Source organism: Chenopodium album, chromosome 9 (genome assembly GCF_948465745.1).
Source record: "Chenopodium album chromosome 9, dcCheAlbu1.1, whole genome shotgun sequence".
Classification (NCBI taxonomy): Eukaryota; Viridiplantae; Streptophyta; class Magnoliopsida; order Caryophyllales; family Amaranthaceae; genus Chenopodium; species Chenopodium album.
Genome location: NC_137842.1, coordinates 33,312,349 through 33,384,437, shown reverse-complemented (window position 1 = coordinate 33,384,437; position 72,089 = coordinate 33,312,349). Strand labels below are relative to the sequence as shown.

The 72,089-nt window shown below is 36.2% G+C and overlaps 3 protein-coding genes and 2 long non-coding RNA genes across 5 annotated transcripts; 4 read left to right on the top strand and 1 right to left on the bottom strand.

The window, feature by feature from the left end:
- Window positions 1–22,322: 22,322 nt before the first annotated feature.
- Window positions 22,323–24,496, bottom strand: LOC145559718 (uncharacterized). Its single transcript, XR_014092896.1, has 4 exons — window positions 24,338–24,496; window positions 23,004–23,098; window positions 22,796–22,913; window positions 22,323–22,493 (listed from the first exon to the last, which is right to left on the bottom strand). It is a non-coding gene; the product is annotated as an uncharacterized LOC145559718 (long non-coding RNA).
- An 8,013-nt stretch (window positions 24,497–32,509) lies between these two features.
- Window positions 32,510–34,237, top strand: LOC145559717 ((R,S)-reticuline 7-O-methyltransferase-like). The gene is made up of 2 exons (XM_081621059.1): window positions 32,510–33,445; window positions 33,819–34,237. Exons 1-2 carry the CDS (start codon window positions 32,651–32,653, stop codon window positions 34,122–34,124), a joined length of 1,101 nt encoding a protein of 366 aa, XP_081477185.1. The 5' UTR covers window positions 32,510–32,650; the 3' UTR covers window positions 34,125–34,237.
- Window positions 34,238–46,454: 12,217 nt separating this feature from the next.
- LOC145559716 (uncharacterized) lies at window positions 46,455–53,399 on the top strand. The gene is made up of 3 exons (XR_014092895.1): window positions 46,455–46,668; window positions 51,402–51,705; window positions 53,138–53,399. It is a non-coding gene; the product is annotated as an uncharacterized LOC145559716 (long non-coding RNA).
- A 53-nt stretch (window positions 53,400–53,452) lies between these two features.
- LOC145559715 (uncharacterized) lies at window positions 53,453–54,279 on the top strand. The gene is made up of 3 exons (XM_081621058.1): window positions 53,453–53,542; window positions 53,630–53,767; window positions 53,857–54,279. The coding sequence occupies exons 1-3, from the start codon at window positions 53,483–53,485 to the stop codon at window positions 54,034–54,036; spliced, it is 378 nt and encodes a 125-aa protein (XP_081477184.1). The 5' UTR covers window positions 53,453–53,482; the 3' UTR covers window positions 54,037–54,279.
- LOC145557594 (uncharacterized) lies at window positions 54,106–57,436 on the top strand. Its single transcript, XM_081618766.1, has 8 exons — window positions 54,106–54,168; window positions 54,267–54,554; window positions 54,688–54,954; window positions 55,047–55,345; window positions 55,439–55,848; window positions 55,941–56,025; window positions 56,138–56,236; window positions 57,117–57,436. Exons 1-5 carry the CDS (start codon window positions 54,106–54,108, stop codon window positions 55,629–55,631), a joined length of 1,110 nt encoding a protein of 369 aa, XP_081474892.1. The 3' UTR covers window positions 55,632–55,848; window positions 55,941–56,025; window positions 56,138–56,236; window positions 57,117–57,436.
- The last annotated feature ends 14,653 nt before the right edge of the window (window positions 57,437–72,089 follow it).

Below are 72,089 nucleotides of genomic sequence, written 5' to 3'. Positions count from 1 at the left end.
GGAGAAAGTCGGTACCCTCCACAAAAATGACGGCAAATTTTTGCTTTTTTGCATTTCTGAGTCACATTGAGTCAACACTATACACACACGGGTCATGAGTCACACGTGTCATTTCACTTCGAGTCAGACACAGAGAGTCAAGTTTATACCTTGAGTCGTGTCAGGTCGATGAGTCAAGCGACGTTAAACCTTAGGTCAACCTAAGATAATTAAAGAGAATAGCAAAGTTCTATAGTCAAAAATAAATACAGGTGCAGCAGAATAGGGAAGACCCTACTCCAGCGCCAGATGACAACATCTAGCGTCTGGAAATAGATTTCAGCACTTGGCGCTAGATCTCAGCGTCTGGCGACAGAGCCAATTCTTGGCGCCTGAGATATTTCAGCAGCGACAGAGCTCGAAACCTCTCAGAAAGGTGATTTCGACCTCATACAACAATTTCGGGTTCCTTGGTACGCCAGTTAGCCCCTATAAGCAATTTGACATGATTAAGTAGTCGGTTTGATTACAATCACAATAAGTGATCGACCTAATGAAAGATCGTCTCACTTAGCTTAAAGCGCCTAAGAATTGGCTCATCACGGAGACACCGACATACTGGTTTTAGCGGAAGCAAAGTTCAAGCGAGCTTTAGAGATCGACAAGCGTTGTTCTTCGGAAATTTTTCTTCAGAATATTATCATCAAGCTCTTTTGCTGTAGAGACGCGTGGGAATATCATCGAAGCTCTTTTGCTCCAGAGACGCGTGGACATTTCTTTCAAGCTCTTTTGCTCAGAGACGCGTGGGCATCCTATTATCAAGCTCTTTGTTCAGAGACGCGTAGACACATCATTCAGAAGCTCTTTTGCTTAGAGACGCGTGGGCATCCTATTTTCAAGCTCTATTACGCGTGAACATTTCCATCAAGCTCTTTTTCTCCAGAGACGCGTGGGCATCCTATCATTCAAAGATTTTTTGTTCAGAGAAGTGTGAACGTATCCAAAAAAAGAGAAGCTCTTTGTTCAGAGACGAGTGAACATCGAAACAGCAAGATGGTGTCCCATAGATTGTGGAAAGTTGTCAAAAAGCAACTGAAGATGATTTCAGGCAAAGTTGTCTTCGATCATGTTCCCTTAGACGTGGAAGATGGTCATAAAGCCGAAGAGGATCGTTTCAAGTGAAGCAGTCTTCTATATCGGAAGCAGTTACAAGCGTAGCAGTTTTCAAGCGGGATGGCATTCTCTTGGCAGGAGGTCATCAAAATCAATAATGCGGTAGCAAATCGGTTACTTTCAGAGACGTGTGCTCGACGGTGCAAGATACGCGTTTCTTAAATTTTTTATCTGTTGGACTAACGCTAGTTTGCAGGTATCGGCATTACAAGAGTGATTTAGAATCGCAGAACGTTCTGAGTCATTCTCTGTCCCTATCGACACTTTGACTTTTGTTTTCGAAACTTGCGTTTCTCCAAACTCAGTCAATGTGGGGGCTTCTGTAGACACCCATTTGTGTCTCCCCAAAACCAAACCCGGTGATGAGTACCTTTCGCGTCGAATCATAATCGAATGAAGTGAAAGTGTGGAAAGTTTAGTGTTGCGGATAGTTTTAATTTCTTTTCTCTTCTCTCTGTTTTTGAAAACTTATTTTAAGAAAACAGCCAATCCAGTTTGGTTGGTCCATGATATGGGTCCAATAGTAGTGTGGTTGGATTGGGCCTGACAAGAGTTTTCCAACGATATATTATAAGCCCAATTCCGATGAATATTGAGGAAGTTATGGCCAATTTACTAAATTGGGCTCGGTATGAGCCTTATAGGCGGCCCAATGATCTTGAGGAGGGCCTAATATAGATTTATCATTCCTAATGCAGTTAGGAATGGTTTTAGTCTTCTAGATTCTTCTAGAAGGTTCTTTTCATTCCTAATTCAATTAGCATTGATAAATTGACTTTTGTTGACTTTCAGAGTTTTAATTAAAATCAAAGAGCATTTTTGAGGAAAAATACGATTTTATCCTCATGTACGACAATTTCTATCTGATTTTAAGAAAACGCGTCAATTTCTGAATCAGCGCCAAACGCCAGCTGTAGCGCCTGGCGCTAGCATTGGCGCCTAGCGCTAATGTTGGCGACTGGCGCCAATAGCCAGCGTTGGCGCTAATTCAATTTTATGTGCGCCAGAATTCTGTTTTGATATTTTATCTTTCAACATAGATAAACAAGTTTAGAGTTAATCCTATTGATTGCATGTTAATCAGAAAGCGCACATGAATACGATCAGAATAAAGTAGAGGCCTATTAATAGGGCAAGGTTCAATCTCTTTTAGGTTGGATTTGTACATTCCTCCCCGAACCCTATTTGGTTCAAGACCTTATGGAGTTGACGATCTCTTGGATCGTTAAAGGGTGTAACCTTCACCTCGTGAACGATTTACAAGTTCCTAAAAAACTTGTTGGCGACTCTTTTGCTCTATCTTCTTTCCCTTTGGACGCCACCGTACTTTAGTGTATGATCACAGTGGGGTTAAAGCTAGGGGATTAACGCTTGAAATATTCCCTACAGGTCCCAAATCTCTATTTCAATTATTCAATTTAATTGTTTGATTTTATATTTTCCTTGAAGTTACTTATGCGTGTATTTTGTTATTAGAAAGAGATACGAGGCATCCAAGTAAGTGCTTTAATTGATTTAAAATGTTATGATATAGAAATCATGCTTAGATTATTATTTTGATCCCTAGTGTCATATTAGGATGTTTTGATCTTCCTAGTATCATATTTAGGGTAATAACTATAATTTCTACTATCAAATATGACAATTGTGATTCCTGCGATGCTTCCTTTTCTCCTTCTAATATCACGTTAGTATCATGTTAGGGCTATATATTTGATGTTTCATGTTTAGTGACAGGCTAGGGTTTGTTATTAATCTTGTTAGTATCATGCCTAGGATTTTGCTATTATTATGCTTTAACATGATTATGATAAATATGATTATTTTAATTATGATTATTATTATTATAATTGTTAATTATTGTTATGATTATTATGTTTCTTGATGCTTATTATTATTTAATGCTTGATCACGCCTGTTATGCATGCTTAAAGGGAATTTGTACTTGTAATCACGCTTATTAAGATAATTAATAATCTTGTTTTGGGTAAATATGATTATAATTCAAGTGATCGCCAATAATAGTTTTATTTGTGCATCAATATTCAACCAACATAGATAAACAGGTTTAGGGTTAAACCTATTGATTGCATGTTAATTAGAAAGCGCACATGAATACGATCATAATAAAGTAGAGATCAATTATTAGGGCAGGTTCAATCTCTTCTAGGTTGGATTTGTACCTTCATACCTGAACTACCAGTCATGGTTCCAGACCTATTGGAGTTGACGATCTCCTGGATCGTTAAGGGGTGTAACCTTCACCTCGTGAACGGTTTACAAGTTCCTAAAACTTGTTAGCGACTCTTTTGCTTTATCTTCTTTCCCTTTGGACGCCACCGTACTTTAGTGTATGATCACAGTGGGGTTCATGCTTGTGGTAATGCTTGAAATATTCCCTACAGTTTTTAGCGACTCCACTAGGGAGGATTTCTTTTTTAATTCCTGAAATTTATTTCGGCAATGATTTAGAATGAGTGGATGAGACTCGAAAAGTTCTAATTATTTCATGTGCTTAATTTTGATTAACATTATCTACATATGCATAAAAAAGATCTCATTGGAAGGACCATCCATAATGAGTTAAAAACATAGAATTTTTACACGTAGGAAATTTGAGGAATATCTTTCACAACTAGGATCGAAATAATACTGTGCGAAACTGGAAAATTTTATCGAGCACAAAAAGCTGCTTAGCCATGTAGGAACTTGCGTCAGAAAATAGAGTCTAGCGCCGAGAATTTGACTCTGGCGCTAGGCGACACTCCTGTCGCCAGGCGCCAGATCCAAATCGTAGCGCCGGCCTCTGTTCGTTGGCGCCAAGTTCTTCCAATACCGAGCCGGAAATATGCATTCTAATTTTGACTAGTTTTTAGCACTGTTTTCTCGATCCTACTTCCTTATTGATTTTTCTCACTTTTCTGAAATCCATATGTGTTCTACATATGGACATAACCCTCTGGGAGTTCATGCTCCATCTACCTGATTGAACGCTCTGTGCAACAAAGGGTACATCCGAGAAAGTTAAATTAACTAAACCATGGAAGCGAGTTTTTAACTCGCGGTGTCCCATCCACTCGCGCAAACCCTTCAAAAGGTAAGGCTTCCGCGCAGTTCATCTGGACAATTAACCATCGACCCTCTTTACCTAACCCATATCCCGAACTTTAGAGAACTAGAGTCATGGTTAGGTTGCAAACTCATTGCATCATATTGTGCCTACTTAACTAATTGTGCATTATTTGTTGTGCATACTCTATGTGTTTTTCCTAACCATTTGTTTGACTTGTGTTAAGACTAAATAAACTGAGTAATGACTAAAAGAACGTTTCCTAATTAATTAATTAATCAAAGTCTAATAATTTCATCATAATTGACTTAGTACGACTTTAGGCATACCCTGTAGAGTAATAATAATGAAAGCAGTCCCGGATCAACGTTCCAGCAATGACGCCGCGATTTGGACTATAGCGCCACACTGTGTAGTGCAGTGCCTGGCGACAGCTCTGTTGTCTGGCCCTACACTACAGAGTGTGGCGCCAGTCCTGTTGTTTTGGCGACAGTTCGGTATGTTGCTCGAGTCATCACTTTGTGTCTAATTAAACAGTTTGCTAATCAATTCGATTACTTTATTAATAATAATACCTTGTTAAGTCCTTAATCGAGTCTAAGAACTAAGTCTTATGGTCTTACATAAGAGTCAAAGCATGTCACTTGCACTCACCATACAAAGCACACACTAACATCTATGTACAGTTTGACCATGTCTAAGAGAGTCTTGTATGCGCGTGTTTTCTGTCATTTTTTTAAGGGGGGGTAAGTCGGATATTAATCCTCCAATTAAACCACTTGTTTGAACAATATACTTTATTCCCAAAAATATACACCCTATTTTTTCTTTTTTCTTTTTCGTTATAAACCCGTAAAGTTAAAGTCAATTTGAGTCAAGTCATTAAAACAAAAATGGTTTAATTTACAGCGCGTTGTCAAGAAAGGAAGGGCGTTTGATCAAAGACAACCTTTTCATTCAAGTTAAACTTTTTGACAAACCATTTGCTCGAAAAAGGAAAGCTAAGAAGATAATGGCAACTCAGGAGGAAGTTAATGAACTTAGGAATCAATTGACTGATGTGACTGAGGCGTTGAAGGCTTTAACCCTCAAAATCAATGACACTATAAAGCAACAACAGATGGACCTCTTGCAATAAATCTTGAGCAAGCTATCTAGTGACTACAAATTTCAAGGCATTAGTTCACAAGAGGTCTCGGTGGACAAAGAGCTTCTTCCGCAGAAGTTCAATGCCAACGACATCCCGAAATTCAAGGCAACTGACAACCCTTATTTTCATCTAAGAGCTTTTGAAATAATAATGAGTATTAAGGGTATTGATAAGAAAGTATTTCCCTCTTTATTTTCTCTATCTCTTGAAACCGTTTGCCAACAATGGTTCTTCTCCCTTGACAAAGAGAGAACCACTACTTGGGAATCAATAGTAAACGCTTTCATTTATAGGTACAAGTGCAATATTCAAGTTGAAACTGATTGTAGGGAACTTGAAATACTCAAGCAGAAAGAGAATGAAGGTTTCACTTCTTTCTTCAACAAATGGAGAGAAACGAACCTCTGCTAGAATGATTGAAGTACCAAGCGAGAAGGAATCTGTGAGATTGTTCATCAAGAACCTTCAAGAGAAGTACTCCAAGCATCTATAGTATCAAAATAATCTACATACCTTCAAGGCCGTCTATGACATTGGAATTAATATTGAAGACGACCTGACTAAGATAAAAGCTGCTAACAGTAACTCCAACAGTGGCTGGAAAGGCAAGAAGAACGACAATCCTTCTTCTTCCAAAACCACCCACTCAAACAATGTTAGCACCTTTAATTTGAGTGAAGTCCTTTCTATGAACAACCAAGGACAAAAGAAACCATTTAGGAAGAACTTTACTCCTATAGGTGTGAGTTATGACACCGTATTTGACCGACTAAATGCAAAAGGTCTTATAACTCCTATTGGACCATTTGGGGGACCCACTAGTTGAAAAGAGGACAGCTAATTGGAACCCCAATGCACACTGCAAATATCACCAAGGTAGTGGCCATCTCACTGAAAATTGTTGGAAGCTTAAGGAAGCTATCCAAGATTTAATTGATAATAACAAACTACCATTGCCCCTCGCCAATAAGAAGCCAAGCATCGACAATGCACCTCTTGCTCATTCCTTGGCCATCTTTGATGAGGAAAACGAGGTTGATCCCTCATCTCTCATCAAACCTATTGAAGAAATTCATGCTATCGAAGAAGAGGAGGAAATCTTTTTCGATGCCATGGATAATTTTCCTGAACCAGCAAGCAAGGAAGATGTATGAATGCTTATATGGTCCATGTAAGAGGGAACAGATTTGCTACGTGAGGCTCTCGAATTTGCAAAGAAACAAGCAGAGGAGCTTCAGAAGAAGAATGATAAAATTCTACCCACGAAGAAGAAAGCCTTCTCTCTACAAGTAACTGACGGACCCAAGAAGAGCAATAAACTTTATACTCCAATTTGGACTTCATATGCTAAAATGTTCAAAATGCTCTCCAAGAGTGGTAAAGTCAAACCTCTCAAACCGAGACCATTTGAATCGCTAAAGAGGACATATAGATTATATTGTCAATACCATCAATCAGAAGGACATACTATTGAAAACTGTTTTAAATTTAAAGATTTAATTCAGAAAATGATTGATGATAAGAAGCTAGTCCAAATCCCACAAGAAGAAGACATAAGCATTAATGGGGTCTGGAACAGCGACGAAGAAGACGTCTACCTAAAAGACATGGAAGGACCTCCACCTTCAGTGTCATATTTAATAGTTGATTTCTCGGTTGAAGAGGATTCACCTATAGACGTCCTCACAAGATCAGGGAGGACGCAACCTCTCATCTCAACACAACCTATGCCGACTACGCAGCAAGTTCCCATACCTATCATATAAGAAGAAGACATTGATATTTTCAAACAATTCAAAAAGACCAAGGTCGAGATGAACGTATGGAAGCTTCTAGCTACATCTCGAGAACATAGGCTGGCAGTGATGAATGCCTTGGATAATATAGGGATAGATTCTGACACCACTCATGAGGGGTTGGCTAACTTCGTTACGAGTAATCTCCCTAGTCCTATCAACTTGATCACCTTTTCTAACAAAGATTTACCCCCAGAAGGTGACAAGCATTATAAGGCACTAAACCTCACAGTGGTTTGAAAGAGAATGACTCTTGTAGACAATGGATCGGCAATTAATGTCTATCCACTCAGAACTGCGAGGATGTTAGGCATAATGAATGAAGACTTAACCCCGTCAACACAAGGAATAAGAGCTTATGACAACACTTGTCGCCAAGCTCTTGGTAAGATCGCTATGAATATAACGGCGGGAGCAATTGAACATGCTACTACCTTTCAAGTGGTAGACATTAAGGCTTCATTCAACTTATTATTGGGACGCCCTTGGCTTCATGACCTAAAGGTCGTTCCTTCATCTCTCCACCAACAGGTAAAAGCCATAATTAGAGGAATTCCTATCACAATTGATGCTTCACCCATGAGGATCAAAGCTGTGGAAAATCCAATCATTAATGTGGAGCACGATGAAGACAATGAAGACTTGTGGGGCTTCAATGAAGAGGTCTCCTTAATCAAGGAGGATGAAAGGACCCCTCTCTGCCACGACCCCCACTCCAACATGACGATAAATGCTATACTTAAGAAACAAGGGAATTTTCCTGGAATAACTCTAGGAAAGAAGAAGGGAATAGCAAAACACCTAGAATTACCTGGCTTCCCTAATTTAAATACTTTCGGACTTGGTTTCGAACTGACTCGGGAAGATCTTAAGCGAGCCCAGGAAAGGTCTAAGGCACATAGGAATGCTCACATCCAAAAGAAAGCAATCCCAATGGATCAGTATCCTCTTACTCTCAATGGGCAATTTATGAAAGAAAGAGAGGACTATCCATGCTATGAATTTCCCAAACCTTTTGTTGTAAATGGCATAAGGCAACTGGGATTCGAAATTTTCTTAGATTGCTACTTTCTTGATGAAATCCCAACTCCTATCCACAAGGAGAAAGCACCCCCATGCTTTGACTTTAATGTCATGGGATTATTATTTGGGCGAGAAAAAGATGAGCCGAGATATATAGAGGATAACTCCTCGCTCATCCAAACGGTCCTACAAAGCGAGAACTTTGACCCTTCAAAGCTCATCACTCCAGCAGAAGGATCAGTACAAGGGTGGCGCAAGACAGTCAAGGTGACTACTCCAAGTGGAAGGAAGATCTCCATAATGACAGGGCAAGGACCGATGTTTGAAGATTCATCTTAGTCAGAGTCAAAGTCAGAGTCCTCTCCTTTAGAGTCATCCAAGTCCTTAGTTGTAATCAAGTCCCTGAGGACATCTCCCTTTTTGATGTAATGATTTCCGAATTCAATAATATGTCTTCTTCGGCTTACTCCTCGTGTTTCTCTTTAACCCAAGATGACGAGCATTGCTTAACTAACACTGAAAATGACAAAGAAATTATTAAATCAATGTAAACTCTTGAAAAGAAAACACCGATAATTGAGGAAACTGAGACAGTTGATATCTCAAATGATTCAACCATTAAAAGAGAGGTTAAAATCGGATTAACACTTAATGAACAAGAAAGAACCGATTTAATTAATCTACTTAAAGAATTTATCGATGTATTTGCTTGGTCATATGAAGATACGCCAAGTATTAATAGAGAAATAGCTCAACACACTATACCACTAATTCCAGGAATGAAACCTGTAAAACAAAAGTTGCGTCGAATGAAACCCGACGTAGCTCTTAAAATAAATGAAGAAGTTCAAAAACAAATAACAGCAGGTTTTATCAGGGTATCCAAATACCCCGAATGGGTGGCCAACGTCGTCCTAGTTCCGAAGAAGGATGGAAGGGTAAAAATGTGTGTCGACTATCGAGACTTAAATAAGGCAAGTCCAAAGGACTACTTCCCTTTACCACACATCGATATTTTGGTAGATAATACAGCGAATCATGCACTTCTCTCGTTTATGGATGGATACGCAGGATACAATCAAATTCTCATGGCAGAAGAAGACATGGAGAAAACAACCTTCATAACACCATGGGGTACTTACTGTTACACGGTAATTCCATTCGGGTTGAAAAACGCGGGTGCTACTTACCAACGAGCAGCGACTGCCTTACTCCATGACATGATGCACAAAGAAGTTGAAGTATATGTGGACGATATGATTGTGAAGTTAAAAGATCGCCCAGGACATCAAGTAGCCTTGAGAAAATTCTATGAAAGGCTAAGGAAATACAATATAAGGTTGACTCCATCCAAGTGTGCCATTGGAGTCACCTCAGGAAATCTTTTCGGATATGTCATAAGCTCTAGAGGAATAGAGATAGACCCAACCAAGATCAAGGCAATCATGTCAATGCCAACGCCCAAAACCGAGAAACAAATTCGAGGATTTATTGGCCGATTGCAATATATAAGTAGGTTCATATCAAAATTAACAACAATATGTGAACCAATATTCAAGAAGCTTAAAAAGAATGTACCAGTAATATGGGACGATGAATGTCAAAGAGCCTTTGAAAAGATCAAATCCTATCTCGCAAATCCTCCCGTATTAGCACCAGCACTTCCAGGAATACCTCTTAGGTTGTACTTAACGGCCACCAAGGAGACAATGGGAGCCATGCTTGCACAAGAAGTAGAAGGTAAAGAAAATGCAATCTACTATCTAAGCAAAAAGATGCTCGAGTATGAAGTACGCTATACACCGCTTGAGAAATTGTGCCTCGCATTGGTGTGGGCCACAACCAAGGTAAGACAGTACATGCTCGTTCATACAGTCTTTGTAATTTCCCAAATGGATCCACTTAAGTATCATTTTGAAAAGTCTACACTCAATGGGCGCATATCAAGATGGATAGTCAACTTAGCCCAGTTCGACGTAAGATTCATGCCTCAAAATGCTATCAAAGGATCTGTGGTCTCAGATTTCCTAGCAGACTTTCCAATAGAAGATTCAACGTCGATACACGATAATGAATTTCCAAACGAATTGAAGACTTGATGGTCACAGAAGATGATACTTGGACTTTATACTTCGATGGAGCCTCAAACCAAAAGGGATGTGGCTTTGGATTATTATTAGTATCACCTAAAGAAGAGCATGTTCCAATCTCCATAAAGCTAGATTTCAACGTTGCCAACAACGCTGCTGAATACAAAGCATGTGTGGTAGGCCTTGAAACATCTTTGGCATTAGGAGTGAAGAAATTACGAATATTCGGGGACTCTTCATTAATCATCAACCAGATTTCTAAAAGATGGAAAGTAAGGAGCGAAAGTTTAGCCCCTTACCAAACTTATCTGGAAACTCTCACCAATCAGTTAGAAAAGGTAGAATACACATATCTACCTAGAGAGGAAAACCAATTTTCCGATGCCTTGGCAAGACTAGCCTCAATGTTTAGGATTCCTAAGGAAATCGAGCAAATGCCTCTAACTATAGAGAAAAGGCACAAACCGGCTTATATTCAAGCTATAGAAGATGATGAAGTGATCCAAGATGAAGAAGAAGAAGAACCGTGGTACACATATATACTTAACTATGTCACCAAAGGAGAATACCCTCCTGATGCCGACAAAAGAGCAAAACGAGCATTAAGACTCTTGGCTTCCCAATACGTACTCATAGACAATGAGTTGCATAAAAGGGTACCTAAGGGTCGAGCTCTCTTTTGTGTCGGGAAAAAGGATGCTCAAAGAGATATGAAGATAGTCCACGAAGGCATTTGTGGAACCCATGTTAATGGCAAAATGCTAGTCCAAAAGATAATGCGAGAAGGATACTATTGGACTACCATGCATAGGGATTGTCATCAATATGTGAAAAGATGCCCTAAATGCCAAATCTACGCCAATTTACAACATGTTCCTCTATCTCTACTCTACACCAACACTTCACCCTGGCCTATCTCTACATGGGGAATTGATATTATTAGTAAAATTCCTCCTCCAGGAACATGAGGTCATGAATACATCCTAGTAGCAATTGATTATTTCACAAAGTAGTTTGAATCACAATCATATGCTAAAGTCACTGCAAAACATGTAGCACTCTTTATAGAGAGGAATATCATTTGTCGATATGGAGTCCCACATGAAATGATAAGTGACAATGGAACTAGCTTTCAAGTTGAGTGTGAAGAATTGTTACAAAAATATGGTATTCAACACCATCCTTCTTCTGCTTATAGACCACAAGCAAATGGATCAGTTGAAGCAGCTGATAAAATTCTAAAGACAATCATTGAGAAAATGACAGAAAATTACAAGGATTGGCTTGACAAGCTCCATTTCGCACTTTGGGGTTATTGCACGTCAATTCGCACATCAACAGGAAATACGTCATTCTCCTTGGTTTATGGAATGGATGTCGTACAACCTTTAGAGCTAAAGATACCGTCTCTATGCATTGCACTAGAAAGTAAACTCGACGAAGTCGAATGGACTAGAGCAAGATATGAAGAGCTAATTCTACTTAATGAAAAGCGACTAGAAGCTCTACATCATACTCAATGCTATCAAACTCGTATGGCTGGGCATTTTAATAAGAAGGTAAAGACAAGAAACATCAAAATAGGAGACTTGGTGTTAAAACATTAAGAAAAATTGTTTTGGATCCAAGAGGCAAATTTAGGCCTAATTAGTCTGGTACCTATATTGTCAAAACAATCCTATCAAGTGGTGCAGCAAAATTAACTGATATGGATGGCAATGAGTTCTCGAACATGACAAATCTTGACCAACTTAAAAAATACTACCCATAATTACTTGAGTAGGGTACTCAAGAGAGCTACGTATACGTAGGCAACCCTTTACGGGTGCGGCCACTTTAATTTTCGCAAACCTCGCATCCCAGATATAAAAAGAAATTCGACAGAAATTCGATGGAACATCGGCGTCACAGAAAAAAGCCTGTAGCCGGCCAATGTAATGCAGCGCCAGGCGACAGCGTCTGTCGCCGAACGCCAGACGGAAGCAGTCGGCGCCAGCCATACAGTAGCGATGCCGCTCTTCTAGGAATATCTGGGAAAATTTCGGTGTTTTTCGGAAAATTTTCGACTTCCGTACTGGAAAAAAATTTTTGGAAAATAAAATTTTCTGTTTTCATTGCTTTAATAAATTAAATTTAAAGAAGATGATTTTATTAACAAGCTGAAATTTCATTAATAAAATAAACTAACAATTACATTATTGATGGAATTTAAATAAAGCTTAATAAAACAAATTAACTTTAAATTTAAAACTAAGTCTAATAAATTGAAAGTTAAGCAATGCCTCAATCTTTCTTCTCTTTCTTTGCTCTCTTCCAATTTTTATCCGCATCCTCTTCATTGTCCATGGCTTTAGCTAGTAGGCATCCTTTAGAGGACCTACATTCAATTTTGGAGTAAATAGTTTCTCCCTTAACTAGAACTCCATGTTTCTTCTCTACCCAAGCCTTCTTCTCTGAAGTGTCAGCTTTTCTTTTCCCCTTTATCCTTTGTAGAGCTCTTCTTCTTAGGCATCATAGGTGTTTTGAATACAATTTTTTTACCCAAGCATTCCTTAAAAGGAATTACCTTGTCACCTAGACGACTCTTCACATTAGTTTTACTCTGATTTTTCTTCATGTCCTTTGAAAGTTTCTTGAGAAGCCACCTCTTTACATCATTGAGCAGGGAAGGAGGAACTTTTTGGGTAATCACTTCCGATAAAGGCCTAGCGCTCCAATATGCATCAAATTTTTCTACTTCTTGTGAAACAAGGAATTCATAGGGACGACGAGTATCTCCAGAAGGAATTGTTTGAAGTAGGGCGTACTGTCTTTTTACTCTGCAGGGATAATAAAAAGTCATCTTGGTTAAGCTTGGAAGACGACAGAAAGGTTGCTTGTTGACACCAACCATCTTCTCTATTTTCCACCAAGGGATGACCCACTTGATAGCAAAGTTGCAAGAGGCAAAGACTTTTTTCCACTCATGGCGCCCCATTTTAGAGAAGCGTTTCTTTCGCCTCACAAAGCAATTTAGAGTGTATTTTTCAACATTGTCGGGAGGACTAATTAATTCTAGTCTCTCCATTAGCCACATCTGCAAAAATTCAATGCAAATAAATTAATATTACTATACAAAAATATGTTTTTGATTTTTGTAATTAAAAATATTATTTTTCTACCTGTAATATAATTGGAGAGCCCCGAAAAGGTGCTTTTGGATTTCTCTTCAATTTATCAAGACTAAGCATAGTCTCTCCAACAATTAATGGCATTGGATTTCTCCCAGATTCGATTTGCTCCAAAACAGTTGATATGATTGCTTGGCCCTCATTAGTTCTACCACTAGTGAGAAAATATTGGTTAAGCATGCAAAAGAGATAAGCCCTTCTTCTATAAACATGAAAAGATTCAGAATAAGGTATATCAAAGTAATGGCGTGCAAATTCTTTCAAATTAACTATGCTACCATCTACAATATTTGTTAGTTCTTTGTCTCTTAAATTAAAGAAGCGCTCAAACTTTTTATAATAATATTCATTTATTCTAGGTATTACCGCAAGATCTAATGAAGGGAAGCCTAAAATAACACCGAATTCTTCCGGTAAAGGGCTAATTTCATCACACCCTAGTCTAAAACAAAGAGTATTCATATCCCAATATTCTAAGGCGGTATGAATAAAGTCTATATCAAGATCTACCCACTTAACACTATAGATACCTCCCATATGAAAAAAGTCTAGTTCTTTTCTCTCTTTGGCAGTTATAGACCGACACCATTCACGTGTGAAGTTGGTAAAACTCTTAGTAATTAAAGACATGATTATTTTTTTCAAAAGCTAAGACTATGTTTAATCTGCTGAAATTATGAAGAAATACGATAGATCAGGGGGCTAGTTATACACAACATCGATACAGTTTCAATCCAGAAAGGATTTGGAGTCAGCGCTCTTCAGCGCCAAACGACCTGTCGTCTGGCACCAATCACCAGCAGCAGCGCCTGGCGCCAACGCAAAACGCATGGCTCCACATGGCGCTGACGTGTCTTATCAGCGAGCTATTAAAAAATCGCGTTTTTCTGGCTATGATTCGAATTCGTACAATGGCTTTACGACTTTACCCCCTCTACAAATACCCTTATAAATTAATTTTACATATTAATTTCGATTTTTCCTTTTTTGGATTTTATTCAGACTTAATTTATTTCTAAGTTTTTTGTAAGTCCAATTATATTTTTCATTTTTTCTTTTTAGGGAGAAAGTTGGATACCCTCCATCAAAAATAAAAATGACGGAATTTTTGCGCAAAATTAATTATCACAATTCTTTGCACACACAAATATGCACATAAAAATGAAAAATAAATGCAAGATAAATAAAGTCATAATAAATAGATAATAATATGTATATACAAATATGTCTAATAAATGAGTCAATTAGGCAAAGTTCTACACAAGTCAAAATGCATAAAACACAGGTACAAACTACGGCGGTGGAGGACGCAAATGATGAGAGACAACCATCATATCATAGAAATGTGCAGTACGAGGAGTATGCTCTCCACCAGCTCCAGCTCTAGTCTCTCTAGGAGGAGGAAAACTCAGCACAGGACTCATCCATCCAAGGTCGCCTTGATGAACCGACAGAGGTTGAGGCTGCTAAGGCTGCTGCGATGACGAGCCGACCTCGTACATCCCACCACCTCTAGGAGCCGAGGTAGCCTCTCCCTGGCCTACCGGTTCAGCACGTGCGCCCTCAAAAAAAGAGCCCAAGCCCTCCACCGCCTTGGTCCGGGCAGCCTCAGATCGACCACCCCGACTGCCAGAACCAGTACGGCGACGCCTCAAGCTAGACCTTGCCGGCTCTCTCCGGACCTCAGATCTCGTCGGGGTACGAGATGGAATGGGTTGACCCTGCAAGAAGAAACCAAGTCAGAAGCAATCAAAATGGAAACATAACAATGCAGAAATAAGGAGAAAAGGCAACCTCCTGAACAGCGTCATCATGACGACACGTAGCTACGTTCCTCATCCGAACGAGCTGGCTCCAGAAGTCATCTATACACCGTGCCATCGCCGTGACCACCTCGCGCGAGAACTGTCAAAGAAATAAAGTCAGTAACAATGCATGACAGATATGAACAAATTGCAAATAAATGAACTTACCCGAGTCTGGTGGCGGGGAATCGACTGCTCTACGAAGCACTGAACCTCAGGAGCCGGAGGAATCATCTCCTCGACAGGCCCGTATGTCCACTGGTAATGGATAGACATACAAGGCGGCATAAACTCAGTAGGCCCAGCCTAACAAAGCAAACCAAAGTCAGTAAAATATCGCTTGGGGGCTACTTGGCAAAAAGGTAAAAGATGAAAACCATATCGCCGCCTCCTCAGCCAGAACAGGGGCTGGAGCTTACAGCGACAGCAGCTCTTCCTCATAGCGCTGCCCTGGGATCGCATGAGATCGCCAAGGGGTACCAGTTCTCTCCGACATGCTGAGCAACCTCGCGTCATTGAACATGTGACGCGGCGGAGAAGCAGGGACGACGAAAACATCTAAGGAGTGCTGAATATCAACCCTCTCTCCTAGGTTTGCCACCGCCTCATATGTCCCTAAGAAGTAGAGACGCTCAGCATTGTACTGCGCAGCTAACCCGGGGACAACCAAGTCGTTCCAAGGTCGGTACTGCACATTAGGCTCCTGCGAAGAATGCCCATGAGATGAGAATCTACCAAAAGTAATACAAAAGTGTTCAACTATACAAAAATTCATACCGGGAGGATCTGCTCCCAAACATGAGCGGTAGACACCCGAACGTGGCGGCCTCCCCATCAGGCGCTCATTGGAAATAAGCGTGGCGACGGTCTCGCCGGCGCGAGTGAAGGAAAATACTCGTAGAACCAGATCTACAAAAGACAAAAAGTATCAGCAAGTGCTATAAAAAACTTAGAGCTAGCTTTATAGGAGATAAAGTATACCTCTATGACTCTCCAGAAGTTGGACATAGCGACTTTCCCCGTGTAGGACCGGTGTCGACACGAGTCTCGCAACGCCCGAACAAAATCAGCGTAGGCCAAGCTGGCCCAGTCATAAGTCCCGATCATGTGAAGATCACGGACTGCAGGAAGGTAGTAAAGTAGCACTCTACTACCCTTGTCAGTGGAAAACGTCCCTAACATCAAGATAAGCGCAAAAATGCGCACCCTCTGCTCTCGGGCGGTCGCATCATCCTCAAATGCTGCCGCCGGAATCAACCGGCGAATACCCTTAGCGGTTAACTGTGCTGACTCCACCTCAGCACTGGCCCGAACAACAATCGGATCCAGCAGCTCATCTACCTCAGGAGAGTAGATGCTGATGTTGCTGTCAAACGACATCGCAGTAGAACTAAACTCCAGTCCCGTAATGAGACTGAAGTCGGTTGGGGTGACCATCATCTCACCCCAAGGAAAGTGGAAAGTGTTGGTGGTGTCCTTGAAGAACTCCACCAAGGCGTGAGCCACGCGGTGACCCCCGTTAGAAGAAATCATGGCCTCCGCAGCCTTGAACAGGGAAGTCAGCCCACAAGACTCCAAAGAAGTCTCAACTCTCCGTCGACGCTGATAAACATCCTATATAGGTTGCCCACAATATCGTTGCCCGAGCCATGGCAACGAGTCCTACCAGCAGTAATCCCACGACGCACCCTCTCAAAAATGTGGTGGCCGGGGAAGAAGTACAAAGTCCGCTCATCCCACTCAGGGAGGAGACCAAGAGAAGTGGACGAGTCGGCGTCCTCCTCTACGGGCTCATGCTTCCATCGTGTGTCTCGGGACCGTGAACCCAAACCTCGCTGTCTAACAATACTACATTGTGCAAAATCAACATAAATTAAGGTTTTATGGTATCTAAGGTTCGCCTAGCCGCATGATACTATGCTCGTAAAAAATAGAGTACGTAGTACTAAAACTGAGCACAATTTCAATGTGAGCATAAACGGCATTTTTCAAGCATCCAAACAATTTCTTGCAATACTATGATAATTATTATGACAAATTGGACAAGAATTTCTAGTAAAAACGTCAAGAACAAGCCACATTGTCTTCCCGACCTTAAGAGGTCCAACAATGGTGATTCGTTCATTTCTTCACCAAATTGGTTCAAACTAAGTCTCAAAATACTCCCACGGCAATATACAAACATAATCAAGTAGTTTCATGGTATAAAATTTGACAAACAAAGCGAATTAAGAAATTTAAGGTTCGAATTTTTCAAAAATTCATGAACAAGAATGCCAAATTCAGCAAAAATTTGGTTGAGTTTGAATAAAACATACATAGATCGGGAAAGTAGATGAAAAAAGCTTCGATTTGCACCAAATTTGAGCAAATTTGGTTGAGAAATGAGCAAGAACGAGCAAGTTGAAGTTCCGCGGTGAATTTCAAAGAAGAAGTAGCAGCAGCGGCGAAATGAAGAAGAAAGGGAATATATACGGAAATCTCGACTCTGGCGCCAAACGACAGCTTTGGCATCTGACACCAGAGTTCAGCGCCTGGCGCTAGATCCAGTGTCTGGCGCCAGAGTCAAATCGTGGCGCCAACAACTTTTCAGCGGTGACAGACGTTTAGCCACTCAAAACTGTTATTTCAACCACTTACAGCGACTTTGGGTTCCTTGGTATGCCAGTTATCCCCTCTAAACAATTTGACATGATTTAGTAATCGGCTCGGTTACAATCACATTAAGAGATCGACCTGACGAATGATCGTCTCACTTAACTTAAAGCGCCTAAGCATTGGCTCATCGGAGGCACCGATGTAATGGTTTATAAATAGCAGAGGCACCGACATAATGGTTCACAGGCAGCAAAAGCGCCGACGTACTGGCATAGCGGAAGAAAAGTTCAAGCGAGCTTTTAAAGATCGATAAGCATTGGTCTTTGGTAATTTTCCTCGGAATATTATCGCAACAAATGAGGATGACTTCAAGCGAAGATATCTTCGACAGCATTCCCTAGCTTACGGAGGGTTGTCAAAAATAACTGGAGGTGATTTCAAGCGAAGTTATCTTTGATCGTGTTCCCTGGCTTGCAAAAGATGATCACAAAGCGCTAGAAGGTAGTTTCAAGCGAAGCAATCTTTGATGGGGTTCTCTAGCTTGTAGAAGTCTATCACGGCGGAATGGAGGCAGTTACAAGCGTAGCAGTCTTCAGGAGGAATTCTCTAGCTTACAGAAGATCGTCAAAACAAATAGTAGGATGGCATTCCCTAGCTTGCAGAAGGTTGTCACAACAACAGCAACAAATCGGTTACCTCCAGAGACGTGTGCTCGACGGTTGCAGGTATCGGCGTTATAAGAGTGATTTAGGATCGCAAAACGTTCTGAATCATTCTCCGTCCCTATCGATACTTTGACTTTTTTTTTCGAAACTTGCATTTCTCCAAACTCAGTCAAAGTGGGGGGGCTTCTATAGACACCCATTTGTGTCTCCCCAAAACAAAATCCAGTGATGAGTACCTTTCACGTCGAATCATAATCGAATGAAGTGAAAGTGTGGAAAGTCTAGTGTTGCGGTTAGTTTTTATTTCTTTTCTTTCTCTTTGTTTTTGAAAACCTATTTTAAGAAAACAGCCAATCCAATTTGGTTTGGTCCATGACAAGGGTCCAATAATGGTGTAGTTGGATGGAGCTTGAAAAGAGTTTTCCAACGATATATTATAAGCCCAATTCCGATGAATAATGAGGAAGTTATGGCCAAATTACTAAACTGGGCCCGGTTTGATATTTATATGCGGCCCAATGATCTAGAGGAGGGCCTAATATTGATTTATCATTCCTAATGCAATTAGAATTGATTATAGTCTTCTAGATTCTTCTAGAAAGGTTCTTTTTATTCCTAATTTAATTAGCATTGATAAATGGACTTTAGTTGACTTTTTAGAGCTTTAATCAGAATAAAAGAAGTGTTTTTAAAGAAAATGCGATTTTGCCCTCTCGTACGGCTAAAATTTATCAAATTAAGAAAACGCGTGGAAACCTGTTTCCAGCGTTTGACAACAAGACCAGCGCCTAGCGCCATGCTTGGCGTCTGGCGCTAGATCTGGCATCTAGCGTTAGTGTCCAGCGTTTGGCGCCACGTTGTTTTATTCTTTTCGAAACACTAGTTCGTTTTTTTTATCATATCCGGCTGATTTTCTCTATAAATAGCCTCCTAAAACCTCCGTTTTCAATCATCAAAAATCACCAAATCCCATCAAAGAACCTCTTGATTACTCTCTCTCTCTCTCTCTCTTTTCTAAACTAGCCTTTTGCATACAAAATTCAGCATTCACAAGATCTAGAAACACCTAGCCAAGTTCGAAGTTGCCTTCACCCTAGACGTGAAAGGTTTTTTTTTCTGAGCGTTTGGTCCCAAATCTCTATTTCAATTATTTGATTTAATTGTTTGATTTTATATTTTCCTTAAAATTACTAACTATAGGAAATATTTCAAGCATTATCCCAAACTTGAACCCCACTGTTATCATACACTAAAGTACGGTGGCGTCCAAAGGGAAAGAAGATAGAGCAAAAGAGTCGCCAACAAGTTTTAGGAGCTTGTAAACCGTTCACGAGGTGAAGGTTACACCCCTTAACGATCCAGGAGATCGTCAACTCCAATAGGTCTTGAACCATGACTGGTAGTTCGGGGATGAAGATACAAATCCAACCTAAAAGAGATTGAACCTGCCCTAATAATAGGCCTCTACTTTATTCTGATCGTATTCATGTGCGCTTTCTGACTAACATACAATCAATAGGTTTACCCTAAACCTGTTTATCTATGTTGGTTAAATATTAATACACAAATAAAAATATTATTGGCGATCACTTGAATTATGATCAAATTAACCCTAAACAAGATTATTAATTATCTTATTAAGCGTGATTACAAGTACAAATTCCCTTTAAACATGCATAAAAGGCGTGATCAAGCAATAACAATAAATAAAATCAAGCAACATAATAATAATCATCAAAATAAAAATAATCATAATTATCATAATCATGTTAAAGCATAATAATAATAGCAAGATCCTAGGCATGATACTAACAAGATTAATAACAAACCCTAGCATGTCACTAAGCAATAAAGATCAAAACTTTAACCCTAACATGATACTAACAATCATAAATATTATGAAGAACATAAAAGGCATCATACTTTTAATCATACTTGATATTAAAGTTTCCCTAGACATGATATTAGGAAGATCAAAACACCCTAACATAACATTAGGAATCATAACAACAACCTAAGCATGATTTCTACATAATAACATCAATAAAAACCATTAAAGCACTTACTTGGATACCTCGTACCTCTTTCTAATAACAAAATACACACGTTAGTAACTTCAAGGAAAATAATAATTAAAACAATTAAATTAAATAATTGAAATAAAGATTTGGGAAAAAACCCTCAGAAATTAAAACCTTTCATGTCTAGGGCGAAGGCAACTTCGAATACTGCTAGGTGTATCTAGGTCTTGTGAATGCGGAATTTTGTAAGAAAAAAGGGGGTAGGTTTAGAAGAGAGAGAAAAGTTTTAGCTTAGAGAAAAATTTAGAAAACTAGAGAGTTTATGATTGTAGATTGGAGGTTCTAGATGAGTGAAAACGGAGTTTTTAGAAGGCTATTTATAGAGCAAATCAGCCAAAAAGATAGAAAATCAAAACAGAGTTCTGACGCGCAAAAACAAGGTTAGCGCCAGACGCTAATGACTGGTGTTTGGCGCTAATTAAATTTCTGACGCGTTTTCTAAAATCAGATAGCAATTAACTGTATAGGAGGATAAAATCGTATTTTCCTCAAAAACATTCTTTTATTCTGATTAAAACTCTAAAAAGTCAAAAAAAAAAAAAAGTCAATTTATCAATGTTAATTGAATTAGGAATGAAAAGAACCTTCTAGAAGAATCTAGAAGACTAAAACCATTCCTAATTGCATTAGAAATGATAAATCTATATTAGGCCCTCCCCTAGATCATTGGGCCGCATATAAGGCTCAAACCGGGCCCAATTTAGTAATTTGGCCATAACTTCCTCAATATTCATCGGAATTGGGCTTATAATATATCATTGGAAAACTCTTTTCAAGCCCTATCCAGCTACACTACTATTGGACCCATATCATGGACCAACCAAACTGGATTGACTGTTTTCTTAAAATAGGTTTTCAAAAACAAAGAGAAGAGAAAAGAAATTAAAACAATCCGCAACACTTGACTTTCCACACTTTCACTTCATTCGACTACGATTGGACGTGAAAGGTACTCATCACCGGGTTTGGTTTTGGGGAAACACATTTGGGTGTCTACACTAACGCGTGTATTTTGTTATTAGAAAGAGATACGAGGCATCCAAGTAAGTGCCTTAATTGATTTATTGATGTTATGATATAGAAATCATGCTTAGATTATTATTTTGATCCCTAAGTGTCATGTTATGATGTTTTGATCTTCCTAGTATCATGTTTAGGGTAATAACTATAATTTCTAATATCAAATATGACAATTGTGATTCCTGCGATGCTTCCTTTTCTCCTTCTAATATCATGTTAATATCCTGTTAGGGCTATATATTTGATCTTTGATGTTTAGTGACATGCTAGGGTTTGTTATTAATCTTGTTAGTATCATGCGTAGGATCTTGCTAATATTATGCTTTAACATGATTATGCACTAGTAGAAAAAGCATTTGGGCACTGGTTCAAAACCCCCCTATGCCACCGGTTTTGAACCGGTGGGCATTTGAGGGGTGGCAATAGTCTGATGCAAAGTCACCGGTTCAAAACCGGTGGCAAAAACAAGTATGGCCACCGGTTAACCGGTGGCAATATATATTTTTGCCACTGGTTAACCGGTGGCAATAACTTTTCCCGGTTTTTCTATGGGGTTATTGGCACCGGTTCCTGTTAAAAACCGGTGCCAATAATGGCAAAAAAATAATTTTTTTTTTTCATTTTTTTCACTTAAATTGATAAATAAACACTAATATATATATATAGAAAGTTACATATTTTCATAAAAAAAATGATGTAATATTACAATTTTTGTCTAAAAAATTAAAATAAAATACAAGGTAAAAGAAATATGCAGCTACACAGTAGCAGAAGTGATGAACAGCAGCAGCAGCGCATACAAGGAGCAGCACGCCAGCATAGAAGCAGCCCCATATCTTAGTTAAACAAATTTTTGCATTATTCCTACATGATCTTCTGAAATCCACAAGAGAAGAATATAATCGGTATCAGCTTTTTCAGTGACTTTGAAGCGCCAAAACTCAAAACATATAATACAGTATGTCAGTATATGAGCAAAGCAACTACTGGCGTAAGGATATTAATCAGAAAAGTCTTCATGTAAAATCCTAGACAAGTAGACATGCATAGCTCCTGAACATTTAAATACTTTATATACAAGTATGAGACTATGACTCTATGAATATTGCTTTTGTCCATCTCATACACTTCCAAAAGAAAATTGCAATTCAAAGAGGCAAGAATTTGAATTTTACCAGTATGCTTTGTGGCTACAGGTAAGTGAACTAGGTACAGATCCATATAATCAAGTCGAAGTTGCTTCAAACTGTCTTTGCACGCTTCATATACATGTCCATGGTCAAAGCTCCACAGCTCCAATAGGATTATACATGATAAGTGAGTGTAAATGTCATCTGATGATCAAAGTTCCTCCCAAAATAAGAAATTTTGTCCTCACTTAACCTTAGTGGTTATGAAAAGATCCTCCCTTTTGACAAGCCTAACTTGAATTGCTTCAGCAAGTGCCTCCCCAACCTCAGCTTCATTCTGGTAAAAAGCTACAAGAATCGTACCCGATTACACATCGTAATTTTATCGCCAAAGACAATAAGATAATAGTACATTGTAATGAACATGAGAGTTTTCTACTTGTCATTCTAAGGCTTGTGCTTGTGCATGTACATGGCTCTGGAATTAAACAACCCTAGACTTTGTGAACTTAATAGTCATTTTGAAACAAGAAACAGAACCATAATCATACAACAGCATCACATGGTCAGAGGCTCAGGATGAGGGATGATCATAATAGTCAGTTTGTAAAATCCTTTTTTTTTTAATCATATCTCATCTACTCTTTAAATTCAAACAATCAATCATAGATTACAGTTCATGAGCAATGCCTAGCAAAGTGGTGCGGTGGTGCACATCTTAGTGCCTTAGTACATTACGGTCTCAGACCAAGCTTGAGCTTGACACGAGCTCACTAAATTAAGATTTTGACCGAGCTGATTTGGTAGCTAGCAATCAGGCAAGGGTTATTATCAGTCCTATACTAACAACTTGCACAGAAACAAATATTTCCCAAAGTGTAACAATGGACATACACATGCACAATTGAATCAGAAATAGACTAAAACATTAATTCTTTTTAAATAGCTGCCAATCATGACATGTTATAGCAATGTAAAAACTCCTGTAAAGATTATCGCTAGGCAGTAGTAAGCAAAACAGCACAGCAAATTTCTCTTTAAAAATTCTTTTCACGAGAAGACGTCATTTACATAGATTCACACAAATTACAATTGAGTCATACCGGCTTACCCTATTACAATGAGTGTAGTTGAATTGGTTATAAGAAATATTTTTTCCTTTCAAAGGTTAGACATATACAGAGTAAAAGGGAAATTAAATAAGAAAATTGTCGCATTCAAGTTGTTCTTTTTGTATTTTTTTTTTTAGGTAAAAGCATTCAATTTTTTCTTAAATACCTCTCTAGATGTCTTTATAATGGTGAAGGGATTCAATCTCATGTTTTTAAGTTTTATCCCTGAAGAATTAATCAACTAAATTAGTTGATTGTCCACGTGACCACATTAGTTGTCACTAATCACATTATCCGAAAACTTTCAACCCTTTATAGGAGTAATGACATGATTTTACATGAGTGCCCTTTATATATAATGGATGCGTTGATTTTATCATATTCTTCTTAGTGGTGATGCACTAATGATAAAGTCAATCATAGAAAATAATAATAACAAAAACAGCCATCACAACCAAATTTAGAATTAATAAACCTGTTGTGGCACTCGTGTAAATCTACGTATTGTCCGAAGCATTCTTCACCACTGAAGGGTATCTTCATGTTTTGTAAATTAGCCAACATGTCTTCGTAGTGCTCACCATCACGGACCACCGCGGAAGCCGCCTTAGGGTTTTGACGGCCGGATTCTTGTATCACCTTTAACATGTCATAAAACTCATCAAACACCTTACTATTATTACTATTAGTATTGTAAACATCCATCGTAACAAATTTTCCTTGACAACTTTTTAATTCGTCTCTCAAATTTAATTGATTATTTTCTTTCAAATCAATGTTTCTCTCGTAAACTAAGACAAGCTAATAAAAGACAAGCTAATCACATATACTATACACAGTAGCTTGATCATCACGGAAAAATCCAACATAAGTGCAATTTTACAAACCTGAAGTACAGACTAAATTTAGGGGCTTTTTCCTCCAATAGTTGAAAATTATATTTCAATAACTACTTTACGCCATTAAGAATGGAATCAATGATGTATTAGCTAGGTTGTAAAAATATTACTCCATAATTTACCATGTTTTCAATTAATTATACCGAACATCTACATTAAAACTTTGCAAAGTATTAACAATTAATATGTAATTAATTAATGTGAGAGGAATGTAGTGGATTATTGAGCATTTGTATGTAGCATGGGACAAACTCAAATCAAATAAACGACTTAACAAGAACAATGGAATAGAATTAAAGGACGAATACAGTAATATATGCAACATACACTAAGGTCCAAAGTCATTGGACCAGAACAATCAGAAATTAACAATGAAAAAAAAAAACAAAATTGAAACTAAACCATATAAAGATAGATCTTCAGCAAAGGAGCAATCAAAAAACGAATCGCAATTAGAAATCACAATCAAAATCAAAAGCATCATCCATCACTTCTCCAAGAACAAGTCCACCCATTGCTCCTCCTAACAGACCAGCTTCCAATTCCATTCCCATTCCACCACCCTCAATTAACATACCAAGAACAAAGAAGTGGAATAGCCTATAATTTGAGCAAAAATGATGCATCTATGAAGCTTGAGAAATAAACATATACGTAGTACATAAATTCAAATGCTGGAAGATAGAGCTAAACTCAGAAATTACCAGAAGCAACCATTGCTTTAGGACCCAACTCTTCAAAAAACTCGGCATCTGAACCCTTTTCAAGGACAGTGTGACAATACCTCTGAAACAAGAAGTAAACAAATGCTTTCCCATTAATACAATTAATCTAATTATCCAAATCCCTATAAAAACTAAATTATGTGATTCATACCACGACTTAGATATTCAAGGTCGAGGAAGAACAGGGCAAGGAATGGAGACTTTGAATTTTTTATTCACAGAATAGCCCCCACAGCCACCACGCCTAACCAACTAACCCGCCTTAACCACCACATGCACCACCTAAACCCACCACATGCACCACCTAAACCCACCAGATCCACCACCTTAACCCAAACACATAACCTTAACCCACCCTAAACCGAACCCACACACCAGACCGACCACCTTGACCCACTTTAAGTCCCTAACCTAAACCCACACACCAAACCGACCACCTTAACCCACCCTAACCCGAACCCACCTTAACCAACCTAACCCGAACCCACCCAACTAACCAAAATTATCACCTAAACCAACCTAATCCGAACCCAAACACCTTAAACCACCCAACTAACCCAGATCTATCACCCATCTTCTTAGAAACCCAGAAAAACCCAAAAACCCTAGATCTTGGTTGATAGAATCAAAACATATAACACCAATAAAATTAGGGGAAAACACTAAAAATCAAAATCGATTAATCAAAAGCGCACAATTAAAAGGAAATAATAGAATATACTTGGTTTCTGTGGTTCGCCATCTTCGAATTAGGAGAATAGAAGCGTCGCCAAATTCGTCAAAGGAAGAGGAAGTGGAAGAGCAAGGACAAGACGCCATTGATGAGAAACAATGGAGGTTAGTGAAGGTAATAAAAATGGTGCAAAGAGAGAAAGAGAGTAGTGGTTTGATCTGGTTTTGCCATTGAGGAGAGAGGAGAGAGTGAGAGAGACTGAGAGAGAGGACGAGAAGGAAAGAGAAAGAAAGAAGAAGGGAAAGAGGGGTAGGGCTGCAGGAGTTAGGTTTAACACAGCTAATTCCCACCGGTTCAAACCGGTGGCCTTTAACACATATGCCACCGGTTTGGTTTGAACCGGTGGCAATTTAAAAAAGCCTATTCCCGCCCATTTTTTCCCCACTGGTTTTTAAAAACCGGTGGACATGGCTCGGTGCCTTTTTGTATTTTTCTAATAGTGATGATAAATATGATTATTTTAATTATGATTATTATTTTTATAATTGTTTATTATTGTTATGATTATTATGTTGCTTGATGCTTATTATTATTTATTGCTTGATCACGCCTTTTATGCATGCTTAAAGGGAATTTGTACTTGTAATCACGCTTAATAAGCATATTAATAATCTTGTTTTGGTTAATAGTTTGTGTGATCGCCAATAATAGTTTTATTTGTGCATTAATAATTCAGTCAACATAGATAAATAGGTTTAGGGTTAAACCTATTGATTGCATGTTAGTCAGAAAGCGCACATGAATACGATCAGAATAAAGTAGAGGCCTATTATTAGGGCAGGTTCAATATCTATTAGGTTGGATTTGTACCTTCATCCCCGAACTACAAGTTATGGTTCCAGACCTATTGGAGTTGACGATCTCCTGGATCGTTAAGGGGTGTATCCTTCACCTCGTGAACGGTTTACAAGTTCCTAAAACTTGTTGGCGACCCTTTTGCTCTATCTTCTTTCCCTTTGGACGCCACCGTGCTTTAGTGTATGATCACAGTGGGGTTCAAGTTTGGGGTAATGCTTGAAATATTCCCTACACATAGTGACATTTTTAAAAATTTGTGTGATCTTTAATGTTATTATGAACTTAAAGTACAACATCATGTTGAATAGTGACCTAATTTTATCATAGTGATCTTTATTATTGATATTGACCATTATATTAAAAATTTCATTACAAAATTAATCTCTTATAACTTTTATAATGTCACACTAACTTTTTTTTCAACATAATAACCTTTATATTTATTTAGTGACCTTTTTTTATTAATAAAACAATCATATTGTCACTAATGTTGATGGTTCATAATAAATTAGTGTGAACCAGGTCCATTTAAAAATTTGTACTACTTTCTCACTCTATTTTCTATTTCTAAAAAGTACACGCTCTCCACTTTCTCTCTTTTAAAAGTATGTTTTCTTCACACTTTAATTACTTCTTATAAGTACTTTTCATCTTTAGAGTTTGGAATGTTTTTTTTTTTTTTTTTCACCTGTACATAGTAATTTGAAATATAACCCACCTAATCCACCTATATACTAGTATATATATATACCTGACGGTCTGCTCCAACAATCTCCTTTTCCCTTCCTATTGCTCTGGCTTAGAATGAAAAACAGCAAAAAGGATTTTTAGAGCAGCCATTTCTGAAATTTTTAAAACACAATATAGTCAAATTAAAGCAATTGCGATGGTGACTTCAAACTTGTATCAGGACTTGGAGAGAATAATAAATTATTCCTGCTACTGCTAGTGTTAGAAATTTTTATATGTTGGATATTTGGATGAACACAACAAAGCTCAGCTAGCTCCATAAGCTATTTCCAAAACTTTCTTTTACAATAATGTTAGCGTAGATGAAACAGTTAAAAATTACTTTTAAAAAGTAACTACTGTGTGCCCTTACCCGATACTGCACAGGCCCAAATATTTGGGCCTCAAATCAGTAAAAACATTCACAAATTTCAGGCCCAAAATTTTTTTTTCTTTTTTTTAAATACCACAACTCTTCTCTCTTCTCTTTTCCTATATTCTTCTCCAAGCCAAACCACACATCACCAACAACCATATCTCTACTCCACCCATTTTCTTTCTCCACTTTTCTTAGCTTCATCTACCACCCAAACCACACATCACCAACAACCATATCTCTACTCCACCCATTTTCTCTCTCCTCTTTGCCAAATTGCTGCAATTAAAGCCCAAAATTGTAGAAATTGGGTGTCAAATTGCTGTAAAAAATTGTGATTAATTATCCTTATGATCATCAACAACATTTGAAGTAGTGAAATCGATGAGAACCAAAGAAATGTGAGCTCGTTTTCTTCGCGGAATCTTAGATCGAATATTCTACGTCAAAAATTGTAGGGTGTTACTAGTTTAGTCAGGGGTACTTGTAGGGTGTTACTGGTTTGGTCAGGGGTTACATGTAAGGTGTTACTGGTTTAGTGAGGGTGTTAATGGTTTGGTCAGGGGTTACTTGTAAGGTGTTAGTGATTTTGGTATGGGGTTACTTGTAGGGTGTTACTGGTTTTGGTCAAGGGTTATTTGTATGGTGTTACTGGTTTGGTTAGGGGTTACTTGTAGGGTGTTACTTGTTTTTCTCAAGGGTTACTTGTAGGGTGTTACTGGTTTGGTTAGGGGTTACTTGTAAGGTGTTACTAGTTTTGCTCAAGGGTTACTTGTAGGGTGTTACTGGTTTGGTATGGGGCTTACAAGCAACCCTTGAATAAATGACAAGTAGTCCTTGAATAAGTAATTTATACAAGTAATCCTTGAATAAATGACAAGTAGTCCTTGAATAAGTAATTTATACAAGTAATCCTTGAATAAATAATTCATACAAGTAACCTTTGAAATAACTCATATAAGTAACCCATGAATAAGTAACTCATACAAGTAACCCTTGAATAAGTAACTCATACAAGTAACCCTTGAATAAATCTATACAAGTAACCCCTGAAAAAAAAATAATTCAGGTAACCCTTAAAAAAAGAAATACAAGTAACTCTTGAAAAAAAAATACAAGTAACCCCTGAATGTGTAATCCATAGAAGTAAGCCCTGAAAAAAAAAATACAAGTAACCTCTGAAAAAAAAAAAAAATTACAAGTAACCCCTGAAAAAAAAAAATACAAGTAACCCCTGAATAAATAATCCATACAAGTAACCCCTAAAAAAAATACAAGTAACCCTGAATAATACATGTAACCTCTGAATAAGTAATCCATACAAGTAACCCCTGAAAAAAAAAATACAAGTAACCCCTGAAAAAAAATACAAATAACCTCTAAAAAAAAATACAAGTAACCCTGACAAAACCAGTAACTCCGTTATACAAGTGAAACAGTAACCCCGTTATGCGCGCATAATCCGTTATTTTTACTGACTTGGAAGCAGGCCACACCGTGTGGCCTGCTGCACCAAAAAAGCTCTGAAAAACATTAGGAAATTTTGTGTAAAACTACCCTAAAGATAGGGTCATTTGTGAACAACTACCCAATTATTTTTTATTTGTTTAGAACTATCGGCAAGTTTGGAAACGTTTGGGTAGCACTACCCATTAACATTTTTCGTCCAATTACAACGTTATTTTGGCTATATTTTTCACTTTTATCAATTACAATGGCCAATTAATGCTTAAATAAGCAAAAAACCCCAATTCAATTAAACCCCCAAACCTTAGAATTCAAAATTCCCAAATAATACTAAACTCATGAACCCTAAAATGAATTCTAATTAAAACTTTAATTAGGTTAATTAAGGTAAATTAAAACTTTTATACAAATTGGGAGAGTTAATTGGGTGGAAATAGTGAAAAAAGTGGGCTCCGATAACGTCTTAATTGGAAGAAAAATGTTAATGGGTAGTGCTATCAAAATGTTTTCAAACTTGTGAGTAGTTCTAAACAAATAAAAAACAAATGGGTAGTTGTTCACAAATGACCCTATCTTTAGGGTAATTCTACACAAAATTTTCAAAACATTATACTACGTATATAACTTCTATTTTACTACTTAAATATCGATGAAGCTTAGTGCTATTACTGCTATAGGGTCTTAAAATTTTCCTTCCATTCCACAATGATGTTATTGTTTGGAATTTTTGACTTTTAAAAAATACTCCCTCCGTTTTTAAATACTTGCTCTGCTTTCCTTTTCCGGCTGTTTTTAAATACTTGCTCCATTTTCTTTTTTGGAAAGCTTTTACAATATTTAAATCATTTCTCAAACTTAATGGACCCAACATAATACTCTCTCTTTTCCTACTCTTCCACTACTTTTGCTTTTTACAATTTTTTATTCTCTCAACTACCCCACTACCTCCATATTTTATTACTTTCTCCAATTTCTCCTAAAACTCCACGCATGGAGAAATGGAGCAAGTATTAAAAAACGGAGGGAGTATGATAGAATATTCTAAATTTCTCTCGTTATATAAGAACAAATAAAATCATGTGGGATCTCGTTTGATTCATCTTGATGAGTATATTATTAATATCTAACTTTTATTTTTAGTGTGAGATTAAAGAAATTTGCGGTCAAAAATTGATAAAAACGTGCATCGATTTACGTAAGCAGAAACATCATTATGAAACGGAGGGAGTACTTCACAATAGTGTTGGATTTAGAGATTTTATTTTTGGTAATAAGATCGTTTTATAGTTTCTCCCATTATTATGTCTTTATATCTTACTTTGATACTAAGGTTCTGTTCTCATATGTTAAAATTCAGTTCAGTTCAGTTCTATTTACTTCAGTTCAGCTCCTAATTTCCTTCTCTTATAAAATATTCAGTTCAGTTCAGGTCAGTTCAGTTCAGTTCAATTCAGTTTAGTTCAGTTCAGTTCAGCTAAGTTCAGTCAATGAAAACAGGCCCTAAGAGAGTTTAATTTTTTTATTTTTTTTAGCAAGATAGTTAAAAATATATTTCATTTTGGTATGTCTCATATTTGCAATTAAAACTTTAATAATGTAATTTGTTTATATTGAAAAATTTACATTCATATCTTCAAAAAAAAAAAAAAACAAAAAAACCATAGGACTTCCTAAATTTTTCTTTTAAGGTATGTTTTATAAGAGTGATATATTTAATTTCACACGAATATTTTCTTTAATTTGCTTTATTTAATCGGGGTAACTCTATTAAGTATCAATAACATATACTCTCAATAGTTTTTCAAAAAAAATTAAAATATACTCTCTGTTTTCAATTCCTAGAAAAAAAAAAAAAATTCTCTTTGTTTTTAATTTTTTTCTTTGGTGAATTGCAAAACAAAATTTATTATCATTGATAATCATGATTTTTTTATATTAAGTTAACCATAACATTAATCCTAAATAATGTTACAGGGGTTACCCAATTAGTATTATAGGGTTTACTCGATGAATGTTATATAGGTTACTTTGTTCTAAGCAGCCACATAGTGTGATCATCCACACACAAAACACGCTGATTGTGCATAAAAAAATATTAATTAGCAGCACATTCTTTATGCGACCACTCTGTGTAGCTTGTAAAAAAAAGGGAGTACGTAGTATCCCCAATTATACTAACAGAGTAACTCCTTAATAAACTTAGTGAATAACCCTTAAATAACAAAGTATGTAACACTTACAAACAAACCTTTTTATTTGTCAAATAAAAAAAAAAGTAATCCTTCTATTACTAAGTAACTCTTATAAGTCTATAACCCTAAAAGAGTAACCCCCATAAAACTAATTAGGTAACCACATGATGGTTGACCATACGGTGTGACCAATCACATATAAAAGTTAGTGAATTCAATAATGGTTAATCACATGGTGTGACCAAACTATATAAAAGTTAGCGAATTCAATTAGACGTCTCATCAGAAAAACATAAATCAATAAACAATTAAACGTTGCCTCGTTTAACAAGCAGCCGTATTAGAAAGCAATAATTTGTTCTTCAAAAACAAAAGAAAACAATAATTTGTTGTTTAATATTATAAAATCTTTGTACCAAGACGTTATTGTACAAGGCGCACTCCAATCTTGATTTAACATCAATTTATGCAATTATGCATGTATTATCCTTTCCATTCTAGAATACTGATTTGTACAGTACTATCACATTATAATTGCACTATTATCATATTATTAATATTTGCAACATTAAAGTGAATGATTAATTTTATATTTTCGAAGCAGTACTACTTTAGAAAATTCTAACCAAATCATTATACTGAATTATTTAATTATCAACTTCATCCATGCAATTCTTCATATTGATTTTATTATTACTATATTTTAATTCATTAAAAAGATGTATCTAGCTTGAACTCATCATATCTTACATCTAATGTGTTTGTTAGCAAGATTGTCCTATAAATAACGTACAGACTTCTCCATATTTTATACACATCTGCTAAAAAAAAGCCAAGTTAAAGAATAATAAGAGTAGAAAAAGAGAGAGATGAGCAACTTAAACACAAACATTGTTAACGAGGATGCTAATGAGCTCCTTCAAGGCCAAGCTCAAGTGTTCAATCACTTGTTTGGCTTCGTCCATTCGCTAGCGATAAAATCGGCCGTGGAGCTCCGAATAGCCGATATCATACACTCCCACGGCCAACCAATGAGCTTGTCACACCTAGCTTCGAAGCTAGAGTCTGCATCTCCTGATGTACCATGTCTTGCACGTCTCATGCAACTACTAGCATGGAACAACATCTTCACCGTTGATTACAATCGAAAACCGACATCAAAAGATGAAGGAGAGGCTTTGTATGGTCTTACTCCTACATCTAGATGGCTTTTACATGATAATGAGTTGAGCCTTGCTCCTATGTTTCTCACATTCACCCACCCGTCGATGATGGCCCCGTGGCAAGAGATAGGTCGTTCGATCAAGGAAGGTGGGACCGCTTTCGAGAAAGCCTATGGTGAAAGTATTTGGGAGAAGGGATCTAAGGATGATGAGTTCAATAAGCTTTTTAATACAGGAATGGCATCCGTTACTAAGACTATATTGGACGGTATTTTAAGTGGGTATAAGGAAGGGTTTAGTAAACTTGAAGGAACCCTAGTTGATGTTGGTGGTGGTATTGGGAAAGCTATGGCAAAGATTGTCGAGGCTCACCCACATATTAAAGGAATCAATTTTGATCAGCCTCATGTTGTTGAGACCGCCCCTCGATTTCAAGGTATCACCCATGTTGGTGGTGACATGTTCAAGGAGATCCCTTCGGCGGACACCGTCTTTATCAAGGTACACTCTTAAAACTCATTGTGATTCCACTAGCCTATATTAGTCGCAACTCCTAGTTTGTTGAAGCATAGCTATGAATGTCCCTTATCGATAACAGAGGAAAGGGAAACACACTTTATAAGCTATTTTGATATATTTCGACTACTTACCATTTAGTTTCTAGTTAATTCTTTAGATAGATAAAGCGAATGAACTTTCTCTTTTAAAAAAGAGTGTGACCTAGACTCGTATTTAACAACTTATAAGTTATAACTTAATAAATATGGAAGTCAGTCCTAAGCCTTCCAATCATATTTGTATTTTAGTTTGAGTGATATTGTACGGTTATTTCATTAAAATATTGTATAACTTATTTCTTTCTTAATTGATGCAGTCCGTTTTGCATGATTGGGGAGATGATGATTGCATCAAGATTTTGAAGAACTGCCAAAAGGCCGTATCCAAAAACAAAGGAAAGGTGATTATAGTAGACATAGTTCTAAATCCGGAAGGTAGAGGCCTTTTTGATGAAACAAAGTTAGGTTGTGATTTATTGATGATGGCACTTTGTGTTGGTGGCAAAGAGAGGACGCAACATGAGTGGAACAAACTTTTAAAGGAAGCTGGCTTTGCTCATTACAACATCATCACAATTCCTGCGTTTGTTTCAATTATTGAGGCATTTCCTACAGAAAATTAATTAATTAATTGATTATTGATGCCATGCCATCTTTTCATGAATTATCATTAATGTTCTCTTGTATTACTCTAACCCTAACCCTACCCCTCTCATTTAGGGATGGGGTGGGGTTGAGTGTCGAATTGAATTAATATGTACAGAGTACGTATTAGATAAGCATTGTTGTGTGTTAATGTATGTAACTACATAATGTTACATGAAATATAAGATTTCTTTTTTAACTCGGATTTGTTTGTAAGCATGAAAAGCAAGTGTATGTTATAATTGATTATTAAAATAATATTGAAGAACCTTTGCAATATAAAATTCTTTTTTATTTTATTTTACTTTTATCAAAAGCACAAATATATATATATATATATATATATATATATATATATATATATATATATATATATATATATATATATATATTTACTAGTAATCTTTTTTCATTAGGTTTTCATCAGTGGTCAACTATTAAATTTTATTTCTCTATTATTTACATGCTAAAAATATTTCTGTTAAAGTTTTGGGGTCATTTCAGATCTTAATAAACCGAATTGCACTTGGATTTGGCAAAAATAATAACATAAATGTTCGTCTTATATGTTAGGAAAAATTGTCAAAAATAATACAAACTTTGAGCGATCCACTAAAAACAAGTCAAACTTTTAATTATTTCTAAATAATACAAACTTTAAGGAATATCTGCTTTAAACATGATATTTCACCTACAACTTATTTAACCGGTTATTTTTTTTTTTATATCTTATAAAGTTGTTCAATAGTTTTAAAAAAATAATACAATGTCACGTGTTCCATATAACCTATTCATGAGGTAACTAATAGGTTTTAACTTGTTTAAAGCGGATAACCCTCAAATTTTGTATTATTCAAAAATAATTAAAAGTTTGATTTGTTTTTGACGGATTGCTCAACGTTTGTATTATTTTTGACAATTTTTCCTATATGTTAACAAATTTCTCAATTTGCATGTAGTTATTTTTTAGCTGTGAAAATTGCTCAAGTGAAATTTTGAAGGTCATTTTAGTTCTTAAGAAGTTAAGAGTACAAATTAAGCTATAAATTAGCCAAAAAAAACGTAAAACAAGAGCATTACGTTATTTTATAGGTTTTGGACAAGCATTTTTAGCCCAGCCCAACATATTAGGCTTATTTTTTCCTATCAGCTCGGCTTGCCCAAGATTACCTCTAGTTTAGTGGTAGGCAAATTAAAATATGTTTAGGCTAGAGGAGGAGAGGGATTAGAATTATAAAATGACTAATGAGGATGGAGAAGAGTGTACGGTTTTAGGCTTGTGTTGGAGTGTGGAGTTAGGCTTGATTTGGATTGTAATGTTGGGGCTTTGTTTGAGGGTGGTTTGGGCTAAGTTTAAGTGAGCAACAGAAATGAGTGATTTTGTGTAACGATGAGAATGGAAACTTATAAAGGTGCCCATTATTCAAGAGTTGGAAGAGAGGGGAGGCCTTAGATTGGGCACCAAATTGACTAAAATAAGGAGATTCATTGTTCAGAGTTGATTAATGTTTTTTTTTAACATAACTAGAAGATATATAGATTAAAAGGCTATAGCCTTAATATTTACATCAAACATCCCATAATAATTACAAAAATTGATGTTGCAGCAAAATAAGCCTATGCAATAGGCCAAAAGTACAACCGAAATTAGTCTCCTACAAGGAGATCTATGTACATCATTAGTGAGACCAAAAGCTTCCCGCATCCATAAAACATACCTAACAACTATTGACATCCATAAGTCGAACCCAAAAGCTATAAACATCCATGAGAGTTGATTAATGTTACATTTATCAAATTTGACCTTTTTATTTAAATATTACACTAAACATTACATTTGCCTAATAAAATTTATGTTTGAAAGGTCTTAGCTCATTTGATAGGTATAACATTTAATTTTGATAAATGTATCAAATTGATAGGTTTTGCATGTTACAAAACTAACATTTATCAAATTTGCAAAGTTACTTTTTTGCAATGAATCTCCTTAACAGTTACATATATACTCGCAAATGATAAGTCAATAAATCTTGTTTAAGGCGTGTTTACGTTAACTTCATTGTATGATAGTCAATTTGAAGTTAGCTTTAACAATTTTTATACTAGCTTTAATCCATTCAAGGGTAATTTTTAATTCATAACATGTTGGATTGTATTTTAATATGTAATTTCTAATGGATACTTGATATGATAAATAATATGATTAACACTTGATATGATAATTAATATGATAACTAATATGATTAATTTATAAGTGTTGTTTAAGGGAAAATATGTTCGAAAAACGATAACTTTTGTAGTTTATAAGGATAACTTAACATTCTCATGAATTTGATTATAGGAATTTAATTCCCATAATTTTACAATTTATGGGAAGTTCTATTTTCAACTGAACCAAACAATCCGTCTTACAATAAATTAATGAAAGTTCGGGTCTGTTCAGATTGACTGAACTGAGCTGAACTGAACTTAACTGAATATTTTATGGGATGTTAGTTTAGATGAACTACTATGAGAGGGGGAGTGAATAGTAGTAGGTTCCAATTATGAAACTAATGCGGAAATTAAAAACAAACTTAAAGAACACAACAAGATTTTACGAGGAACGAAACATTCCAAGGCCTAACTGGAAGTAAAACCTTGACCCTTCTCGAGACTTTCAAACAACTTCCACTATAATAGGCAACTCTCCTAGTACAACCTATTATTACAGACCTTTCTCACAAGTTTTACTAAAGACTCTTGCTACCTGATAGGAACCTATCCTACCCGACCTGAGACCCACTCAGGTTCCCTCAGTACTACTCAAGTGCCTACACTCTGCTTCCTCACTAAAGCTTACTCTCAATGCTCTCACTATTATCACTTGAATTTTAGAGAAGAGACACTCCTCCAATCAAATGTGAATTATCAACAATTTACGAACTCCACAAAAACCAATTACAACACAAATACTCACTCTAATATATGAATGGAAAGCTACATATGAAACCCGAAATCAAAATGATAAAGCTTAAACCTTTGGCAAACTTACTCTTAAGCACTAAGTGGTTTTCAAGCTTAAACCTCTCATTTTACTTCGCTGCATTACTTCTATATTTATAGAAGTTCCTCAGCTCATAAAGTAGGGTTTAGAGAAATGATAAGTTCAAACATAAATTCAATCTTATCTTTTCAAAACCGAAATTAAAACAGATTTGATTTCGTTTTTAAGAAAACCTTTATCCAATCAAATTTGTTTTATTTAAAAGATAAAGTTTTATGAAAAAGATAAACCCAAGTAAATTAGATTTTAAAAGATAAAATCAAACAAAATACTTTTTCATAAACCTAAGCTTATCTTTTATGAATTACTTAGTTTGCCAAGCTTTATCTATTTTCTAATAAGTTCCATGTATAACAACCACATATATTACATCATCCTAGAAAAAACAAACTTATCTTTAATACAACCCATTTTTTTCGGATGATATCTCGAGCTCTGCTCCGATCCTTGGTTGTTGAGGTTTGCCCCAGAATTACACCGGAACCAGGTCGTTACAAACCGTTGCGAAGTTCTTGTTAGGAAACTCCTTAATTTCCATTTCTGAAACTCTTCTTCTGTCTTTCCTAATTATCCTAGATCTTCTAAAGTTCCTCTGCTTCAGCTCCTACTTCAACTCCTAGAGTCTACTAAACCTCAAAACATCACAATAGTAGAAAATCCTTATTAGATGGAAGTTTGCTCAATCACAACCATCATCATCAAAACTCATAAGGGTCAACATGAGAGAAGGAAATTAAGAACTTAACTTAATTTAACTAGAATTATTGAATTTCACTAAAATGAAAATAATATGAAGAGAACAAACCCTTCATCAAGAATTTGTTTTGGTCAATTACGTCATTTTCTAAGACAGTTTTATTTTATTATAATATTTACAAACACACACATCACACATGTTATTCCTACACAATGCAGAACCTTTTTATTTTATAATATAGATGTAGTAAGGACCAAGGACATAAGGTGACAAGACTGACCATTGAATATGAAGTAATGAACTACTAGAATGATGAACGATAGGATGAATAACAAAAAAACAAATAAATGGGCCAGTAGAGGATTTCCTATCCTCTACTAAGTTGGGTCCTTAAGGACTCAACTAAGGGGAAAAAGAATTCCTCCAGTAAACATGGCAATTTAAAGGCTTTTTATATAGTTTTTGGATTAAGATCAGCAACTGTTAGATATATTTTATTTACTCCCTTTTCTTTTGGACCGGAAACAAATTTAATTAAATCATTACCGGTATCAAGTGTTTGGTTGGAAGATTTATGTAAACATTACGATTACCTATGGGTAATGGTATCCACTCATTTTGTTGACCCTTATGAGTTTTGATGATGGTTATGATTGAGAAAACTTCCATCTAATAAGGATTTTCTAGTGTTGTAATGTTTGCAGGTCAAGTAAATTTTTGGTGTTAAAGTAGGAACTGAAACAAAGGAACTTTAGATTATCCAGGATACCTAGTAAAGTCAGAAGAAGAGTTCTAGAAATAGAACTTCAAGGTGTTCCTTGACAGGAACATAACAACGGATTATAATGACCTGGTTTCGATGTAATATTGGGGCAAGACCTCAACGACCAAGGATCAGAGCAGAGCTCGAGATATCAACAGATTAAGATAGACTTCATAACTTAGGTTGTATTGAAGATAGGTTTGTTTTTCTAGGTTGATGTAAATATATATCTGGTTGTTATGCATGGAACTTATTAAAAATCGGATAAAGCTTGGCAAAATAAGTAATTAAAAGATAAACTTAGATTTATGAAAAAGTATTTGATTTTATCTTATAAAATTTGATTTAATTGGTTTTATCCTTTTCATAAAACTTTATCTTATAATAAATGGAATTTTACAGAAAAAAGGTTTTCTTAAAATCGGGATTAATTCATTTTCGGTTCTAAATGATAAGAATGAATTTCTGTTTAACTTATCATTTTCTAAAAACCTTACTTTGTTAATTGAGGAACTTCTATAAATATAAAAGTAATACAACGAAGCAAGGTGAGAGTTTAAGCGTGAAAACCACTTAATACTTAAGAGTAAGTTTGCCAAAAGATTTAAGCTTTATCATTTTGCTTTTGGGTTTCATGTGTAGCTTTCCATTTATATATTAGAGTGAGTCTTTGTGTTCTAACTGGTTTTGGAGTGATTGTGAACTCTTGACAATTCACATTTGAGTTAGGAGTTTGAATTCTCTAAAATTTGTATGTGTTTAGGAGTTTGAAAGTTACTAAAAATTCAAGTGGTAGTTGTGAGTGCACAGTCATTACTACAAAATTGGCCAAAGAGACCTCAAGTAAGAGTCCATTTAATTAAATAGGTAGTCTCTTAGTTTCAAGAGACCCAATATCCTAAATATGTGGTCTCTAAAAACATTTGAGAGCCATTTATTTGAGATAATAAGTCTCTCGTATTTTTTATAAATTTTAATTCAAAATAGTAAAGACCATTTTTCTACATAAGCGGTCTGTCTCTCCTCTACTTTTCCTTTTGTTTTTTTTTTCCTTTTCAATTAATTTTCCCAAGGATTTTTTGTGAAAAACTTCCTTTTATATACAACTTTTTGTGAAAAACTACCTTTTAAAAAAATTGTTGTAAATGACTACCTCTTTTTTGAAAAATGTTGTAAATGACTACCACTTGCCGGAATCTGGCCGTTGACTCACTTTTCCGGCGTTGACCACCCATGTGCCGGTCACATGACCTTTATTTTTTTTCTTTTTTTTCTATGCATGCACCACCAGCAATGCCGCCATCTTGACCACCGCCCCACCACCACAACACCTCAACCCACCTCAAAACACCCTTACAACCGCCCCCACGCATCCCAAAACCAACCCAACCCCACTTGAAACTGCCTCCACCCCGGCAAATCCAACACAAACCCTCAATCGCTCCCCAATTCCGCGACCTTCAAACAGCAACACCATTAACTCTGTTCCCCTGCCATCAATGCACCACCACTCTCCATCTTTACCTCTTGACGCCACCAATAATTACACCACCACACCCACCAAGCTGCAAATAACAACCATACTTACCACCATCCCAACCACGGTACACTAACAACAATAACGCAACAATTAAATTAAAAAACTAATTATTGTAAATACCAAACAATTAAGGAAAGGAAGGGAAGGGTTCTGGTTTTTTTCAAGGGGGTCGAAGGAGGGTGGGCGGGATTTCGAAGGTGAGAAATGCGTAGGTGGGATGAAATTTGACCGGAAATTGATAATTTATTTGAGGGGTGGCCGGAAATCAAGAATCAAGGGGAAGGGGATGTGTTTCAATTCGGGGGAAATGATAAGCAGTAAAGGGAGGTTAGCAGGGAAAGGGTTGTCGTGCCGGAAATAATGGAAGTGAGGGTAGGGAAAGGAGTGGCCGGAAATTGATAATTTTGTTTGAGGGCTGCAAGAAGGGGTGGGGGATGGTCGGGATTGGAAAAGGGAGGTAGAGGGGCAACCAGTGCAACAGTTAGAAACTGGACAAGGGAGGGGGAGGTGACGGCGAGGGGGTAGGGGGTGGTGAAAAACTAGAAAAGGGAGGAGGAGAAGGGGGTGGGGGTGGTTGAAAAAAGGGAAAAGGCCGCCACGTGGGGTGGTCAACGCCGGGAAAGTAAGTCAATGGTCAGATTCCGGCAAGTGGTAGTCCCTTACAACATATTTTTAAAAAGAGGTAGTCAATTACAACAATTTTTTTAAAAGGTAGTTTTTCACAAAAAGTTGTATATAAAAGGTAGTTTTTCACAAAAAATCGGTAGTTTTTCCCAATCCTTTCAATTTTCATTTTTACACATAACACGAGCAAACCGCCAAAATTTTCATTCCAGCACCTTCATTTATTCGTCCTCTCCGCCATTTTCACCTTCATTCCGCTTCTGTGCCATTTTCACCTTCATCTTCCTCCATTTTCACCTTCAATTTTCCATTTTCATTTTTTTGAAACTCATTCTTAAAGTTCAAAACCCATTTTCTTCATTTTTCTGGGTTTTTACACTCTTAAAAACACGCACCTACGAACCCTTAAAAACACACACCTAAGCTACCACCCTCGCAATCTTTCCACTACCTAGAGTCGCACGGCTAGCCGAAAAACACCACCTACAGTTTCCTACTATTGCAGTGCTAGCCTACATCGATTGATTGTTTTAGGCATTGATGAATTCAATGCTCCATTACCGCTGTCGTGGTCGCACAACATTGGTATAGCCTTCTAATTCGTCTACTCACACATTCTATCTCCTGCCAACCACTGCCAACGGGACTATACAAAAAACCCTAACCAGCCCCATTAGGAACTTGTAAACCGTTCACAGGGTGAAGGTTACACCCCTTAACGATCCAGGAGATCATTAACTCCAATAGGTCTGGAACCATGACTGGAAGTTCAGGATGAGAGTACGAATCCAATCTAAAAGAGAAAGAACTCGCCCTATAAAATAGGCCTATACTTTATTCTACTCGTACTCATGTGCGCTTTCTAACTAACATGCAATCAATAGGTTAACCCTAAACCTGTTTATCTATATTGGTTGAATATTAATGCACAAATAAATCTATTATTGGCGATCACTTGAATTATAATCAAATTAACCCTAAACAAGATTATTAAATATCCTATTAAGCGTGATTACAAGTACAGATTCCCTTTAAACATGCATAAAAGACGTGATTAAGAAATAACAATAAATATCAAGCAACATAATAATAATCATCATAATCAAAATAATCATTTTAAAGCATAATATTAATAGCAAGATCCTAGGCATGATACTAACAAGAATAATAACAAATCCTAGCATGTCCCTAAACATCAAACATTAAAGCTTTAGCCCTAACAAGGTCCTAACATGATATAAGGAAAGAAAATAGGAAGCATCATAGAAATCGTAATTGATATTAGAAATAATAATTAACCCTAAACATGATAATAGGAAGCAATAAAATATCCTAACATGATACTAGGAATCAAAATAATAATCTAACATGATTTCTATATCAAAAGATCAATGAAACAATTAAATTACTTACTTCGATGCCTCGTACCTCTTTCTAATAACAAAATACACACATTAGTAACTTCAAGGAAAATATTAATAAAACAATTAAATTAAATAATTGAAATAAAGAGTTAAAAAGTTTAGACTGGATTTGGGACCAAACCCTTAGAAGGTATCAACCTTTCACGTCTAGGGCGAATGCAACTTCGAATTTGGCTAGGTGTGTCTAGTGCTAATGAGTGCGGAATTGTGTTTGTAAAAGGCTAGACTAGAGAGAGAGAGAATAAGCTTTAGCTTAGAGAGAGAGAGAATAAGCTTTAGCTTAGAGAGAGAGAGAAGAATTAGAGAATTATTGTTATAAAAACACAGCATCTTGTCGCCATTTATAAGAAAATAGTCCGAAATTGATAGAAAAAAGAGTTAGAGTTCGAAAAAGAATAAAACAGCATCCTGTCGCCAACAACAAAGCTTGCTGCTAGGCGACGAACTTGGCGCCAGGCGCTGCACTGCAGCGCCAGGCAACAAACCTGTCGTCAGGCGATGCAAGAGATTTCAACACATTTTCCACACGAAATCCACTTCTCAATATGATTAAGTTGTAAAATCCACGTTTAGGGGTAAAATTGTATTTTCGTAAAAACACATATTCTATTCCAAGTAAAACTCTAAAACATAAATATCAATCCTAATTCCTTTAGGATTTAAGAGAACCTTCTAGATAGTTCTAGAAGACTATAATTAATCCTAATAGCTTTAGGAATGATAATTAATGATAGGCCCTCCTCTAGATCATTAGGCCACATATTAAAACCAAATCGGGCCCAGTTTAGTATTTTGGCCATAACTTCCTCATTATTCATCGAAATTGGGCTTATAATATATTGTTGGAAAGCTCTTTTCGAGCCCCATCCAACTACACCGTTATTGGACCCTTGTCATGGACCAAACTAAACAGGACTGGCTATTTTCATAAAATAGAGCAGGTTTTCGAAAATAGAAAGAAAGATTTTTTTAATAAAAACTATCCGCAACACTAGACTTTTCACACTTTCACTTCATTCGATGATGATTCGACGCGAAAGGTATTCATCACTGGGTTTGGTTTTAGGGAGACAGAAATGGGTGTCTACAAGCACATATAGCACATGGCCAGTTATGCTGTGACCTACAACTTACCTCCTTCATTGTGCATAAAGAGAAGGTATAAGTTTTTGTCGTTGTTAATTCAAGGTCCAAAGCAACCAGGCAATTACATCAATGTGTATTTAACATCACTTATTGATGATTTGATTATGCTTTAGGAAGAAGGTGTTGAAGTGTTTGATGCACATTGCAATGAGAAGTTTAATTTTAAAGTAATGCTCTTTTGCACTATTCAAGATTTTCCGAATTATGGTAACCTTTCGGGGTACACTGTAAAGGGGGAAACAACTTGTCCCATCGGTATGGAGGATTGCAAGGGAACGTGGTTAAAAGCATCTAGAAAGCATGTTTATCCGGTTCATCGTCAATTTTTGCCGCCTAATCATCCATATCGCAGGAGAAAGAATGTGTTAAATGGGAAGCAAGAGTTTAAAGGGCAACCAAAAGTCATCTTAGGTGAAGAGGTGTTCGATAAGGTGAAAAATATTGAAATCACATTTAGCAAGAAGCATAAATCGACCCTTTCTACGAAGGGGTTCAAAAAGTGTTCATATCTTTGGTGGCTTCCTTAATGGAAACATCTTTTTGTGAGACATTCACTTGATGTTATGCATATTGAGAAGAATGTGTGTGATAGTTTGATTGGTACCTTATTGAATATCAATGGTAAGACTAAAGATGGAAAAAAAGCCAGGGATGACTTGAAGGATATATATGGGGATTAGAGGTGAACTCCATGCTATTGATAATGATACAGGTCGAACATACTTGCCTCCCGCTGCTTACACTTTGTCAAGAAAAGAGAAAATCAAATTTTGTGAAAGCTTGGCAGGAGTGAAAGTGCTAGAGGGTTATTCTTCTAATATTCGTAGCCTTGTGATTATGGAAACCTTAAAACTTGTAGGCCTTAAGTCACATGTTTGCCATGTTTTGATGCAACAGTTATTACCTGTGGCAATTCACTCAATTTTTGCCTAAAGATGTTCGTTTTGCTATTATCAGACTATGTGGATTTTTTCATGCAATTTATAGCAAAGTCATTGATCCTAAAGAGTTGACTACTTTGGAGAATGAAATTGTTGTAGTTTTATGTCAATTAGAGATGTACTTCCCTCCATCATTTTTTGATATTATGGTTCATTTACCAGTCCACTTAGTTAGAGAGATAAGATATTTTGGTCCGTTTCACATGAGAAATCAGTGGTGTTTTGAGAGGGAAATGAAAACCTATAAGGGATATGTGATGAATGCTTTTCATCAGGAAGGTTGTATAGATGAACGACTGTTTTATGAAGAAGTTCTTGCTTATACCGGTGACTTTTCTTGAATTCAAAGCAGATAGGGCTTCCTATATCTCGTCATAGTGGAAGAATGGATGGTGAGGGGACCATAGGTCGAAAACAATGTGACTTGTCTTATGATGATTGGCATAAAGCGCATTCATATATTCTTCATAAAGAGGATGAAGTTATGCCATATACATGGAGCAACACATGAGTTACTTGAGGAAGTGAAACCAGAAAGGCAAATGAGAAATCATTAGCTGCCAGACATAGTATATCATTCACAGTTGGTTCAAAGCTCAAGTAATGAATTATTCTACTTTAATTTCTGATCGATTGAAGAGTTTGGCATTCGGGCCTAATTTCAATGCTACTTACTATTCTGGATATGTTATAAATGGTTGCAAATTTTACACAAGGTTCCAAGATCAACAAAGTACTATGCAGAATAGTGGTGTTACTTTAGAGGCCGAAGCCTTGCATTTTTCCAGTGCTAAAGACAAAAATCCCGTGAGTGGTTTGATGAGGTACTATGGGGTTATTGAAGAGATTTGTGAGTTACATTACTCTACTTTTTCAGTACCTGTTTTTAAATGCCAATGGGTTGATAATAACAATGGGGTCGAACATAGTAATTTTGGGCTTACATTGGTTGATCTCAACAAATTTGGGCATAAATAAGATCGTTTCATCTTAGCAAGTCAAGCAAAAGAAAATGTCAACAGTTATAACCCCGAAGCCTCGACATATTGATGATGATTATGGTGATGATAGTGTGTTAGACAATGCTTAGGTTACGCGTAAGGTACATATTAAGGATGATGTAGCCGATGATGTTTCAATATATGTGAGAGATGACCAAAATGAAGGCGTGTAGATTGAAAAAGAAGGGAACTAAGAGAAAGCGTGCTAAAAAATCTTTAAAGGTGTGTGACTATTCATTGCCTTAATTCTTTGTGGTTGTTACTTTATTTTTTTCAACTTCAATTATAAATGTGTGCTTGTGTAAATCATTTTCATTTCTTCATTGCTAATCTAAATTTCTCCATCTTAGTCATTATAGCATATTCTGTTTAGTTTTTGGCATTTTTTTTGTTATTAATTTAACCACTCATGTCTCTCTACATTTTGACCTTCTGTATAGTAGCAGAATGGCTCGAAAGAAATCGCAAGTGCACGCAACAGACAATTCTGAATGCGAGGAAGAAAGAGGTCGTACTGTGCTCCGAATAATTAGGAGAGCTATTTAGACTGGCACAAAAATCCCTTTACAGTGGCATACAACCAGGAGAATCCCTATAGGTGTTCATAGAGGTCATTTCTCCACCTACATTGGTGTAGTTGTCCGTGAAAAAGTGAGCATCACCTATAGAAAGTGGTTAAACCTGCCAAAAGCACTCATTGATGATTTGTATGACAATATTTCGGTATGAAAATAACATTTTTAGGTTTTAAAGGAAGAGAACCTGAATTATATATAGATACTCACTACACCAAAAACTAGATTAGAGATCGCAAAATATAGAACGGTTATCAAAGGTAGGCGTTCTCCAGAAGAATATAGATCGTTTTAATATAAGAGGCGTTCTGTATGTTAATACATATAGAACGGTTAGCTAGTTAACCGTTCTGTATTTCAATTTACTCAAATAATTAAAAAAAATAATTATTTATTATAGATAATATAGAACGGTCATCTTGACAACCGTTTTATATTATATTAATTAACTTTTTTAAATTAGGAGGAAATTATATACGACGTACATACGGAGTAATAATTTACCCAAACGAAGGCGGCTAAAAGAGTAAAAGTAAAATTGAATCCCGCGCATCAATTTCACTTTCATCAAAAAGTGAAACCTATCTTTCTCATTCAATTCACCATCAGGAATAAAAAAGTTAAACCTCCATCAAACATCCACAGAAAAATCATCATCAACCGCTTACTCCACCGCCGCTCCACCGCGTCTCCACCGCCGCTCCACGTCTATCTGCAGTACCGGCGTACCACACTTGTCTGCTGAGCCACCTGCTGTAAATTGAGGTAGGCTTGATTTTTTTTTTTTTTTGTTCGAATTTTTGTTGTGGTAGAGTAATTGGATTATGATAATTGTCAATCTGATTGCATGAATCATACAAATTATGAAGGAAACAGAAGTAAATTCGTAGAATTCGGATTTTAGGACTAATTCATCGATTGTTTGCATGTAAATTTTTAAGCCAAATTATTGCATTAAGTTCAATCAAATTACCCTTATATTTGTCGAATTTACTGTTATTTCAATTGTAATCAAAATTATTTTAGCCAAATTAATCTCACCTAATTTCAATTTAGAACCCTAATCAGATTTTTTTTTTAAAAAAAAAAGAACAAAAAGATAGGACTTAAAACAGTGAGATAAACATACAATTTTTGGTTTTGGTTTAGTGAGGTAATATATGTTGTTGGTAAAATTGATGAGGATATGGCTGAGCCCATTTTGTGAATGAGGTTTGTTTAAAAACAAAATGTTTTGGTTTTTAAGATCAGACAAAATTAGATATAGAGTTTGATGCCCAATGGAACAGAAAATGGTAAGTAGAAAGCAAAACAAAGAAGGGGGGCTAAATATTCTACTAGTAAGAAAATGGTAAAGGGTGTGCAGTAGTTTTGTGGAAATTGTGTCTCTGATTGTGAAGAGAGAAGAGAGAAGAGATAGGAGTCATAATTGTGGTACTGAATTATTTATAATACTAGTAGTAATAATAATAATAATATCTCAAATTTGTGGCTTTTTATGGGGATGTTGCATGTATATTAAATAATGGTAAAGGTGGGGCCTTCTTTCACTATTGAACAATGTTGGGCATAATTGACTTGATAAGCTCGCATAACAGGAGCTCTTTGGAAGCTGCTGATGTGATGTACCACCAGTTTATTGCTAAGTATTATGTTGTTGCTTTGTTAACAATTCTAATTTTCTGCCTTAATTTGCTCTGTTTAGTTTCTTCAGTTTACGAATTAGCAGGGTTAATCTGGGATTTTCATGTGCTGGGTTGTATTGACTATTATTCTCATTAATTAATTAAGTTCCTTGGTATTAAAAAAAAAAAAGTTCGCATAACAAAGCTTATTTCTAATTAAAGAAACTAATGAAAAAACAGGTTATGAGGTGGTCCAATAATTACATTATATGAAAACACATTATAATATTGTATCATTCATTTGCACTAATAAAATAGATTCTTATACTTTAGTAATTAAAGAGCTTAAATAAATTGTTATTTACATGTAAAGCTAAGTTTATTAGCTTGTTTTTATTTACATTGTTGTAGGCATTAACTATGGTAGTGTATGTTAAAATTATATCCATAAGTATATAGAAAGTGTAGATATGTTTGTGATTTGAGTGTGTTTATTTTTATTTTTAACTTCCTAGTTTGTAGATATGGACCGAACTTGGATAACCACAAAAAAATTAGGGGATCCAGAATATGAAGCCGGAGTTATGGAATTTATTAAATTCGCTTTGGAAAATAATAGTAAAGGGCGTGATAAATTGCCATGTCCTTGTTATATCTGCCATAATCTTATGTATCACAAAGCTGATGTGATACTTAATCATTTGAGTAAAAGGCAATTTGATAGAACATATACTTGTTGGCATCGTCATGGTGAAAAAAGGGAAGAAATGACAAGCAAGGATGCTCAAGGCCATAATACCGATGAGGGTAACGAATTAGAGGACATGACGAGTCAATTCGTACACAGAGTAGATGATGATCCCAATGCGATGGAAGAATTGTTGAGTGATTCTGAGAAGCCTTTATATAAAGGGTGTAAGTACACAAAGCTATCAGCTTCACTTAAGTTATACAATTTGAAGGTGGGTCATAGTTGGACAGATAAGAGTTTTACAGCATTACTTGAGTTCTTGATAGATGTCCTTCCATCTGATAATGTTTTGCCAAAGAATACATACAGGGCAAAAAAAATATTATGCACAATGGGTTTGCGTTATGAAAAAATTCATGCGTGTCCTAACGATTGCATACTTTATCGAAATGAAAATGAATCAGCAAAGAGTTGCCCAGAGTGTAATCTCTCAAGGTACAAGAAAAAGGAAGGAGTTCCAGCTAAGGTTTTGTGGTATTTTCCAATTATTCCTAGGTTTAAACAGATGTATTCAGACCCGGTAGATGCAGAGAAGTTGACATGGCATAAATTTGGTCGGAAAAGGATGGGTTACTTAGACACCCGGCTGACTCACCGCAATGGAGATTTATTGATGGGCAATTCCCTGATTTTGGTAGTGAAGAACGAAACCTACGCCTTGGGTTGTCTACTGATGGTATGAATCCATATAGTTCCCTTAGTAGCATCCATAGTACATGGCCGGCCATGCTAGTGGCTTATAACTTACCTCCTTCGTTATGCATGAAAAGAAAGTACATTATGTTGTCAATGCTTATTTCTGGACCTAAACAACCAGGAAATCACATCGATGTGTATTTGGCACCTCTCATTGATGACTTAAAGTTATTGTGGGAAGAAGGTGTAGAAGTGTTTGATGCTAATCGGAATGAAATGTTCAATTTAAGAGCAATGTTATTTTGCACCATACAAGATTATCCAGCATATGGTAATCTTTCTGGCTATTCTGTAAAAGGGGAAGGTGGTTATCCTATATGTGAAGATGGTTGGAAAGGCAAATGGTTATCAGCATCTAGAAAGACAGTCTACTATGATCATCGTCCATTTCTTCCTTTGGATCATAATTATCGTCGAATGAAGAAAGCTTTTAATGGGGAACAAAATTTTGAAAGTCGCCCAAAAGTCTTTACTAGCCAAGAAGTATTTGAAAAGATGAAAGACATTCAACTTACTTTTGCAAGTTAAAGAAAAATAAAGATGCCATTCCTAAGAAAGGGTACAAGAAGTGTTGTGATTTTTGGCGTCTTCCTTATTGGAGATTTCTCTTTGTCCGACATTCTCTAGATATTATGCATATCGAAAAGAATGTGTTTGATAGTTTGATTGGCACACTATTGAATATTTCAGGGAAGACAAAAGACGGTGTTAATGCTCGACTTGACTTGAAGGAAATGAATATGAGAAATGAGCTCCATGCCGTTGAGACTGAAAAACGGGACTATTTGCCACCTGCTGCTTATACACTGTCTAAGAAGGAGAAAGTTGAGCTTTGTGCATCCTTAGCCGGAGTTAAAGTGCCTGAGGGTTATTCTTCAAACATTTCTTCTCTTGTTTCAATAGAGAATTTGAAACTCGTGGGCTTGAAGTCTCATGACTGCCATGTTCTTATGCAAGATCTCTTACCTATTGCTATTCGTTCAATTTTGCCAAAAAATGTACGATATGCCATTATCAGGTTATGTCTTTTCTTTAAGGCAATATACAGTAAATTCATCAATCCAAAAGATTTGGATTCCTTAGAAACTGAAATTGTTGTTATTTTGTGTCAATTGGAGATGTACTTTCCCCGGCTTTTTTGATGTAATGATACATTTGCCAGTTCATTTGGTAAGGGAGATTAGATTTTGTGGTCCCGTGCACAATAGAGCTCAATGGGCCTTTGAAAGACAAATGAAAACTTATAAGGGGTATGTTAAGAATGCTTATCGGCTTGAGGCTTGTATCGCTGAGAGAATGCTTTATGAGTTAGCTATGGAATATTGCCTTGAAAGTTTAGGAGATATGAGGACAGTAGGGATTTCTACTTCTCGACACAGTGACACACTTGAGGGTAAGGGAACCATTGGTCGTAGAGAACTTGACTTGTCTTCTGAAAAGTGGCACATGGCCCACACATATATTCTTTTCAATGAAGATGAAATTGCACCGTATATTAATAGACATATGAATTTTTTGAAAATGCATAATCGAAAGGCTAGCTCCAAAGCTTTAGCTATTGAACAAAGTAAAACATTTCATCTTTGGCTCAAGGATCAAGTAATGAAAGAGATCAAAAATTCCCCACAAACTGTTTCTGACCGACTTAGAAGTTTAGCTAATGGTCCTGATTTCTCTGCCTCATTTTTCTCTGGTTATGCCATTAATGGATACACTTTTTATACTAGGGAGCAAGATGATAAAAGCACTATGCAAAACAGCGAGGTATGTGTTGAAGCGGAAGCGATGCATTTGTCTAGTTCTAAAGATAATCGACCTGTTTATAGCAAAATGCAATACTATGGGGTAATTGAAGAGATATGTGAGTTGCATTATATGGGTTTTTCGATACCTATTTTTGGTTGCAAATGGGCTGACAATAATAACAATGTTGTATGCGATGGTTTAGGGCATACTACTATGAATCTCAATAAGATAGGTCATACAGAAGATCCATACACTTTGGCTAGTCAAGCTAAACAAGTGTTTTATGTTATTGACCTGTGTGATAAAAGAAAATCAGTTGTTGTCACATCGAAACCTCGATATGCCATTGATGACAATTATGACAATATTTCTTATGAGGAGAGGTCTACCCCTAGTGAGGCACAAAATGTGGATGATAGTCTTGATGATACAACAACATATATACGTAGTGATCATGAAGAAGGGATTTGGCATGACAATGAAAATAGTAATGCTAATAATCGACCTAAAAAGCAGCGTCGTACAGGTTATTATGCTACTAAAAAAATCTGATTCTTATGGTTCTTGTATTGAAATTCATAATCTGTTCTTGATATAGAGTTTTTAGACAAATGCTTTATTTTATTTGATTTTAATGACACTTCTTAGAGATGATTTCTAATATATTTGTATGTTTGCAGGTTGATGTCAAAAAAGAGAAAGCAAGCAAGTGCTAATGAGGCCTCTGAAACTGGCGAGGCTGAAGAATCTGCTGAGTGTGAGAATCGAAGGGGTCGTACAGTAGCTGCAGTAGTTGGAAAAGCAATTCTGAGTGGTGTCAAAATCCCGTTGGAATGGAATCACAATAAAGTGCCAATTGGGGAAAATAGAGATATTTTTTCATCATACATTGGTGTAGTTGTTCGTGAAAGAGTGAATATCAATTATCGCGACTGGGAGGAAGTTCCGAAAGAAGTTATTGATGACCTCTTTAAATTCATTACGGTAAGCTATTTAATTTTTTGGTTTGAAATCTAAATATTGGTTTGGTCATTTTTTTTTTTTTGCTGGAGGATGTCTTTTTTTTGTTTTCGATGGTCATACAGTTCTTGAAATAAATTAGCTATACTACTAAGCGAGACTGCAGTAATTCTGATGAGGCTAAGCATTCATATACTGATTTTATAAAGAGTTAGTATAACAACAAGGGCTCTCAAGACTGTAAAATGCCAAGGGTATTATAGCTCAAATTATTTGCTTGATTTGGATGATATCGAGAAATCTTGAATGCTCAATCGTGTATCACCCTAGGGGAGTAAGTAACAAGGCCTCCTCTTGTTGTGACTTCTGCTTGTGTTACTGTTATGCTGTTCTCTCGGAAAATTCGAGTGACATCAGACAACAGTCCAGCCCTGTCTATCGTGCATAACTCTAGCTTCAGTCCCTGAAAATTTGTTGTAGTAATGTCATTACTCATTAGTTTGTTGGACTAAAACATATATAAGAGTATACAATTTAGTATGTTACTGTAACATTAGTATACCTCAGAAACTCTTCTCTTAATAGCAGCTTCAAGACATTGGATGACTCTTTGCCTTTCTGCCTCTGATTTAACAGGGGAGCCATCAACATGCCTAATGTAGTATTCCTGTGAGAAAACATACTAAAACATTAAAAAATGTGAGTACATAGCTTAATTAGGAAAAACCATACTAAAACATAATAAAACTAACTGCTGACTAGCTTAATTATGTAATTGTTTGCAATCAAGATAAACACAATAGATACAGGAAACAGGAAGGGTCTTTACCTCGAGTAATTTTATTCTCTCCTTCAAAGTGATTACTTTTTTAGAACCAACCTCTTTAAGATTACGTTCTGATTTCGTATTTTTGGAAGAACCTCTCGGTTTATCTTGAGCTATGGCTCGCCCATTCACATGAAACTTCTTCTCAATACTCAAGATAAACACTTGCTTCCTTAATTTCTCTTTCTCCAACTCATCCTCATATAAAGAATCCTGCAAGTTGCCACATTGAGCTTTTAGTTCTTCCACTTCAAATTTCAGACTTGTAATTGCCTGCTCTTTCTCATTCTTGAGATTTCTCAACACAATCAATTCCTCAAGTGACTTTCCAGCCACCTCCTTCACTGAAGAAGTCACTTTAGGAAATATGCCTAAATTCTTTACCTGAGATGAATGTGATCTCTAAATTAGACATATACAAGTAACCCCATAGTATTACATAGCTTTTTTTTTTTTTTTGTTTTTTTTTTTAATTGACACTCAATGGAGGTGATCATGAATTGTATCTTTGTATAAAGATTGCTGGTGTAGTACGTATGTTCTGTTTTACTCATTTGTTATTATTCTTGTCTTATGAGTTACATGGTTTTAAACCTATTACATATTAATGCATGTCAATGAATTGTGCAGAGAGGATTTATAGTGCCGGAAGAACGTAGAAATTATGTATTAGGGAGAGCTTTAATCCGGTGGAGAGCTTTCAAGGCCAGATTAAGAAAGGATTGGATGTACGACACCAAGGGAGTACATCCAAATGTGATTATAAAGAAGCCACATTCGATATATCCATTTATAACACAAGCTGATTGGACCAAGTTCATTGAAACATATACTAATGATGCGTTTAAGGTAATCTTTGAATTATAGCCCATAACTAATCATAGTTATGAAAAAACCTTTGAAAACTGGGAATTAATTGTTTGTACACTATTATATTGAAAGGAACTAAGCGACAAGAATCGAGAGAGGGCGAAAATGAATACTTCAAGATATCGAGGAGGTCGAAAAGGGTACTTATATTATGAACAAGAGATTGTAAGTTTAGAAATGATTATGTCAGATTTTTTGTTGATTTTTTTTAAGGAATAACAGTAAATGGCATTGTGTTATTTGTATTGTCAGGCTGCTGAACTTCAGAAACAAGGAGTGCAAGTTAGAGACGTGCCTCGACATTTGGTTTGGATAAGAGCTCATTCCAGACAAAAAGATGGTGCAATGACCTTTGACAATCCTGCTGATTTTGAAATAGCTCAAACAATTGTGAGTTTGTTTATACTTTTGAATCAAATAAATTATTTGGCTATAATAGAGTACACTACCTTAATTAGGTTGTTTATTATTGATGTCAGAAAGCATTGGAGGCTCAACAAATCCAAGGAAAAATTGAGGCCACTAGCCAGAATGATATCCTAGCGAGAGCATTAAAGAATCCTGAACATGGTGGTTGTGTTAGGGGCGTTGGGTCGGGTGTTACTAATAAGCTGTACTTTGGCTACAACAAACCATTACCACAAAGTCAATTGCAATAAGATCTCAAGTGTCTCAAATCAAAATTAGAAAATGTGGTTAACACACAAAATTTGTTGTTGTCTTACTTAATGTCAAGTGGTCAGATTAACGCAGAGCAATTGAAAGAACTTGGTGATTCAAATGGAAACCAAGTTGCCCATCAGTTAGCGGGTATCCAAGCTGGTGGATCTGGTGGCCAAGGTTTAGATGGCCTTGGCTTGGGTCATGAAAGTTGGCTTTAAGGTCTTAGCTTCCAACTTGCCTCAGAGCAAACAAAGTTACCCATCAGTTAGCAAGTGTCCAAAAGGGTGGTTCTGGTGGTGAAGAGTTAGATGATCATATAGATGTCTTTGGCTCCAAAGGTGACCAAGGGGTTCGAGGTTTCAACTTCCAAGAGCAGAATTTTCAAGCATGTGAGGTTCAACCCGAGCCATACCATGTTGCGTGGCCTGAGGAGGAATATGTGCTAGAAAATGAGAATTTGGAAACGCATGTACTCAATAATGAACAAGACATTACTGGCCAACCATTTCCAAAGGTAACATTATTTCATAATACTTATATGTTTGATGTAAGTACATATATCCTAGATTCTTCTGATGGTGTTAAATTATAGACTACTACATCTTATCAATCCACAAAAATTTATTAATACCATAATCCATATTTAGGGAGTTGATAGTCTTTGTTCCTTGGCAATTAAGAGTGACAAAGGGGTTGATATAGTTGCTATTGGAGAAGTGTATGTTGGGATGGAAGGTGAAGTTGTCAAGCATCATTTCAAGCCCGTCCCAAGTGGTCATTATCGAGTTTGTGTTAAAGAAGAAATCAACCCAAATGCACCTCTGCCATGTCCTGAAGGGGAGATAAGATACATTTGTCAAACTTTAAATTATTATTTAATATGGCCTTCTCACTTGGTTTTTCCTATAAAGAAGGTAAAATTCAGTTTTAAATTATAATTATCTGTCACATTATATACCTGTTAATTTTTTTGTGCTGATTTTTTTCCCTGCGATTATATGACAAGGCTGATAAGCAAGTCACTAAAGAAATCGCTGCACCATCTCCACACTCGCCATCATCACAATCCTCATGCACTCGAAAGTACACAATAACTCATGCTGATAAGTTGAAGTTGACTTCTAATTTGGTTCGAGTATTTAAGGATGTTGCTATTGCAATGAAAACGAGCGGTAAAACCAAATCTTTTACAGTTTTGGCTAGAGTGTTTCAAAATGAGCAATGTATTACCCTTGATTATGAAGACATGCTTGACTGGTGCTTCCAAAGAGAGATAAAATCGTCACACATGTCAATTTTAATGATGTAAGTGTTGTATCCTTTGCTATTTCTAGGTTAAATTTATAACGCTTTTTGATTAATGAGCTAATAAATTTAAATAAATATTTGATATGCAAGGTATATGAGTGAGATTGTTCATACAGAAGGTTTCTCAGGGTTGTATGGATTTTGTGATTGCAACTATCTATCCCCGTATGCTCCAACTGTGGAAAAAGACGATGATCGATGTGATTATCTAGCTAGGCTATTTTCATGTAATGATTCCAAAAACAAAAATCAACTCTTCTTTGCCCCGTATTATGAGGAGTAAGTTCATATGAGTCTATCACATATTTTTTATTTTTTATCAGTTTTATTTCTAATTCCTTTTAAACATTCATTATTGTATTTGAATTCTATTGTTTTAATCAATATAGGGGACATTGGATGTTGGCTGTTATTTGTCCATGGGTTGGTTTGGTGCATTGGCTAGATCCCGCGGGAGTAAAAGATGAACCTCCTAAATTTGCTCAAACAATAATCAACAAGTATGTGCTAGATTACTTATTTTGTTACATGTTAACTTCTTTTTATGAAAGTATTTCAATGCTATTACTCTAATATTTTGATAATTACTTAGGGCAATGATCAATTTTAGCGCGGAACATCGAAAGGATATCACAAAAATAAAGAAGAAACCTTACATTAAATGGATAAGCATAGAGGTATTTGTATCTTTAATATAATTTTGCAATGCTTAGTACATAATATATGTTGATACATTATATATAACTAGGTGTTTGATTTAACCCTCCCCTTTTTTTTGGTTTGTATTAGTGTCCTCGTCAAGCTAATGGCTCTAGTGATAGTGGATATTACGTTTGTCGCTACATGATTGAGACAATTGAATCTAGACAAATGATCATCCCCGACAAGGTACGACATTTAGTTTTAATGTATTTTGAGTAGCTGATGCACACATCTGACTATACTCTCTAAAATTTGTAGTTTTTGCACAATTATGCTCTCTAAAACAGCTAGGAAAGATTCTAACAGCTGACTAAAATGCTTAACGTTATTCCCTTTGACCTATGTTTCATCTCATGAGAGTAATCATGGGTAATCTTGGGGATGCACAACCAGAGTGTGAAATGTAATGTGGCTTTGATCAGCTTATGATATTTTATATTACTGCTGATTTGTCAATACATACTGCTTGGACACCAAATGAAGATTTTGGTATCCTTCTGGAGGCAGCAGTTATGTATGACAGACGTGTTGCAGCAATCTTGAATGAGGATGATTCAATTAAAGAAGAGGTCCTTTGGGATGAAATGAACGACGGGAAACATAATATATACCCTAGATTGCTATTTGTGATAACAGGTGCTTGTTGTCTAGACTGATAGAACCATGTCCCTGGTGAGAATCAACCCTGGTGAGAAAACTCTTCACTCTCTTCCAGTACTTAATCATCAGTTAAAACCCGAGGGGCCATCATAATGCTGAGAAGCTGTTGTTTCACTGCAACCATCACTGGCAGTCAGCTTCTTGACAGCAGGTAGTCATTTAAGCCTCTAAGCTAGGAATTTGCTTATTCAAGCAGTGGCTAATATGGAGATTGACCAAGCTCTTCATGCTATTGATGACTTCGCCCCTGTGTCTAATGACCCTTAACTACTAACTGAGGCTTATTTGTTATCCATGCCCCACAGTGACTAATATGTATTTGTTATCATTATGCAATATCCTTAAATGTAGAACAATTTATTGTATATTATTAACTAATATGTATGTATTATACATTGTTTTGTAGTATTTTAAGCAAGTTCCTCATACATATTCTCAACAAATGATTGACGAGCTTAGAGAAAGGTGGATTTCATATGTTACCGGATACCATCAACCAAACGACGACGATGATGATTTATGTGAATTGTAGATCAATATGGTATTGGTATATTTTGGGGCATCAATTTTTTTTTTTTTTAATCAACATTAACTAGAAAGGTTTTTGATATTTAACTCACGTATTTGTTTGTATAGAACAAATTTTGTATGAATGATTCAATTTAATTGTGGTTGGATGTTTTAAATTATATATATGAAGTATATTTTGATGGCTTTCGTCGTATCTGGAAATATTTTTGTTAATTTTATTATACAGAAAGTTATATTGCACGTACAGGATCTTGGATTTATTTTACATATGAAATGTGAAGATTTTCTTACAGGATATATAAATTTACAAGATATAAAACAGGAATACAGGTCTAAAATGAAATACAAAAAAAATTCAGATTGTTAAAATACAGGAATAATACGGAATAAAATACATACGGTATAAAATACATATGGCCGGATTTTTTTTTAAAAAAAAAAAAACATTAGAGAACTGTTATCTAACTTAACCGTTCTCTATTGTAATGCAATATAGAACGGTTAAGTGGCCTAAACCGTTCTGTATTCCTTCCTTGGTGTACGAATTTAAGAAGGGAAAAGAGAACGGTTGTGACTAACAACCGTTCTCTATTTGTTATTATATAAAACGCCTACACGACCCGTTCTCTATACTTTATACATCGCTTAGCAGAAGAACGCCCCTAAGGCGATCTATAAAGCCTATTCTAACAGTTCTCTAAGGTCTTTTTTGTAGTAGTGACTTTTACATATGACAAATTTCTGAATTTCTTTTGGGTACAGTGGGGGTTTCATGTCCTTGAGGGTCGCAAAGGTTGGATTATGAAACAAGCTTGCGTTCGATGGAGAGCTTTCAAGACTAGATTAAGGCTCAAGTGGTTGTACTTGAAAGATGGAACCATCAACGATTCTACACCATTGAAATATCCTTTTATATCTAAAGATGATTGGGAAAAATTCATTCAAGCTTGTAATTCTAGGGACTTCAAGGTGCAAGTTCACTATGTTGGCATTTATTTTATCTATGTTTTTTTTTTTTGTGGATTAACTCTGACATCAAATATAAATATTGTAGAAATTGAGTGAAAGAAATCGTGAAAGTTCAAATAAGAGGACCTCAAAATATCGAGGTGGGAGACTTGGCTATCAATCTTTTGAAGAACCAATTGTAAGTATATGCTAAACCTTTTTATAACTACTTTATGAAAACAATGAGTTCTTGATGATGTAACCTTCTGTTTTTGTCTTCAATAAAATTTAATACTTGTTGTTCTAACTACTAGCTGGTGTATCATATCCTTTTATAATACTTGTTGTGATCAATTGATGTTAAAATAGAGCTTCAAAAGCAGGTTTAAAAGCATACAATACTTGGTAGAAATGGTGTTCAAGTGTAGCTCCCAACTTTTTGTTAAAAATGTATTTAGTTCTCTGCTATTTCATGATTCAGAAGCTTTTATGCTTTCCTTCCTTGTAATATTTTCCCTAATCTGAGATACTTTAATATAATAGTTGGGAGAAAATAGAAGTGTTATGTTTTTACCTTTGCCTTGTTTCTTAGCTTAATAGTGCTCATTCCTTTGTCATGTTAATTTAATCAAAGAATATTTAGAGAACACGATTCAGAATTTTAGAACTTTTGAAATCTTTTGTGCTTCAGCTATATTTTCTATTTTTATTTGCAATGGTAGGAAAAAGAGCTGGAGAAGCAAGGAGTACATGTTTCATACGTGCCTCGGCATTTGACTTGGATCAAAGCTCATTCTCACGTGAAGAATGGAGTTTTAACTTTCGGTAATCCTACAGATAAGGAAATCCATGATGCAATAGTGAGATATATTAGCATTTGTTTCTGTTGTTTTTTAGTCACTAAGATTATTATTTAGTGACTAATATAATTCTTTGTGATAATTTCCAGATTAGATTGGAGGCGTAAGTTCAAAAAGGTGAAATACTCACTATAGGTAGAGATGACATCTTAGCAAGAGCGTTGGACACAGAATACTTTGGGTTCAACAAACCACCTGCACGTAGCGAAGTGAATGCTAAAATGAATGCGATGAACTCAAAGATGGCATCTATGATAAAGCGTAGAATTTTATCGTGTCATTCATGATGTCATGCTTGAACCAAGAGCAATAGAGAGCATTCATGGCTGGTGGTGCTCAGCAAGGTGTTTTTGGTGGTGCCACTGACACTACAGGTTTAGGTGGCCTGCTTGGTGTTTTTGGTAATAATTTGTGTTTTGGTGGTGACTCCAATGGTTCTACAAACCAAGGGGCAGGTGGTATTGGGTTCAATGATGCTCATATAGACAACACTTTTGGTCATGAGATCCCATTGACACAACTCTTAACTGGAGGTATGAAATGCCATGATGGTGAAGGGCCACAATTTAGACACGATTCACCAGGGTATAGATCTCATGAAGAGGCCTACTATGCACATGAAATTGAGTCTAATGCAGAAGCTCGTCATACAAACATCCCTATTGTGCATCAGCAGAGCCATATTGTGTCCAATGGCCTGAGGTGAACCATATCGATCAATTTGCACCTACCACAACCCCCGCACAGATAAGTGAAGTTGTTGATACCATTAGCAAACATACGTACATTTCCTGAGGTTAGCCATACTTTACACATATGATTATGTGATATTTTAGCTATGTAGCTTTAATGGTATTAGCAGTAGAGCTTATATCTGCACATATTATGAGGTTATGTCCTTCCTAATCAGAATCTGAAATCTAGCATAATCATCTGAAATTGATGTTCAGAACTGAACTGAACTGAACTGAATTTCAAAACTGACCTGAAGATCAAAACTTATATTTGAATTGCACATATGATTATATGATCTTGGTGTAGGAAGTTAGCTTGTTAATATGATCTAAGGTAGGTTCTGAATTATGAGTTAAGAGCAGATAACAGCAGCAGACCCTTGAGGAGAGAAAAGGACACACTACACCACTATGATAGAATAGGAATGAATAGAATAGGAATGGATTAAAATAATGTGTGATGTGTGTTATTCATTTTAGAGTAATCAAACAAAACTCAAGTTTTCCTCTGCATTCATTCTACTGTTTTATTAATTTACATTGAACCACCGAATCTACAACATATACTATGTTGTGACAACACTTGTGTGCTCATTTTAAGGGATGGAATGGCTGTTGCTTGGCAATTGAGGGAAGCGACAAATCTCTACAAGTTGTTGCTAACGGACAAGTCCTCATAGAAAAAAACACCGAAGTTCTTGGTAATCATAACACATCCTTGCCCCCTAGTCATCGTCGAGTCACCATTACAGAAGATATTGTGCCAACTGCTCCTCTCCAATGCCCAAACAATGAATTGCTTTTTGTGTGTCATGCTAAGAGATCTTATAAAGCTTGGCCTAATCATTTGATTTTCCTCAAAAAGGTAGCATTCTTCCTTTTATTTATTTATTTATACTATATGTCATTGAACCATGTCTTCATATATTAACTTATAGTCTTATACGATATTTTACAAATGAAGTTAGGTAAGATTTTTTATTTGCTTATTTTAAATCATGTTTTTTTTGCCTTTTATTTCTATATGCAGGTTTCTCCATGAATACGGTGTGCATAATGCTTTTTCTATATTAGTTGTTTAAAAGAATGTTTAAAAGAATGAGAGTGGACACGTAAAGTATTTGAGTACCATTTTTGTTTCTCAAAGCTTGAACAACCTGTAAACAATCGCTCTCAATGATAACCTCACGTATCCCCAAGTCTGCAGCAAGTTGGAGACCCCACAGAACAGCCTTTGCCTCAGCCACCCTTACCTCCCAGCTCGCACTACTCTGCTGCACCCCCGCTGCCATGACAGTCCCCTCCTCATCCTCATAACAGCACCCAAGCCACAACCCAGCTCCACATTAAAACCAGCATCAACATTCACCTAACTTTAAGCTATTTCTAAAAATCTTACGGGCAGCCTAACATCCGACCTGATAATTTAGAGCCTATTAGAATCTAATTATTCTGAATTCAAGCTAGGTTAGGCTATGATTGGAAGGAAATCTCTCCCAACGAACATATGTTGCATTCCCTCTAACCTAAGATCGACCTCAAATTAATTCAAGTTGGAACAATTGTTAGTTGATCTAAGCATTTGTTGATTACATATGCAACTTAAATCAATGGATATTGTATAACCTAAATGGAATAGTTTTGGCTCAAAGTTTACAAATGACAAGTATAGTTCCTTTGTTATGTAATTATGTTACTTTGATTGTTATTCTTATTCATTATTTATGCTTTAATATATGTAATTTCAATTTTGTTAACCTGATTGCTTCTATATTGCTATGCTATGCTGTTTTTACTAATAAATTCCTCTTAAACCAAAGAAAGTTAGGGCAGTATTGCTATGTTAAACAATATCTGCCCCCTTTTACATTTTGTTGTTTTTCTTATCCATTCTTCCTTCTAAAGGTACCTTGCTGCATTGGACGTTAGCTGTTATTAGTCCGTGGAATGAATTGATGTATTGGCTAGATCCACTTGGGGCAGAAAATAAAATTAACTCATTCACTAAAAAGATCATCACTGAGTATGTATAATTGCAATAACCGTGTCATTAAATTCTTAATTTGTTATTACTGTGTATTTGGAAACTATTACAATTTTCCTATCTTCATGTAATTGTGTAGAGGAATCAAACAATTCAGCTCGGTCCATCGGAATGACATCAAGAAAATAAAAAAGAATGCATATATTAGGTGGGAGCAACGACAAGTAAGTTATCTAAAGTTTTACAGCAGTTGATATTATGCAGTTTAATCCTAAAATAGAATATCTTGTTAATGATTAATTGTTTGCATTATCATAGTGTCCTCGTCAACCAGCATACACCAAGTATTGTGGATACTTTGTTTGTCGATATATGCTGGATATTGTGCAGAAAAGAGTGTTATGGGTTTCCAAGCAGGTACATTACAAATATATGTAATTTAAATTGGTATAAATTGTCCTCAGCTCTAACCACCTGTCTGTCTGTCTGTCTGTGAACTGTGACTGTAACTCTACAGTCTGTATGCAGCTTAATCATATTAACCACCAAAAATAATTTAGCTTATGCAATCTATAATAGCTTGTATTTTGATATGTAGTTCTGATCTGATCTGTATTTCTGATTGTCAGGTCTGCTTTTCATTTTAGAATCAGCCTTGAAATTAAGTTAGGAATGAAATTTGAAATTGGAGTTCTGATCCCCCTTTGGAATTTCATTATAGTTGTGATTTTCAGTTCTAAAATTCATTTCTTTTCTTTGCTTTGTTATGTCTGAAATACACCAAATGAATATTTCATAAACAAAATATTTCACCCAAAAAAAAAACAGCACCTACTTTCCAATATTCACAATTGATGTTGTAGGCTTGTAGCTATAATACCTAGAGTTTTGCCTATTAATCATTTCAGTGGCAAGGATATGACCGCAAAAGTAAATACAATTATCATCAAGACCACTGCATTCCATCAAGGTAAGACTTGAATACCTTCATTAGAAGAACCATTCAATGCACTATCATCAGCTGCAGAGTCATCAAGAGTTACTTTATCTGACTCGATATTACGTTCACTTGTGGTCGAGTTCTTCTTTCCAAACATCAACAGCCTTTTAAAACCTTTTGACGATTTCCCTGAATCAGCTTCTGATATAACAACACCTGGCTTATGAGCATCAGATACATCTACTTTCGTTGTCTGCATGGCTTTCACTTCCATTTCTATGCTTGTTGGTGGTGCCTTCCCATATATCGACTCAGACATGCAGGGATCCTCCAAGGAGGAGACCCGGGCATAGGGTGGCTGGTATGGTTTTTTGCGAGTGTCAACTTGGGACAAATCTTGTGACAATTTTTTTGTCTATTAGCAGAGAATGTTAGATATACAAACGAGGCTGCTAACTAAGGATTAACACTCACTTTAAAAAGAGAGAGGAGGGGGGGGGGGGGGGGGGGGGGGGATGCTCTTTTGCTTTGTTATGTCTGATTTTTCAACTTTTGGTTAAATATCTCTCTGATTTCCGTAAAAAATAAGTAAATAAATAATACTTTTATTTGATGACATATGTTGTATGTTGCAGGTCTTTTCTCCAATTTGTACATATTCTTCGGAAGACATTGATGAAATGCAAAATTTATGGATTAAATATGTTCTTGATCATTAGTCAGATGAAGAAGATTCGTGATGGATGAGCTTAATAATGAATCAGTTGAGCTTGAGTACGAGATAAGCTTAGTGTAAATCATTATACTTGTGAATCTAGCTCTACTTTTGACTTCCTTTTTTTTTTTTTTAGGAAAAGCTCTACTTTTGAGTTTTGTTTTTGAATATTAGAATTAATGAAAATTTTGGGTTTTATTTCTATTGCAGAGAATTAGTTTTTGTATTAAAGATTTATATATATATATATATATATATATATATATATATATATATATATATATATATATATATATATATATATATACTATTTGGAAAATTTATGTTAATTTCTATATATATGTATTAGCGGCAGGTTCAGCAACATAACATATAGGCGCCAAAATTTATTGCATGAATATGAATTGCAAAAGGAATATTACAATTTAATTATTTTTTAAAAAAATAAACAACCCCCTCCTCGTAGTAGTTTATCTAAACTAACACATCTGTTATCTCTCTAAAACCTAGGTAATAATTAGTAAATTATTCTTATTCTCTAACAAAAATAGTTTTAGGTTTTTATTCTTTCTTTTTATTTTTTTTATTTTTTTCTTTTTTTTTATTTTTTTGGCCAATAATAACACGACACGTGGCTTATGGACCCACTTAACGGATTCCTAAACAGAATCAGTTAAGTGGTGGTAATATCAAATTTTTAGAAATTTATCTGGTGTTAAAATCCATTTTTTTTATGGGGGTGTTAAAATCAATTTTTGCGTTTTTGTGAGGTGTTAAAATCTAAAATTTCCTAATAAATAATATAATATAGTCAATGAATGATACCATCCAAATAAATATATAACTATTGTAGCTCGAGCGATGCCTCGGGTATTGAATTTACCTTAAGTTTAATTTAAATACTTGTAGATATTACTATGTATAATTTCTTATTTGGTGTTGAATATAGGAAAATAGCATCCAAGGAAACAACCATCAGTATGTAATTGCTTTCTTACAAATGAAATTGTAGTTTAATGTGCAATTATTTAGAAGTTAGATTTTACAAGAAAATTAATTACGAAGGTTACACATATGAAGAGTTTTGAGTGACGATACATAGGGTGACACGTAAGGATGATACATAACGATGATATGGCGCCAACCCTCATGACACATGGCGATATAATGTTGTCCATTTGTGTTTTAATAATATCACTAGTGTGTGGCTCGGGCGATGCTCCGGCTTGCTAATTTGTACTTGTTTAATTTGCTAATCAAATTCGACTGCTTAGATAGTAAGACTTGTTGGTTTCGAGTTTAAGTCTTGATATAAACATTTTTTGGTTGTCAAACTCAATCATTACAAAATGGAAACAAATAGTATAATAAGACACAAATTAACTTATCTATTTTAACTATTATTTTGTTGGATAAAAAAAAAAAAACACAATTAATAAATGGCTAAGATGGTAAGACACTTAACTTAAGGCTTGTTGGTCTTGAGTTCAAGTTTTGTTATAATCATTTTTTATATGCAACCCTAATACATTTGAAAGTGACATGTCATGTTTATAATCACATGTGGCGCATATTGTTGACATGTCAAATTTGATTATATCATTAAACCAATTAATAATGTCATCTAGTCTAAACAAATAGATGTAAATAACTTAATTATATCAAAAAAATATAATTCCACAATTACAAATATTACCCTGATAATTGATCATATCTTTCAAACAATTAACCATATCATCTAGCTAATTAATCATATCATTAAAGCAATGAATTATATCATCATGGCTATACAAAAGAATATAAAAAATAAAAATAAAAAATATCTCTCCACGGCTACTAATATTATCCATATAGTAATACTGATTATACGCAATGAATGACATCATCCATCCAAGACAAAAATTTCAAAAAATAATTTAGATGTCAACAAACTTGTAAATTTTGATATCATTATATAATTAATCATATCATCTAAGCAATTAACTATAGGAAAAATTATCAAAAATAATACAAACTTTGAACGATCTGTCAAAAATAAGTCAATCTTTTGATTATTTCTAAATAATACAAACTTTCGGGGTGTTCGCTTTAAACAAGATATTTTACCTACAACCTGAATGACTGGTTTACAATTTTATTTTATTTTTATAAATTCATTTAACACTCTAATAATCTCTTAATTAATACTTTAATTATGATTAAAAATTAAAAAAAAAAATTTTAAAAATCCCCCACCAGCCACCAGCCACCGGCTGCCACCCCATACCCCTTCCTAGAGCTCTGCCAAAACCCCTCCCGCTAGTTGCGCCAAAACCCTAGCTTCCCGGCGGCGGTTCCGAGGCGTTGTCTCTTTCCTTCTCCCTTGAACCACAAATCCCCTCCTCAAAACCCTTTTCCCTTACCCACGAAACTCCCTAAACCAACCCTCCACCCTCGAAAAACCCTAACCAGTCCTCTCGAACCATTGGCGACGGTTTCAGTTAGGGTTTTCAAGGGTGGGGAATGGATTTCAGGGGGTTTTGTGAGTAGAGGAAAGGGGAATTGAGAAGAGAGTTGGTAGTTCATGAGGAAGAGGGAAGCGCGCGATTGGGGGGAAGCGTGGTCGACGCCGGCGTAGGAGAAGGGATATTCCGCCACGGCAGGCGTCAGAGGGTGGGGAGGGTGTGCTAGCAGGCGCAAGGGAAGGGGAAAGGGGTCACAACCAGTGGATGGTGGGGAAGATGGTAGGGGAATTTTTTATTAAAAATAAAAAATAATTATCTTTTTAAAATTAAAACATTAAATAAATTTTTAAAAACAAATAAAATTTTCAAACCAATCAAATAATGACATGTGCCCATATAACCAATTAATCAAGATAATAGCCGGTCAACTTGTTTAAAGCGGATACTAGGTAAAGGTTGTATTATTTAGAAATAATCAAAAGATTGACTTGTTTTTGGCGGACCACTCAAAGTTTGTATTATTTTTGACAGTTTTTCCTTAACTATATCGTCTAACCAATTAATCATATCATCCTATAAACGAATTATATCATCAAGGCTATACAAAAGTATACGTAGTATTAAAAAATATCATCCCATGGCTACTAATCCAGACAATTAAGCGTATCATTGGGACAATGAATAATATTATCCAGCTAACAGAAGAATATAACAAAATTATGCTCCCTCCATCCCCTTTTGATAGTCACTTTTGGTAGAAAATCACGGGAATTAATAAACATAAATAAGAAGTAGCAAAAGTACATTGAAAAAGTAAATTTAAATTGGGTATTCAAAAAAGTAGAGAGAGAAAGTAATTAAAGTACATGGGAAAGTTAAATTTGCTTAAATATTTTTGCAAATGGGAGAGAATTTTGGTAAAAAATAATATTAATGGTATTTGAAAAAATCAACACTATGTTTGGATAACAATAGTGAAAGGAAAGGGATGGGAAGGAAAATAGGGAAAGGAAAGGGAGGTGAGGGGAGGGAGAAGGGAGCTTCCATTTTCCTTCCAAATCTCTCCAATAGAGAGATTTAGTTTATTAAAAGGGGAAGGAAAATGGATCCTTTCAATTCCCTCCTTGCATTAGCTATCCTAATAAAGGATGATGCATCCTTCCATTTCTGTTCCTTCCCTTCCCTCCATTTCTCTATATCCAAACACAGTGCAAATGTGACTAACATTTTGGGTCACCAAAAATGGCATAAGTAACTATCAAAAGGAGACAAAGGGAATATTTAAAAAATATTAATAATCAAGCCGCTGCAATATAATTACTGATATCATGTAAACAATTGATCATATCATTCGGAATCATCCGGCTCTAAAAATGCGAGCGCGCCTCACCAATGGTTGGGCGAGCATGCCTCGTCCGATGCATTGTAAATGGTATTAGAGTCGATTTGGTTATTTTGTTAATATTGTATTTATGTTAAGTTTATCTTGTTAGGAGTTTTAGGCAAGTTATGTTTCCGATTGTATTGTGTATATATATGTGAGTATTATCAATGCAAAAGGTTAAACTGTTCTCTACAATATTCTTGAATTTAACATGGTATCAGGCCTCTCTAATTTCTAGAGATTTAATTCGATCTTGGTTAGTTCTTGATTTAATTCCGCAGTTAATTGTTTGTTTGTGAGGTTTAGGCTTCAATTCTTTTTTTTTTTTAATTACACAAATTTTGTTTGATCGAAATTAGGGCTCACAAACCCTAATTTATTTTTTGTTTGGGTTCGATTTTTTTTATTGACTGGTTTGTGCGTACTGAGTTGCGGTGCTTTGAGTGAGGTGTTGTGGCTGTTTATTTTTGATGTACGTGTTGTGCAGCAGTTGTTGTTGTGGGCTGCCAGGGTGGTGTGCTGGTTTTTGGTGCTCGGTGCTGTGCGCAAAGTGTGTGTGCGACAGTGTGTGCTACATGTGTGTGGTTTCTCGTTGTTGTTTTGTTGCTTCTATTTTGTTGCTGCTGTCCTGTTGCTTCTGTTTGTTGTTTCGTGGGCTGTTGGTGCGTGAGGTTGTGTGCTGCGTTGTGGTGCGTGTTGAGGTGCGCTGCTGTTGTGGTATGCTATTGTGGTATCGTTCGTCTGCGTGGTGCTACTCGTGTGTGTGGTGCGCTGAGTTGCGTGCTGCTGGTGTGTGTAGGTTGTGGTGGAGCCATAATTTTTTTGTTAGGGGGGGCCTAATCTTATGTATGCACTCATATCTCATTCTCATACACACACACACACAGAAAAAAAAAATCGATATATACTTGCGAGTATTATTTAAAATTTAATTATTTAATAAACAATAATTTTGTATTCTAGAACAATATAAATTAAATGAGTAAAACCAATTATTTTTAATAAAGTAAAACTTTGAGTTAAGTACATTTTGGAAATATCTTAGGGAGACAAGTGCCCAAAGACCACAAACTAGATACTACTCTTATTTACTATAGCTACGAACCTACAAGTGGTGAGTGCAATAAAGCAAAATTGTATAAAAAATATGCAAGACATAGGATTCAAACCCAAGATGAGGGAGGCAAAGTGAATAATGCAACCTAACACAACCATCTCCTCTACAACGTAACATGTGAAACTTATTGCTACTTCTAATAATTATTTACAGTCATGGGGGAGGTCATGGCCCACGCCAGCCCCCCCCCCCCCCCCCCCCCTTTGGCTCCGACACTGTGTGTAGGCAGTTTGCGTGTTGCGAGTTTCTCTCTTTATTCGTCTTTGGTGTGTGTAGTTTGCCTCATGTGTGGGTAAGCTATTATTGGAGTTTTAATTTTTATTATTGCTTGCTTTTATTTATTTGAAAGCAACCATAATTAGTAGTTTTGCCACGTTATTTGTTGCTCTCGCTCACTATTGTTTTTAGGTTGCAAGTTGGGTAGGTTGATTCCACTAGTTGGTTTGTGTTTCCTTATTTATTCAAGGATATCATTATTAGTGGATCTTAATTTGTTTTTTATACTTGCTACCGTTAATTTTGGGAGAGTACGTTGGGTATCTCTTAGTTTGTTCTCTTGGTTTGTATGTTGTAGTGGTATTTGGTGGTTGATTGATCGACTTTGGTGATTTGTTTTTTTTTTTGGGGGTGCGTGAGGTTTGTTGGTGCTCCATTGTGGTCCTTGGTTTTTATTGGCTATCGTTTGAGGTAGTGTGTTGTTGAGCTAGATTGGTGTTTTTTTCAATAGGGGCTCAATCTAACCGAACTTTTGAGCGTGTTACTTACACAGATCGTAGGAGTGTTCCTACTATCACTGATGAGCAATGGAGAGATCTTCTATCTGTCGTTCAGAGGTCGAGTTCTTTGTCTATTCGCACCTATAATTATGTCGACTGGCTGATTGATACTGGAGCTTCAAATCATATATTTGGTAATATTAACTTATTCACTAATGTATCTGATATTTCGTCGCATGTTGGTTTGCCTAATGGGAAGACCACTACTGCTACAAAAGAAGGGAGACTTATTCTGTCTGATAATTTAACTCCTGATAATATTCTTTATGTTCCTGCTCTTAAATGCAACTTGTTGTCTATGTCTCAGCGCTGTTAGAAAAACTATCCTATTTTGTTATGTTCACTGACAAGCTATGCATTATTCAGGACCGTAGTTTGAGGAACCTGATTGGAGCGAGGGAGCAGTGTGATGGAGTCTATATTTTTCGGTCGGTTCATGCTCGGAATCCTCAGGCAAACAAAGTGGTAATTTCATATGCGAGTTTGTTATGGCACAAACGTCTTGGTCATCCATCGATGTAAGTGGTTAGTTCTCTTCCGGGTTTTTCTCGTAGTACTTATGGTCATAGTAGTTCTTCTGGTTGTTAGTTTGATTGTGACATTTGTTTTATGGGGAAGCAACCCCGCAATTCTTTTCCATTGAGTGCGAATAGAGCATCTGGTATATTTGATTTGATTCATTGTGATATTTGGGGTCCGAATAAGATTTTGTCTAGTAGTGGTGCTCGGTATTTCTTAACCATTGTTGATGATTTTTCTCGTGCTACTTAGAGTGTTTTTTATGGGGAAAATACGAATTGTCACATTTGATTCGTGAGTTTTGTGCTTTTGCTAAAACTCAATTTGGTCGTAAGGTGAAAGTTGTTCGTAGTGATAATGGTCAAGAGTTTCTCAGTTTGGGGTCCTTTGCACAGAAGGGTATCTTGCATCAAACATCGTATGTTGACTAGGCTTAGCAAAATGGTAGAGTTGAACGTAAACATCGTCACATTCTCAATGTGGCTCGTGCTCTTCGATTTCATGCAAAGTTGCCTAAAAATTTTTGGGGTGAGTGTGTTATAACTGTTGTTCATTTGATTAACAGGACTCCAACTCCGGTTCTTCGTGGGAAAACCCCTCATGAGTGTTTGTTTGGTCAAGTGTCGTCTTATGATAGCATTCGGGTTTTTGGTTGTCTTGCTTATGCTGCAAATCGACCTCGGGTTAAAGATAAATTTGATTCTCGCTCTCGGAAGTGTATTTTTGTCGGTTATCCTCATGGAAAGAAGGGTTGGCGTCTATATGATTTAGATACGAATGATTTTTTTGTTAGTCGGGATGTGCAATTTTTTGAAGACATGTATTTTTCCGTATCTTGAATCGTTCCCCGATGCGCGTCATTTGCAGTGGGAACGATACTTTGCAAATCCCCTTAATTGGGATGATGTTGAAGACGAGTCTTTTGTATTTGATGCCGAAAACGCTACTGCAAACACATCCTAACCAGCAGGGTCCGCACCCCAGTTGCGACAGACTGAGCCCAGCTACAGTCATGCCGCGGAGGGGTCTCCCCAGCCAGCCCAATAGCACCCCCGCATGCCGAGGCTAGCGGGTGTTGGTCGTGGCCACTCCCAGCAGCCTGTTGCTACTGCTTGGGGCGCTGGCAATGAAGACGCACAGCAGCATCAGTCTGCCCATCACACCTCGAGCAGTGCTGGCAGTACTGGCGATCAGCAGCAGGCTGTTGTCCAGCCTAGGCAGGTGGCTTCTAGGCATGTGGTGCCTCCGGTGGGCTCCGGTCAGCCTGTCGGAGATGGTTCCGGTGTTGGTTCCCGCTTCGATGCGGTTTTTGAGCAAGATATTCTTGATCCTAGTGATTTTTCTTCTCGTTTCGGTAATGGTAATGTGCGCTCTTCGACTATTGTTGAACAAGAGTTAGATGGTGAAAATATTTTTATTTCGCAGGAATACTTGAGGGGGAGTTCGTCGAATAATTTGGGTCGTGGTCATTGTAAAAAAGGGCCTCCTTCGTGGCATTGAAATTATGTAACTCATACTATCATTACTGAAAAATATAGACCCCTCTACATCAATTGTCGTCCCTCCTCAATCACATTTCTCAGGTAAACCTTTCCCTATACCTTTTCATGTTGAATATAATCGTTTTTCTATGAGACACGGGTGTTTTCTAGCGACAATTACTAAGGAAAAGGAGTCGTCTTCATTCAAAGAGGCGGTTAAAGACGTCGGTTGGCATAAGGCGATGCAAGATGAGATTGACGCTTTAGAGCATAATGGCACATGGATCATTGAGGATCTTCCTCCCAACAAGAGGGCTATTGGTAGTGGTTGGGTGTACAAGATCAAGTACACCAACAACTCAAAGGTGGAACGTCTCAAGGCTCGTTTGGTCGTTCATGAGGTTGCAGGTGTTGATTATAATGAGACGTTTGCTCCTGTTGCAAAGATGGGTACGGTACGTATTTTATTAGTTGTTGATGTGTCATTGAATTGGGAGTTACATCAGATGGATGTTCATAATGCATTTCTTCATGTTGATTTGGATGAAAAAGTATATATGCAGTTTCCTCCAAGGTACAATACTCTGACACATGGAAAAAAAAATTCGGTTACGGAAGTCATTATATAGCTTGAAACAATCCCCGAGACAGTGGTTCTCAAAGTTGTCTAGTGCTATGCGAGCTTTTGGGTTTAAAAACTCATATGCTGATTACTCTCTATTTAGTTATGTACAAGGTAGTGCCTCTTTGCATGTTCCTGTATATGTCGATGACTTGATTATTCCAGGCTCCTCTCATGATGCCATCGTTCGGTTCAAAGCCTACTTGTGCAAATGCTTCTATATGAACGATTTGGGTTTGCTTAAGTATTTCTTAGGCATTGAGGTTGCTCGGAGTCCGGAGGGCATATTTCTTTCTCAACGAAAGTATGCTCTAGATATTTTGA

Excerpts from the sequence above, each read along its gene's own strand:
- LOC145559717 (XM_081621059.1), top strand. The coding sequence starts at position 32,651 with ATGAGCAACTTAAACACAAACATTGTTAACGAGGATGCTAATGAGCTC. Across the intron at positions 33,446-33,818 it reads CGGACACCGTCTTTATCAAG|TCCGTTTTGCATGATTGGGG; the intron begins GTACACTCTTAA and ends TAATTGATGCAG.
- LOC145559715 (XM_081621058.1), top strand. The coding sequence starts at position 53,483 with ATGAATACTTCAAGATATCGAGGAGGTCGAAAAGGGTACTTATATTAT. Across the intron at positions 53,543-53,629 it reads TATATTATGAACAAGAGATT|GCTGCTGAACTTCAGAAACA; the intron begins GTAAGTTTAGAA and ends TTGTATTGTCAG. Across the intron at positions 53,768-53,856 it reads TTGAAATAGCTCAAACAATT|AAAGCATTGGAGGCTCAACA; the intron begins GTGAGTTTGTTT and ends TATTGATGTCAG.
- LOC145557594 (XM_081618766.1), top strand. The coding sequence starts at position 54,106 with ATGTCAAGTGGTCAGATTAACGCAGAGCAATTGAAAGAACTTGGTGAT. Across the intron at positions 54,169-54,266 it reads GTGATTCAAATGGAAACCAA|CTTCCAACTTGCCTCAGAGC; the intron begins GTTGCCCATCAG and ends TTAAGGTCTTAG. Across the intron at positions 55,346-55,438 it reads CACATGTCAATTTTAATGAT|GTATATGAGTGAGATTGTTC; the intron begins GTAAGTGTTGTA and ends TTGATATGCAAG.